At 30.4% G+C, this 72,089-nt stretch overlaps 1 protein-coding gene across 9 annotated transcripts; it reads right to left on the reverse strand.

Annotated features, from left to right (window-relative positions):
• Positions 1-17,412: 17,412 nt before the first annotated feature.
• Positions 17,413-58,520, reverse strand: LOC129972497 (ice nucleation protein-like). 9 transcript variants are annotated; one of them, XM_056086644.1, is made up of 24 exons: positions 58,386-58,520; positions 55,684-55,725; positions 52,640-52,672; positions 48,985-49,023; positions 48,463-48,498; positions 47,138-47,176; positions 45,581-45,616; positions 45,413-45,442; positions 41,887-41,946; positions 40,848-40,901; positions 35,299-37,560; positions 32,239-32,313; positions 29,465-31,870; positions 28,487-28,567; positions 27,363-28,184; positions 24,525-24,578; positions 24,303-24,410; positions 24,085-24,135; positions 23,814-23,858; positions 22,167-22,220; positions 21,939-22,046; positions 21,729-21,779; positions 21,421-21,498; positions 17,413-18,393 (listed from the first exon to the last, which is right to left on the reverse strand). In XM_056086644.1, the coding sequence occupies exons 1-24, from the start codon at positions 58,441-58,443 to the stop codon at positions 18,215-18,217; spliced, it is 6,801 nt and encodes a 2,266-aa protein (XP_055942619.1). In that variant the 5' UTR covers positions 58,444-58,520; the 3' UTR covers positions 17,413-18,214. The 9 variants fall into 9 exon arrangements, 7 of the variants coding, with proteins under 7 accessions (XP_055942619.1, XP_055942618.1, XP_055942620.1 ...); XM_056086643.1 differs by having other exon boundaries at positions 48,457-48,498; XM_056086645.1 differs by lacking the exon at positions 48,985-49,023 and having other exon boundaries at positions 48,457-48,498.
• Positions 58,521-72,089: the final 13,569 nt, after the last annotated feature.

Consider the following 72,089-nt stretch of genomic DNA (forward strand, 5'->3'; position numbering starts at 1 on the left):
TAATTGTGAAATTCGGGTGTAAAAGCACAATGCTGAGAATTGTAGATATGTTTGCGCATGTGCGAGATCTCGATAAATGAAATACATTAATTTTTATAGATATTTTAAAGTAAAATTTTATTCAAGATTTCATGTGCAAGGGAATAATTCTTGAGAACTTTAGATTTCGTCTGCAGAAATAAAAATTTAAAAAAAAAAAAAACAATTATATAAAAACTATGTATCTGCTTGAGATTCGATCTGAGGACCTCAAAAGAACGAAGCACCCCACCGTCCTATCCATCAGGCCACATATTGCACAGCATTGGTAAAGATGTAAGATTCCAAATACGGTTGGCAGTTTTTATTATTAATAATTGTGAAATTCGGGTGTAAAAGCACAATGCTAAGAATGGTAGATATGTTTGCGCATGCGCGAGATCTCGATAAATGAAATACATTAATTTTTATAGATATTTTAAAGTAAAATTTTATTCAAGATTTCATGTGCAAAGGAATAATTCTTGAGAACTTTAGATTTCATCTGGAGAAATAAAAATTCAAAAATAAAAAAAACAATTATATAAAAACTATGCATCTGCTTGAGATTCGATCTGATGACCTCAAAAGAACGAAGCACCCCACCGTCCTATCCATCAGGCCACACATTGCACAGTATAGGAGGAGATGTAAGATTCCAAATACGGTTGGCAGTTTTTATTATTAATAATTGTGAAATTCGGGTGTAAAAGCACAATGCTAAGAATGTTAGATATGTTTGCGCATGTGCGAGATCTCGATAAATGAAATACATTAATTTTTATAGATATTTTAAAGTAAAATTTTATTCAAGATTTCATGTGCAAGGGAATAATTCTTGAGAACTTTAGATTTCGTCTGGAGAAATAAAAATTCAAAAATAAAAAAAAACAATTATATAAAAACTATGTATCTGCTTGAGATTCGATCTGAGGACCTCAAAGGAACGAAATACCCCACCGCCCTATTTACCAGGCCACACCTCACACAGCATAGGATGAGATGTAAGATTCCAAATACGGTTGGCATTTTTTATTATTAATAATTGTGAAATTCGGGTGTAAAAGCACAAAGCTGAGAATGGTAGATATGTTTGCGCATGTGCGAGATCTCGATAAATGAAATACATTAATTTTTATAGATATTTTAAAGTAAAATTTTATTCAAGATTTCATGTGCAAGGGAAAAATTCTTGAGTACTTTAGATTTCGTCTGGAGAAATAAAAATTTAAAAATAAAAAAAACAATTATATAAAAACTATGTATCTGCTTGAGATTCGATCTGAGGACATCAAAAGAATTAAGCACCCCACCGTCCTATCCACGAGGCCACACCTCGCACATCATAGGAGGAGATGTGAAATTCCAAATACAATTGGCAGTTTTCATTATTAATAATTGTGAAATTCGGGTATAAAAGCACAATGCTAAGAATGATAGATATGTTTGCGCATGTGCGAGATCTCGATAAATGAAATACCATTATTTTTATAGATATTTTAAGGTAAAATTTTATTCAATGTTGCATGTGCAGGGGAATAATTCTTGAGAACTTAAGATTTCGGCCGGTGAAATAAAAATTTAAAAATAAATAAAAACAAAACAAAATGTATATAAAATTAATGTATCAGCTCGAGGTGTGAACTGAGTTCTTCAAAATAGTTAAACGACCAACCGTTTCATCCACCAGGCCGCACCTCACAAGGTGCTTTTATATGTTGATTCTATGAACTTTTGTGATATTTGCAATGACGTAATTGGGCATTATTTTATACTTGATAATTTTTCAGCCTCGATTTTTAATTCTTTTTGCTTTTATTTTTTAAATTTTCAACTGCCAGTTTTAAAAATTTGTATATTTCTTCGCTTTCCAGATAGTTAGATATAAAATAATAATTATGATGTGTTGAAATGTATTTGATATTTATTTATCAATTTTTTTACTGTTTATATTGATATTTTCATATTCATATCTGGTTTATCTTCGTATAGCATTAAAATGAGTATTCCCAAAGGATTTGAATGAATTGATAGTGATATAATTATAAATCTAAGGTAATTCTAAAGTCAATTTATGATAATATCGAACGCTTTCTTTTTTTCTTTTGTTTCTTTTTTAATTTTTTTCATGTTTATTCAATACTACATATAAATAAATGAATATGTAGTATTGAATTGAAGTATTGAATTCTATTTGAATATGTAGTATTGAATTCTATTTAACACAAATAGAATTTGATGATTCTTTCATGAATATGTAGTATTTAGTGAATGATTTCAATGGATAACTCATATAATTACGAATATACACAAAGTGTAAAAGAAGTGAAAATTGATTTTTTTTAAAATTTGTAATTGAATAACAGCTATATTGAGTTTGCTGTTATTGTTGTGTTACATATGTGCGATGAGGAGGCTATATTATTTTCTATGAAGAATAAATATTATGTAAAATAAAGGTAAGCTCTTTCCTGAAAGTATATATATATATATATATATATATATATATATATATATATATATATATATATATATATATATATATATATATATATATATATATATATATATATATATATATATATATATGTAGACGTATGGATACAAATTTCATATTTTTAAGAAGCACGGTTTTCTAAATCGAATAATATTTTTTTTATATATTTAAATTTTAAGGATTGTGAGCAATAATAAGTGACAGGGAAGTTTTTGGTTGGTTGTACTGTTCTTTATAATATCAAATTATTCTTGGAGAGGATTTTTTGTTGATAAAATTTTGAATTTTCTTAAGTTTTGTATTTTAATGTTTCAACACTGAAGCAGATTTAGGTCATGAAAAAAGATGGATGATATAGATGTGATTAAATTTTGCTTCTTTTTCTTTTTTTTAAATAAAACAAAACCAAATTTTAATTTACACAGATCAGTTATAGTAAATCAACATCTTGATTCAATAATTGAAAACATTGGGAAAATAAGACTAAAATATTATTTTGGAATTTAATACCATAATATAACTTTTGTAAGGTTAAATATTTTAAATTAACAAATATTTAAATTTCTTGCTTTTATATTTGAAATATGATTTCATAAAGTACAGTCCTGCGTTCTCTTTTATCGGAGGCCGTCAAACTTCTCTGCATGGCCGCCCTCTCTACAGAAAAAAAAACTACCCATTTGTCATAAAAATTAATCATATCAAAAATGAAAATGTTGTTGCATATCATTCATAACTATTTTATTTGTTCTGCATGTTTATTAAAATTAATAAGTAAAAATAAAAACAATTATCAAATGTAATAAAAAAAGTGTTAGTTAAAAAAATACCACTAAACATATTAGAATTAAAAATGATATTGAGATCACTGAGGCTGGTGTAATTTCAACAGTATGTAAATGTAATAATAATAAAATTTGTAATTTTGTTAACATCAGTCGCGAATTTCCACTTTCAGTAATGTACAATGTTTTTATTCTTAAACAGTAAACAACCTTTTGAAACAACCTCAGCTGAATGAGATGGAAGAAAATCAATAAAATATTTTCTTATTTTCTTGCCCACAATCTACAGTAGATAGTTGGTAACGAGTTTTAAAGATAAACTCTTGATATCAAATTTTATTTTTATTCTTCATCATTTGTGAATTCTACGAATTGCTCTACTAAATTTGATGATTCTTCTGCATCTCTATTTATGAAAGGATTTAATACCCAATTCAATTAATTCATGCAACCGCAGACATGTTGTTGGTTCTGACATGTTGTTATATTAATTTCCTAAGAAGACAGATACTTCCTATTGATTGTTTTATTGCACACCTCCCTTCTCTATTAAACACTGAAATATTCCAGTGCTCGCTGGCAACCTATGCACTTTATATTTGAATTTTTGAATTTTTGAATTTTTTAGATAAAATAATAATCGTATCAGGGATTAAGTGTATAGAGTCATTAAGATTGCATTACATAGTCTCAAATAGCAGTTTCAATTTCAGTACATAGTTTCAAATAGCAGTTTCAATTGCAGTACATAGTTTCAAATAGAAGTTTCAATTGCAATATATAATTTCAATTGCAGTACATAGTTTCAAATAGCAGTTTCAATTGCAATATATAGTTTCATAACAGATTTTAATTTCAAATGGAATATTGTATATTAAAACAAAACTGCAGAGAAGAAATTTTTATATTTACCCTATGAAAACGAATTTTAATAGTAAAATGTGATATCATGCATGAATTGTGGGTTAAAATTGAAAACTAATGATTACTATATTTATTTTGAAATGTGTTTTTGAATAATCTGTGAGTTTCTGATGAATAAAAGATATTAGTTTTCCAGCATAGGAAATACTCATCCATTTAATTATAATATTTACATGCATATTTTTATAGTATGCATATTTATTTTCCATATCTAATGAAAATAACAACCATTAAATGTTCTTGATATAAAGACTTTTAAATATCAAAATGTATATCGACAATTCTAGCCATAAAGTTTTTATTTAAAATATTTAACATTCTTTAATATGGTATCCCAAAAGACATTTCATTTCAAATCAAAGAGAAAACATTGTCAAACAGAAATTATGAAAAGTTGATTCAAAGCTCAATATATATATTTTTTTAATTTTAGGCAGCAATATAAAATGTATCATGTACAAAGACACAAAACAAAAATGAACAAAACATGATGTTATGTTTTACCAAGTTGCCATGAATGATATTAGGAAATAATATTTAACACAGATACAACAAATAAAGGAAGATCATACTAAATTCTATTTACTCGTTAGAAGAACACAATTACAAGTCACTCAATGGAAAAAGCAACGATCAATAGCCAACAGCCAGATTTTTGAATTTTATGACAGATATATAAATTTTTGAAATGTGATAAAAATTCAGTTTTGATTGAAAATTTCACTTTGCTATACTTGATTAATGTATTTTAACATAATTAAAGTAAGCATAAGCATCAGAAATAATGACTCAAATATTGGTTTTAGGTGATAAATGCATTTATCAGCCGCATAAATAGAGATAAATCAACAACATCATTCAACTTTTCATATTTTTTTTATTTAAATGCTAAATATTTCTTTATTTATGTAATAATATCTAACATCTCAATAAGAGAGGTTTGAAATATATGCATCATAGAATCAGAAAAGTGCTTTCCTTCGTTGAATCATTAAAGTACTAAATCTTCCAGACATTTCATATTAGATAAAATTATTTATTTTTGTTTGTAAACTTTCTATGTGAATGAATTTGTTATGTATAAAAAAGTTCAAATTTGTTTTGAAAATTCACTTATAATTTTCAAAATTCTTCCTTCTGAGGTGCAGATATGATCCACAAATTCGGCATCCACGTACTCATAGCTGGTGTCGAAGTTTCCCCAGTACTAGATTACGGGGTTGGAGTTGAAGTGTACCCTTCTGATGATGACATAGCTGCGATCGAAACTGGTGTAAGAGTAACCCCTAGGCTTGAGATTGCAGTTGGTATTGATCCATTTGAAGTTGACATTCCTGTGCTGTTTGCTGGTGTTGCAGAATCACCAGCGCCAGACGTCTCAGATGAAGGTTCTGAATTCATGAATAAAACTGTTCTTAATTTCATGCAATTTATGAATAATGGTCAATAACTATTAAAGCTTATAATATGTCGAAACTCATAAATAACAACAATATGGTCAAATTATAAAATATTTGATAATGATAAAATATTAGATATTTGAAATGATAAAATATCTTAAAATTTTTGGGATGATAAAAAAAGTAACACGAGATTTAACTGCCTACAATATAATCCTAATTTTCATAAAATAGAACATCGATTTCTAGTGTTAAGAAGAAAATTATTTTCAAATACTCAATTATATCTCAGAGTTATTACAAGTAGAAGGACACTTATAACTATTTAATTAATCCCAATTCTGCATCAATTCCGCAATGACTTTTCCACTCTGTCAGCCTGAGTTTCCATTGACCTATATTATTAAGAAATAATATCACAATTATTTCTTAATAATATTAATATATAATTATTCATATCATTAAGAAATAACATTATAAATATTGATTCTTCGTTCATCAAATGTAACTGAAAGCGACTGTATTTTAAAACATTATTTAACTATTGAATATTTATGATGCTCTCAAGATAACATTATAGTGGACTCTGTAATGTATTGTTATCACGTAACACTGGGAACCATGCAATAATAACACTTAAAAGCCATATGAATATCACGAGACATTATAAATGAGAAATATATACAAGGTTTAAGTTTACATGCATGTTATTTCGTGTGATATGCAGTTTCATGTTTTTAAATTTAACATCCGTTTCCTCATTCAAATCTTTCACGCAATAGGTTGGCAACTGAGAAACGATCATAGTAACGTGGAAATTTCCTATGAAACGTCAGAAAACTGAATACTAGCAAAATTAAAAATCAGAACTGCGAAACAAGACCTTCTAGACCGTGTGACTTTGGCGTATCAATCCGGCACAATGTATTCAAAATTAAATATGATAGTGTCAGAGGAATAATGGATGGCACAGCAGCATGAGAAAAGGCATTGTCTTGCAGATTTGCCAAATTGTTTATCCAAACACATAAATTCCTATACTTTATACTGCAGTAAATGGGTGTAAAACTGCACAATTGTAACAAAATATATGAAATAAAGCTAATTAGTTTGAAGCTGAACATCTGCAACAAGACAGATGAGATATGGGTAATCAATGTAAAAGTAAGCAATCAACAGGATATATAACTATATGTATGATAATTAGAAAAATTTTGTTAAATTTTGTTAATTCTGTTAAACGTTTTTGTTAAACATCCCTATCAAAAACGTGCTAAGAATGGTAGATATGTTTGCGCATGTGCGAGATCTCGATAAATGAAATACATTAATTTTTATAGATATTTTAAAGTAAAATTTTATTCAAGATTTCATGTGCAAGGGAATAATTCTTGAGAACTTTAAATTTCGTCTGGAAAAATAAAAATTAAAAAAAAAACAATTATATAAAAACTATGTATCTGCTTGAGATTCGATCTGAGGACCTCAAAAGAATGAAATACCCCACCGCCCTATCTACCAGTCCACACCTCACACAGCATAGGAGGAGATGTAAGATTCCAAATACGGTTTTCAGTTTTTATTATTAATAATTGTGAAATTCGGGTGTAAAATCACAATGCTAAGAATTGTAGTTATGTTTGCGCATGTGTGAGATCTCGATAAATGAAATACATTAATTTTTATAGATATTTTAAAGTAAAATTTTATTCAAGATTTCATGTGCAAGGGAATAATTCTTGAGAACTTTAGATTTCGTCTGGAAAAATAAAAATTAAAAAAAAAACAATTATATATAAACTATGTATCTGCTTGAGATTCGATCTGAGGACCTCAAAAGAATGAAATACCCCACCGCCCTATCTACCAGTCCACACCTCACACAGTATAGGAGTAGATGTATGATTCCAAATACGGTTGGCAGTTTTTATTATTAATAATTGTGAAATTCGGGTGTAAAAGCACAAAGCTAAGAATGGTAGATATGTTTGCGCATGTGCGAGATCTCGATAAATGAAATACATTAATTTTTATAGATATTTTAAAGTAAAATTTTATTCAAGATTTCATGTGCAAGGGAATAATTCTTGAGAACTTTAAATTTCGTCTGGAAAAATAAAAATTAAAAAAAAAACAATTATATAAAAACTATGTATCTGCTTGAGATTCGATCTGAGGACCTCAAAAGAATGAAATACCCCACCGCCCTATCTACCAGTCCACACCTCACACAGCATAGGAGGAGATGTAAGATTCCAAATACGGTTTTCAGTTTTTATTATTAATAATTGTGAAATTCGGGTGTAAAATCACAATGCTAAGAATTGTAGTTATGTTTGCGCATGTGTGAGATCTCGATAAATGAAATACATTAATTTTTATAGATATTTTAAAGTAAAATTTTATTCAAGATTTCATGTGCAAGGGAATAATTCTTGAGAACTTTAGATTTCGTCTGGAAAAATAAAAATTAAAAAAAAAACAATTATATATAAACTATGTATCTGCTTGAGATTCGATCTGAGGACCTCAAAAGAATGAAATACCCCACCGCCCTATCTACCAGTCCACACCTCACACAGTATAGGAGTAGATGTATGATTCCAAATACGGTTGGCAGTTTTTATTATTAATAATTGTGAAATTCGGGTGTAAAAGCACAAAGCTAAGAATGGTAGATATGTTTGCGCATGTGCGAGATCTCGATAAATGAAATACATTAATTTTTATAGATATTTTAAAGTAAAATTTTATTCAAGATTTCATGTGCAAGGGAATAATTCTTGAGAACTTTAGATTTCGTCTGGAAAAATAAAAATTAAAAAAAAAAAAACAATTATATATAAACTATGTATCTGCTTGAGATTCGATCTGAGGACCTCAAAAGAATGAAATACCCTACCGCCCTATCTACCAGTCCACACCTCACACAGCATAGGAGGAGATGTAAGATTCCAAATACGGTTTTCAGTTTTTATTATTAATAATTGTGAAATTCGGGTGTAAAATCACAATGCTAAGAATTGTAGTTATGTTTGCGCATGTGTGAGATCTCGATAAATGAAATACATTAATTTTTATAGATATTTTAAAGTAAAATTTTATTCAAGATTTCATGTGCAAGGGAATAATTCTTGAGAACTTTAGATTTCGTCTGGAAAAATAAAAATTAAAAAAAAAAACAATTATATATAAACTATGTATCTGCTTGAGATTCGATCTGAGGACCTCAAAAGAATGAAATACCCCACCGCCCTATCTACCAGTCCACACCTCACACAGTATAGGAGTAGATGTATGATTCCAAATACGGTTGGCAGTTTTTATTATTAATAATTGTGAAATTCGGGTGTAAAAGCACAAAGCTAAGAATGGTAGATATGTTTGCGCATGTGCGAGATCTCGATAAATGAAATACATTAATTTTTATAGATATTTTAAAGTAAAATTTTATTCAAGATTTCATGTGCAATGGAATAATTCTTGAGAACTTTAGATTTCGTCTGGAGAAATAAAAATTAAAAAAAAAAACAATTATATTAAAACTATGTATCTGCTTGAGATTCGATCTGAGGACCTCAAAAGAACGAAGCACCCTACCGTCCTATCCATCAGGCCACAGATAGCACAGCATAAGAGGAGATGTAAGATTCCAAATACGGTTGGCAGTTTTTATTATTAATAATTGTGAATTTCGGGTGTAAAAGCACAATGCTAAGAATGGTAGTTATGTTTGCGCATGTGCGAGATCTCGATAAATGAAATACATTAATTTTTATAGATATTTTAAAGTAAAATTTTATTCAAGATTTCATGTGCAAGGGAATAATTCTTGAGAACTTTAGATTTCGTCTGGAGAAATAAAAATTCAAAAATAAAAAAAAAACAATTATATAAAAACTATGTATCTGCTTGAGATTCGATCTGAGGACCTCAAAAGAACGAAGCACCCCACCGTCCTATCCATCAGGCCACACATTGCACAGCATAGGAGGAGATGTAAGATTCCAAATACGGTTGGCAGTTTTTATTATTAATTATTGTGAAATTTGGGTGTAAAAGCACAATGCTAAGAATGGTAGATATGTTTGTGCATGTGCGAGATCTCGATAAATGAAATACATTAATTTTTATAGATATTTTAAAGTAAAATTTTATTCAAGATTTCATGTGCAAGGGAATAATTCTTGAGAACTTTAGATTTCGTCTGGAGAAATAAAAATTCAAAAATAAAAAAAAAACAATTATATAAAAACTATGTATCTGCTTGAGATTCGATCTGAGGACCTCAAAAGAACGAAGCACCCCACCGTCCTATCCATCAGGCCACATATTGCACAGCATTGGAGGAGATGTAAGATTCCAAATACGGTTGGCAGTTTTTATTATTAATAATTGTGAAATTCGGGTGTAAAAGCACAATGCTAAGAATGGTAGATATGTTTGCGCATGCGCGAGATCTCGATAAATGAAATACATTAATTTTTATAGATATTTTAAAGTAAAATTTTATTCAAGATTTCATGTGCAAGGGAATAATTCTTGAGAACTTTAGATTTCATCTGGAGAAATAAAAATTCAAAAATAAAAAAAAACCATTATATAAAAACTATGCATCTGCTTGAGATTCGATCTGATGACCTCAAAAGAATGAAGCACCCCACCGTCCTATCCATCAGGCCACATATTGCACAGCATTGGAGGAGATGTAAGATTCCAAATACGGTTGGCAGTTTTTATTAATAATTGTGAAATTCGGGTGTAGAAGCACAATGCTAAGAATGTTAGATATGTTTGCGCATGTGCGAGATCTCGATAAATGAAATACATTAATTTTTATAGATATTTTAAAGTAAAATTTTATTCAAGATTTCATGTGCAAGGGAATAATTCTTGAGAACTTTAGATTTCGTCTGGAGAAATAAAAATTCAAAAATAAAAAAAAAACAATTATATAAAAACTATGTATCTGCTTGAGATTCGATCTGAGGACCTCAAAAGAACGAAGCACCCCACCGTCCTATCCATCAGGCCACATATTGCACAGCATTGGAGGAGATGTAAGATTCCAAATACGGTTGGCAGTTTTTATTATTAATAATTGTGAAATTCGGGTGTAAAAGCACAATGCTAAGAATGGTAGATATGTTTGCGCATGCGCGAGATCTCGATAAATGAAATACATTAATTTTTATAGATATTTTAAAGTAAAATTTTATTCAAGATTTCATGTGCAAGGGAATAATTCTTGAGAACTTTAGATTTCATCTGGAGAAATAAAAATTCAAAAATAAAAAAAAACCATTATATAAAAACTATGCATCTGCTTGAGATTCGATCTGATGACCTCAAAAGAATGAAGCACCCCACCGTCCTATCCATCAGGCCACATATTGCACAGCATTGGAGGAGATGTAAGATTCCAAATACGGTTGGCAGTTTTTATTAATAATTGTGAAATTCGGGTGTAGAAGCACAATGCTAAGAATGTTAGATATGTTTGCGCATGTGCGAGATCTCGATAAATGAAATACATTAATTTTTATAGATATTTTAAAGTAAAATTTTATTCAAGATTTCATGTGCAAGGGAATAATTCTTGAGAACTTTAGATTTCATCTGGAGAAATAAAAATTCAAAAATAAAAAAAAACCATTATATAAAAACTATGCATCTGCTTGAGATTCGATCTGATGACCTCAAAAGAATGAAGCACCCCACCGTCCTATCCATCAGGCCACATATTGCACAGCATTGGAGGAGATGTAAGATTCCAAATACGGTTGGCAGTTTTTATTAATAATTGTGAAATTCGGGTGTAGAAGCACAATGCTAAGAATGTTAGATATGTTTGCGCATGTGCGAGATCTCGATAAATGAAATACATTAATTTTTATAGATATTTTAAAGTAAAATTTTATTCAAGATTTCATGTGCAAGGGAATAATTCTTGAGAACTTTAGATTTCGTCTGGAGAAATAAAAATTCAAAAATAAAAAAAAACCATTATATAAAAACTATGCATCTGCTTGAGATTCGATCTGAGGACCTCAAAAGAATGAAGCACCCCACCGTCCTATCCATCAGGCCACATATTGCACAGCATTGGAGGAGATGTAAGATTCCAAATACGGTTGGCAGTTTTTATTATTAATAATTGTGAAATTCGGGTGTAAAAGCACAATGCTAAGAATGTTAGATATGTTTGCGCATGCGCGAGATCTCGATAAATGAAATACATTAATTTTTATAGATATTTTAAAGTAAAATTTTATTCAAGATTTCATGTGCAAGGGAATAATTCTTGAGAACTTTAGATTTCATCTGGAGAAATAAAAATTCAAAAATAAAAAAAAACCATTATATAAAAACTATGCATCTGCTTGAGATTCGATCTGATGACCTCAAAAGAATGAAGCACCCCACCGTCCTATCCATCAGGCCACATATTGCACAGCATTGGAGGAGATGTAAGATTCCAAATACGGTTGGCAGTTTTTATTAATAATTGTGAAATTCGGGTGTAGAAGCACAATGCTAAGAATGTTAGATATGTTTGCGCATGTGCGAGATCTCGATAAATGAAATACATTAATTTTTATAGATATTTTAAAGTAAAATTTTATTCAAGATTTCATGTGCAAGGGAATAATTCTTGAGAACTTTAGATTTCGTCTGGAGAAATAAAAATTCAAAAATAAAAAAAAACAATTATATAAAAACTATGTATCTGCTTGAGATTCGATCTGAGGACCTCAAAGGAACGAAATACCCCACCGCCCTATTTACCAGGCCACACCTCACACAGCATAGGATGAGATGTAAGATTCCAAATACGGTTGGCAGTTTTTATTATTAATAATTGTGAAATTCGGGTGTAAAAGCACAATGCTGAGAATGGTAGATATGTTTGCGCATGTGCGAGATCTCGATAAATGAAATACATTAATTTTTATAGATATTTTAAAGTAAAATTTTATTCAAGATTTCATGTGCAAGGGAAAAATTCTTGAGAACTTTAGATTTCGTCTGGAGAAATAAAAATTTAAAAATAAAAAAAACAATTATATAAAAACTATGTATCTGCTTGAGATTCGATCTGATGACCTCAAAAGAACGAAGCACCCCACCGTCCTATCCATCAGGCCACATATTGCACAGCATTGGAGGAGATGTAAGATTCCAAATACGGTTGGCAGTTTTTATTATTAATAATTGTGAAATTTGGGTGTAAAAGCACAATGCTAAGAATGGTAGATATGTTTGTGCATGTGCGAGATCTCGATAAATGAAATACATTAATTTTTATAGATATTTTAAAGTAAAATTTTATTCAAGATTTCATGTGCAAGGGAATAATTCTTGAGAACTTTAGATTTCGTCTGGAGAAATAAAAATTCAAAAATAAAAAAAAAACAATTATATAAAAACTATGTATCTGCTTGAGATTCGATCTGAGGACCTCAAAAGAACGAAGCACCCCACCGTCCAATCCATCAGGCCACACATTGCACAGCATAGGAGGAGATGTAAGATTGCAAATACGGTTGGCAGTTTTTATTATTAATTTTTGTGAAATTTGGGTGTAAAAGCACAATGCTAAGAATGGTAGATATGTTTGTGCATGTGCGAGATCTCGATAAATGAAATACATTAATTTTTATAGATATTTTAAAGTAAAATTTTATTCAAGATTTCATGTGCAAGGGAATAATTCTTGAGAACTTTAGATTTCGTCTGGAGAAATAAAAATTTAAAAATAAAAAAAACAATTATATAAAAACTATGTATCTGCTTGAGATTCGATCTGAGGACATCAAAAGAATTAAGCACCCCACCGTCCTATCCACCAGGCCACACCTCGCACATCATAGGAGAAGATGTAAAATTCCAAATACGTTTGGCAGTTTTTATTATTAATAATTATGAAATTCGGGTGAAAAAGCACAATGCTAAGAATGGTAGATATGTTTGCGCATGTGCGAGATCTCGATAAATGAAATACATTAATTTTTATAGATATTTTAAAGTAAAATTTTATTCAAGATTTCATGTGCCAGGGAATAATTCTTGAGAACTTTAGGTTTCGTCTGGAGAAATAAAAATAAAAAAATAAAAATTATATTAAAACTATGTATCTGCTTGAGATTCGATCTGAAGACCTCAAAAGAAAGAAACACCCCACCGTCCTACACACCAGGCCACACCTCGCACAGCATAGGCGGAGATGTAAGATTCCAAATGCGGTTGGCAGTTTTTATTATTAAGAATTGTGAAATTCTGGTGTAAAAGCACAAAGCTGAGAATGGTAGATATGTTTGCGCATGTGCGAGATCTCGATAAATGAAATACATTAATTTTTATAGATATTTTAAAGTAAAATTTTATTCAAGATTTCATGTGCCAGGGAATAATTCTTGTGAACTTTAAATTTCGTCCCGAGAAATAAAAATTTAAAAATAAATAAATAAATAAAAAATTATTCAAAAACTATGTATATACTCGAGATTCAAACTGAGGACCTCAAAAGAGTGAAACGACTGGCCGTTCTATCCACCAGGCCACACCTAGCACAGTATAGAGTGAGATGTAAGATTCAAAATACAATTGGCAGTTTTCATTATTAATAATTGTGAAATTCGGGTATAAAAGCACAATGCTAAGAATGATAGATATGTTTGCGCATGTGCGAGATCTCGATAAATGAAATACCATTATTTTTATAGATATTTTAAGGTAAAATTTTATTCAATGTTGCATGTGCAGGGGAATAATTCTTGAGAACTTAAGATTTCGGCCGGTGAAATAAAAATTTAAAAATAAATAAAAACAAAACAAAATGTATATAAAATTAATGTATCAGCTCGAGGTGTGAACTGAGTTCTTCAAAATAGTTAAACGACCAACCGTTTCATCCACCAGGCCGCACCTCACAAGGTGCTTTTATATGTTGATTCTATGAACTTTTGTGATATTTGCAATGACGTAATTGGGCATTATTTTATACTTGATAATTTTTCAGCCTCGATTTTTAATTCTTTTTGCTTTTATTTTTTAAATTTTCAACTGCCAGTTTTAAAAATTTGTATATTTCTTCGCTTTCCAGATAGTTAGATATAAAATAATAATTATGATGTGTTGAAATGTATTTGATTTTTATTTATCAATTTTTTTTACTGTTTATATTGATATTTTCATATTCATATCTGGTTTATCTTCGTATAGCATTAAAATGAGTATTCCCAAAGGATTTGAATGAATTGATAGTGATATAATTATAAATCTAAGGTAATTCTAAAGTCAATTTATGATAATATCGAACGCTTTCTTTTTTTCTTTTGTTTCTTTTTTAATTTTTTTCATGTTTATTCAATACTACATATAAATAAATGAATATGTAGTATTGAATTGAAGTATTGAATTCTATTTGAATATGTAGTATTGAATTCTATTTAACACAAATAGAATTTGATGATTCTTTCATGAATATGTAGTATTTAGTGAATGATTTCAATGGATAACTCATATAATTACGAATATACACAAAGTGTAAAAGAAGTGAAAATTGATTTTTTTTAAAATTTGTAATTGAATAACAGCTATATTGAGTTTGCTGTTATTGTTGTGTTACATATGTGCGATGAGGAGGCTATATTATTTTCTATGAAGAATAAATATTATGTAAAATAAAGGTAAGCTCTTTCCTGAAAGTATATATATATATATATATATATATATATATATATATATATATATATATATATATATGTAGACGTATGGATACAAATTTCATATTTTTAAGAAGCACGTTTTTCTAAATCGAATAATATTTTTTTTATATATTTAAATTTTAAGGATTGTGAGCAATAATAAGTGACAGGGAAGTTTTTGGTTGGTTGTACTGTTCTTTATAATATCAAATTATTCTTGGAGAGGATTTTTTGTTGATAAAATTTTGAATTTTCTTAAGTTTTGTATTTTAATGTTTCAACACTGAAGCAGATTTAGGTCATGAAAAAAGATGGATGATATAGATGTGATTAAATTTTGCTTCTTTTTCTTTTTTTTAAATAAAACAAAACCAAATTTTAATTTACACTGATCAGTTATAGTAAATCAACATCTTGATTCAATAATTGAAAACATTGGGAAAATAAGACTAAAATATTATTTTGGAATTTAATACCATAATATAACTTTTGTGAGCTTAAATATTTTAAATTAACAAATATTTAAATTTCTTGCTTTTAAATTTGAAATATGATTTCATAAAGTACAGTCCTGCGTTCTCTTTTATCGGAGGCCCTCAAACTTCTCTGCATGGCCGCCCTCTCTACAGAAAAAAAAACTACCCATTTGTCATAAAAATTAATCATATCAAAAATGAAAATGTTTTTGCATATCATTCATAACTATTTTATTTGTTCTGCATGTTTATTAAAAATCAATAAGTAAAAATAAAAACAATTATCAAATGTAATAAAAAAAGTGTTAGTTAAAAAAATACCACTAAACATATTAGAATTAAAAATGATACTGAGATCACTGAGGCTGGTGTAATTTCAACAGTATGTAAATGTAATAATAATAAAATTTGTAATTTTGTTAACATCAGTCGCGAATTTCCACTTTCAGTAATGTACAATGTTTTTATTCTTAAACAGTAAACAACCTTTTGAAACAACCTCAGCTGAATGAGATGGAAGAAAATCAATAAAATATTTTCTTATTTTCTTGCCCACAATCTACAGTAGATAGTTGGTAACGAGTTTTAAAGATAAACTCTTGATATCAAATTTTATTTTTATTCTTCATCATTTGTGAATTCTACGAATTGCTCTACTAAATTTGATGATTCTTCTGCATCTCTATTTATGAAGGGATTTAATACCCAATTCAATTAATTCATGCAACCGCAGACATGTTGTTGGTTCTGACATGTTGTTATATTAATTTCCTAAGAAGACAGATACTTCCTATTGATTGTTTTATTGCACACCTCCCTTCTCTATTAAACACTGAAATATTCCAGTGCTCGCTGGCAACCTATGCACTTTATATTTTAATTTTTAAATTTTTTAGATAAAATAATAATCGTATCATGGATTAAGTGTATAGAGTCATTAAGATTGCATTACATAGTTTCAAATAGCAGTTTCAATTTCAGTACATAGTTTCAAATAGCAGTTTCAATTGCAGTACATAGTTTCAAATAGAAGTTTCAATTGCAGTACATAATTTCAATTGCAGTATATAGTTTCAAATAGCAGTTTCTATTGCAATATATAGTTTCATAACAGATTTTAATTTCAAATGGAATATTGTATATTAAAACAAAACTGCAGAGAAGAAATTTTTATATTTACCCTATGAAAACGAATTTTAATAGTAAAATGTGATATCATGCATGAATTGTGGGTTAAAATTGAAAACTAATGATTACTATATTTATTTTGAAATGTGTTTTTGAATAATCTGTGAGTTTCTGATGAATAAAAGATATTAGTTTTCCAGCATAGGAAATACTCATCCATTTGATTATAATATTTACATGCATATTTTTATAGTATGCATATTTATTTTCCATATCTAATGAAAATAACAACCATTAAATGTTCTTGATATAAAGACTTTTAAATATCAAAATGTATGTCGACAATTCTAGCCATAAAGTTTTTATTTAAAATATTTAACATTCTTTAATATGGTATCCCAAAAGACATTTCATTTCAAATCAAAGAGAAAACATTGTCAAACAGTAATTATGAAAAGTTGATTCAAAGCTCAATATATATATTTTTTTAATTTTAGGCAGCAATATAAAATGTATCATGTACAAAGACACAAAACAAAAATGAACAAAACATGATGTTATGTTTTACCAAGTTGCCATGAATGATATTAGGAAATAATATTTAACACAGATACAACAAATAAAGGAAGATCATACTAAATTCTATTTACTCGTTAGAAGAACGCAATTACAAGTCACTCAATGGAAAAAGCAACGATAAATAGCCAACAGCCAGATTTTTGAATTTTATGACAGATATATAAATTTTTGAAATGTGATAAAAATTAAGTTTTGATTGAAAATTTCACTTTGCTATACTTGATTAATGTATTTTAACATAATTAAAGTAAGCATAAGCATCAGAAATAATGACTCAAATATTGGTTTTAGTTGATAAATGCATTTATCAGCCGCATAAATAGAGATAAATCAACAACATCATTCAACTTTTCATATTTTTTTTATTTAAATGCTAAATATTTCTTTGTTTATGTAATAATATCTAACATCTCAATAAGAGAGGTTTGAAATATATGCATCATAGAATCAGAAAAGTGCTTTGCTTCGTTGAATCAATAAAGTACTAAATCTCTCAGAGCTTTCATATTAGATAAAATTATTTATTTTTGTTTATAAACCTTCTACGTGAATGCATTTGTTATGTAAAAAAAAGTTCAAATTTGTTTTGAAAATTCACTTATAATTTTCAAAATTCTTCCTTCTGAGGTGTAGATATGATCCACAAATTCGGCATCCATGTACTCATAGCTGGTCTCGAAGTTTCCCCAGTACTAGATTAAGGGGTTGGAGTTGGAGTGTACCCTTCTGAGGATGACATAGCTGCGATCGAAGCTGGTGTAAGAGTAATCCCTAGGCTTGAGATTGCAGTTGGTATTGATCCATTTGAAGTTGACATTCCTGTGATGTTTGCTGGTGTTGTAGATTCATCAGTGCCAGACGTCTCAGATGAAGGTTCTGAATGCATGAATAAAACTGTTCTTAATTTCATGCAATTAATGAATTATGGTCAATAACTATTAAAGCTTATAATATGTCGAAACTCATGAATAACAACAAAATGGTCAAATTATAAAATATTTGATAATGATAAAATATTAGATATTTGAAATGATAAAATATCTTAAATTTTTTGGGATGGTAAAAAAGTAACATAAGATTTAACTGCGTTCAATATAATCCTAAATTTTATAAAATAGAACATCCATTTGTAGTATCATTTTCGCAATGACTTTTCCACTCTGTCAGCCTGAGTTTCCACTGACCTATATTATTAAGAAATAATATCACAATTATTTCTTAATAATATTAATATATAATTATTCATATCATTAAGAAATAACATTTTAAACATTGATTCTTTGTTCATCAAATGTAACTGAAATCGACTTTATTTTAAAACATTATTTAACTATTGAATATTTATGATGCTCTCAAGATAACATTATAGTGGACTCTGTAATGTATTGTTATCACGTAACACTGGGAACCATGCAATAATAACAATTAAAAGCCATATGAATATCACAAGACATTATAAATGAGAAATATATACTAGGTTTAAGTTTGCATGCATGTTATTTCGTGTGATATGCAGTTTCATGTTTTTAAATTTAACATCCGTTTCCTCATTCAAATCTTTCACGCAATAGGTTGGCAACTGAGAAACGATCATAGTAACGTGGAAACTTCCTATGAAACGTCAGAAAACTGAATACTAGCAATAATAAAAATCAGAACTGCAAAACAAGACCTTCTAGACCGTGTGACTTTGGCGTATCAATCCGGCACAATGTATTCAAAATTAAATATGATAGTGTCAGAGGAATAATGGATCGCACAGCAGCATGAGAAAAGGCATTGTCTTGCAGATTTGCCAAATTGTTTATCCAAACACATAAATTCCTATGCTTTATACTGCAGTAAATGGGTGTAAAACTGCACAATTGTAACAAAATATATGAAATAAAGCTAATTAGTTTAAAGCTGAACAACTGCAACAAGACAGATGAGATATGGGTAATCAATGTAAAAGTAAGCAATCAACAGGATATATAACTATATGTATGATAATTAGAAGATTTTTGTTAAATTTTGTTAATTCTGTTAAACGATTTTGTTAAACATCCCTATCAAAAACTTGCTAAAGAATGACATCAAATAATGTTTAAAGATGGGACCTATTTTTATTTATAAAGAACCTTTTAGAGACCTCTTGAGTATCCTCCAACTGCAATTAACGGCAATTACATCTTTTATCGAAAAGTTTCTATCAAGTCCATAATTGGACATAGTTATTTATTTCAAGTTCCGGCAGCGATCATGTTTTACCAATAATTTAAGAAATGATTGGTCTGTTATTCAAGATGATGTGCCTTTGGTTCAGCCATGGATATATTTAATCTTCACAGTAGTATAGAAGAACGCTAGCTGACCACACTTAACATAGCGAAATCCCCAAATTCTGAACAAAAATATTTACTTCACAGTTGTGATAGTTTCACTATCTCTCTCTCGCTTTTTCTCTCTTGAAACATACGCTGGCTGTCCTGAGATATCAGATGAACAGATTATCTCCAATAGATACAATTAAAAGTAGAGATAGGCATAGATCCATTAATAATTACTGGGCCGGCGTCCTGGCATATGGGTAGCGCGTCTTCCCCGTGATTTGTGCGTCCTGAGTTCGAGTCCCGATTCGGGCATGGTTGTTCTTCTATCTGTGAGATGTTTCAATGTGTCCCCCTGTAAAAAGGGGTTGTCAAAGCAAATGAGTGATGCGTGAGTAGCAAAATCGTACTCCTGTCCCTAGTTGGCGCTACTAAAAAAAGAGACTCTCTCTATCGGCTTAAATCGCTGACTTTGAAACAGCGAGCTTGTCCATGGCAAGTGCCATAAGAAACAACTACAATAATTACTGGGATCACCAATAATATACCATCGTTTAATGATATTTAATGCTGCCTATGAGAGCTATATAACTCATTTTAAATAATTTATTTTGCATATTTTTATATATTACATCACCAATAATATATCGCCGTTTAATGATATTTAAAGCTGCTTATGAAAGCAATATAACATTTTAAACTATTTATTTTGCTTAGATTTATATAATATATTATATATTTTACATAATTTTATATAATATTAATATTCTATATTTTATTAATTGAACATGATGCTCGTTTATTTCCCAAGGATTGATGTGCATATGCTTACCCTCATTCCTTCTCAATTTTTGAATTCCACTTTTGACAAATACGTATTGAAACCATTTAAATACTTTCAAAGCAATGTTAAGTTTCTTAACAAAAAAAAAATATTTTTAAAAATTAAATAATATATATATTTTTCGAAATATATATTAAAAGACGCATCTTTACATAATGTCTTCGCCCGCCCACATAGTTAATACAAGATACTGATTCGTCCTCAACAAACAATAAATAATCCTTCAGCTGAACCAGAAAACCGAAAATGTACTTCCAACCTCACCCTCACCTACTCCTTTGAGTTCCTGCAACACGATTGGTCTGGACAATCTCTCTCCTTCTCCCTCCCCTAATCTCCAAGAACCGGGTTGCCAGTTCCTATTCCATCTTCTCATTCTCCTCTCTAGCCCAGGACAGTTATGTCCTCAGAGATTTATAGCTCTGCCATAATTCGGAAATAACGTTGTTCCATAAGACAAGAGCTCCATCAAAATATCAGTCAAAAAATACAAATAATTCCGTCATATTATATGCACGTCATGTGCTCGTATATAGTGATGTTGGGATTTATTATGAAGAAAGCTATTCTAATGAATGAATTACATTGAAGTAGAGAGATAATTTCAAAATACATTATATTGAAACACAAAATGCATTTTTAACATCTGAAAGGTCTTTTTTAAAAGAAGATGACCTCATGTGGGATATTCAATTTTATAAAATTAAAATATATTATTGATAAATCAAATTTTTTGGAGAGAAAACAAACCCGTAGTCATAGGAGGGTTAGTTACTGCACCACTCACTGCAACAGAAGAACCCATGCCAGAATCAGACTGTGAATTTCCTTCAAATAAAAAATTAAATCAAATATCTGAGAAATTTTCTTTTAAATTTTGAATTAGGAATCAAATAAATAAAATTTCAACGATAAAAGTAAATATAAATCTTCAATAACCAAATTATCAAACAATATACAAATAATTTTCTTAATTAAGAAATTACCAGTACTTGTCCTATAACAGATTATTTTTTAAAACCGATTATACCAAAGGAAATTCTCTGTAATCGAAGTACCTGATGAGACGTCACTTCCGGTTGATCCGACATTAGAATTGCTTGAACTACCTACGAGTAAAATACACATTACTTTAAAAAATATCTTGCACAAATTTTCAAATTTAGTTGAAAATCGAAATTTATTTAATAACTCTAGACTAATTTTTTTTGTAAATTCTAAGAACATCTGTATTGTTTCTTTTAAATATATATGACTTTTAGAACAACCTGTAGAAGCAGGAATACTGGACGAGTCATCTTTCTCTGAAGATTCCGGGATAAAAAATTGAGAAAGGTCCACATTCGAGATAACAAAGTCAATATCTATTTCGATGTCTATATGCATTTTAAGAAATAAAACAATAAGAAGAATATTATTAAAAGTAAATAAAAATTCTATTGTACACATTGAAATTCATAATAGTTCATTTAATTAATAAGATTGCAAAGTCACACCTAGAGTCGAAGGGCTGTCGCTTTCTGGTGTAGTTCCTGAACTCCTTGCACCATCTTAAAATAAAGATTAATATCAATTTCAAGAAAGAAAACTATGAGAAAAAAATGTTAATAAAACAAATGAAAATTCTCGTGTACACGTGTAGGGGGGGGCTCAGAGATCTCCCATCGAATTGCAAACGCAGCCCAGGACACAATACCAGATCCGCTATCATTTCTTCCCATAGTGAACATCATAGTAAAACAATTAAAGCTATTGATTACATGTTGAAAAGTTGTTGATTAAAGCTATTGATTACATGTAGATATTTGTTCTACCCACATTGGTGAGGAAATAAGTCTTCGCTTGTGAACTTAATTAACCTCAGGTATGGGTAGATGATTACATAAAGAATGCAACCGATAATGTTAGTGATAAACATAAATATCTGTGATACAGTAGCGTTAAGAAGTTCTCGGCACTTTGATTTACTCATGGCTAACTGATAACCTAGTATTAAAAAGTTAGTTTTAGAGATATAGTAGATATTTATTTATTGCTCAATCTGTGTATTATATTATTTAAACTTTCATTTATTGGTTTATGGGTTTGTACAACTGGAGAAAAAAAAAACGTTAAAAACAAGAATTTTACTTCTACATTTTTATAGCATTTATATGAATCTCTCTAACGTTTCATTAATCTCTCATCCCTTAATCAATTTAATCAGGTATATATAAAAATTAATTTTAGATTTCCTATTTCTTTTACTTGTCCCTTTTCAGGTTCCCAGTCAGAGGATGGAACAGTGGGGGTGCGAAAGGAAATAGGTTTAGTATTATTTAATTTGATTTTAATTTCATAACCTTTAAATAACTAAATAAAGGCCGGGATAGCCTGGTTGGTAGAGCGTCGGATTCGCGTCCCTCAGGTTGCGAGTTCGAACCTCGCTGGCCGAAGATTCCCCGCGTGCTTGGTGGCTGACGCGCGTTAAATCTGTCGTGGTCACAAAGTCTTCCATGTCGATAGTAATACCATTGGGGGTACTGGATCAGGCGTGATCGTTCTCTGATTCAGGTCTAAATTACGATCTGTGGTTAAGTGAATGAAAAGCGTGAATGAAGTCCACCCTGTAAAAAGGGTTGTGACGTGTGTGTAGCTAAGTCGTTCTCTTGGCCCCAGATGGCGCTACTATAGAAACAAGAGACGCTCCCCCTCAGACTTAAATCGGCTGTCTCCGAACAGCGGGCTTGCCCATGGCAAGTGCCATAAGAAACAACAACAACAAATCACTAAATGTATTAATCATACCAGTCCCCACCCCCGCAGGTGGATAAGTGATATTAAAGTCTAGAGAAAAAATTTATTTAGAGAAGATTTTCTATCGTGAATTTCGTTTTAAAAAATTCTAACTTTAAAGTTAAAAGATTTTTTTTAATTTTTTCCTATGAAAGTTGTAAAATTATTAAATTAAAAAAGAGTAATTATTTCAAATTGTGTGATATTGAAATATTAATACATTTTTAGCTTCTAAAATTGCTTTCTATAAATAGATAGACTCATGTCTGATACTTTGTTTCAGAAAGTAAATTATTTCAGAAATAAAACGAATTTTTGCAGTGAAAAAAAAGTCTTAGTCATAAAAATGCCAGTTACCACATCACTACCTGTAGCTGAAGGACCCATGCCAGAATTCGCTGACTGTGAACCATCTGCAATTGAATGCAAATCAAAATATTTGAAACAATTTCTCTTAAAACTTGATTTATGAACTAATAAGTATAATTTCAACCATGAATTAAAATGTAAATATTTCATAATTCTAATTACCAAATACAATTTGTTTTGTAAATTAAAAAATTACCAGTTCCTTGTCCTATAACCGATTAACATTTTTAAACTGATTATACCAAAGAAAATTCTCTGTAATCGAAGTACCTGATGAGACGTCACTTCCGGATGATCCGACATTAGAATTGCTTGAACCACCTACGAGTAAAATGCACACAACTTTAATAAAATATCTTGCAAGGCTTTTCAAATTTGTTTGAAAATCAAAATTTATTCATAATTTTAAAATAATTATATAAAGAATAATAATTATTATTTAAGAACAATTTTGAATCATTTTAATTATATATGACTATTAGAACAACCTGTTGAAGTAGGATTACTTGAAGAGTCGTCGTTCTCTGAAGATTCGTGAGTAAAAAACTGGGACAGGTCCACACTCGAGATAACAAAGTTAATATCAAATTCGATGTCTGCATGAGTTTTAAGAAATAAAACGAAGAGAAAAATAATATCAAAAATAAAGTCTATTGTACATGTTGGAATTTAAAATAATCTTTTAATAAATTAAAATTGCAAAGTCATACCTAGAGTCGAAGGGTTGTCGCTTTCTGGTGTAGTTGCTGTACTCCTTGCATCATCTTAAAGTAAAGAGAAAAAATTATGAAAGTTGTGCTTCATTTGTATAGAAAGCTATGCAAAGAAATGACTAAATTTCGTGAAATTATAATTTTTCTATGTTGAAAGAATTATAAGAGGAAACAAAAACCGTGGAAATTTTCTTATTGGTCTTTTTTCTTAACTAAAAGTATTCGACATTTATATCACCATACCAGGGTAGCACAACTTGTTGCACAATACTGTACAATATACTGTAATATTATATTATTCAATACTTTAAAATATTATACAATATTACCAATATTGTTTAATGTCATACAATATTGTTCGATATATCCGTGCTAATAGGGTATTTAGGATAAACAATTGTAATCATTTTATCCAGTTAATATAACATGACATAACACCATCATTTACCCCCCCCCAGTGCCTATAACAATAAGTTATCTAACCAGTTGGATGAGCACAAGATGGAAGGAGAGGGGGAAGAGGATAAATAAAAGAAAGAGACGGCAAACAATCCAGGGATCTCCAAAGAGAATCCCATCAGTGTTAAATCCTACACGACTGTATTTAAAGTTTTGGCGAAGTAATAAGTAAATGGAGCGAACAATAATATATAAAAACAAATGGTGACAATGGAATGAACTTACAGAGCAATGAGATTACTAATTGAAAAGGAGGAAAAGAAAATTTGATGAACTACATTGTGAACATCTATATGACATGTATAAACATATAATCAAACATTGTGGAATCAGAAATCTGTAGCATCCGTCTGGGTCCTGTGGTTTTGGTCTCCTTTGTGAGAACGTGGTTCTGTAAGGTAGTGAACTTTTGAGGGAATAATTTTGGCTGATTTTGACAAACAAATTGGTATTTTTGTTTTAGCTATTGTGTGGTCTGAAAGAGGTCTTCGTTTTTATGAATATTATTTACTATGGAGTGGATCTTACCGATTGAAAGGGTATTCGATGCAACTCTCATGTACCATTCTTTCTCGAGATTTGTTTCTGGCTTTCTCCTGTGCCATGAGAGAGTAAGCACTCGTTGGTATAGTGAATTGGGAATCATATTTCCCCACAGCTACGGCAAAGAGAGTTGGACGATGGAATCTGTGTAGGTATATCGGGAATGGGCCGTGTCCAGTGAAGAAAACGACATCCGCTCTATACCAATTGGCTGTGTAGAGAAAAACTTTTAGTATTATGTTAAATGTGGACGGGCCAGTTTCGCCTTCTTTACATTCCTTTTGCCATTTTGTTATCATCTCGGTTTGGAGGATGTTCTTCAGATGACATCTTGGAATCTTTACTAAATTTCAATCTTGATTAGCACTAGCCGCTGTTTTGGTTAGTTTGTCCACCTCTTCATTCCCGTCATAGCCTACATGTGCCTTGATCCATGAAATTTTAATGTGAGGATTTACAAAAAGAAGGGAGAATGTATCTCTTCCTAATTGGCTATTGTATTTTGGAGAGCTTGAGACTTGCATACTTGCTTTATTGTCAACAAAAATAGTAACTGGATCTGATGAAGGGATAGAATTTGTGTATTTGACTGCTCTATTGAGTGCTAGTTCAAATCAGTAAATAATAAAACGTTCATCTCCAAGCAGAACTTAATTTGTATCTGATGGTATTAATTTAATGGATAATAAGTAAATAATCAAATGATGCACTAATTTTTTCCGTCTTTAAAATTATAGACATTTTTTGACACTGTTTTATGTACCATTTTACACATTTAAATCATACTGAAAAATTTCAGTCATGTAGTAGACCAATTCCATTGGTTTATTGTAGATGCCCCTTAAGTTGTAAATTAGTAGAAAATAGAAAATTCCTGCCACAAACTTCTAATATAAGATCTCGAACCAAGTACCCAGACAATAATTGATAAAATGTCAAAAATCCATAGTCACGATTTTTACTGAATTGCTAAAAAGGTAAATTCCAGATATTTTAATGTGAAAGATTTATAATTATGAAAATTGATATTGTTATATTTAGCCGATATTATATTAAAAATTGATATTGTTAAACGCAGTTACAATGCAGATTCTATAGTCCTAAGTCAACATGCGATTTTTCATAACTATTTTTGTCTCACTTATAATTTCGATTTTTATTTAAATGGTGAAATAATCACTGTTGCAATATTTAAACACACACATTTTTATAAGAACCTACAGCATATTCCTTCGAAACCATGGACTGCAAACAAAACAGCATCAAACTGCTCTCTTTACACATAGTTTTAAATTGAAATCTAATTTTCTCACTATGTTTCTAAAAGACAGTGTAAGAAAAGTACTGCTAATAACTACAGATAGACTTCAATATGTTTCATGAACTAGTGTATATGGAATGTGATGGTCTGGAAACTTCTAAATGGATACATACTGAGAAAACTATTTGTGACACTATTTATCGATTTCTAAATCTTTGTCTAGATGTAAAAACTGAAATATTCCGTATTGTTTTTGGTTCTGTTTGTAACATCGATGAACTGCGCTATTTATTGCTGATGTATTTCACAAAAGTTACTGTTTCTATATATGCTGCGAAATACCAAAGAAACCACGATACTTATTTTGAGCAGAAATATACTTGCTTCACTTCGGCTACAGTTACTTACAGAATAAAGTTATGCAGTTACTACAAGAATAAAAGTATGTGAAATTATATGAATCTATTTTAAAGGAACGACAATAATGAAATAAAAGTAGAAAAGCTGAAAAATTATAGCTAACAGAAAATACTATAAGAATGGAAAGAAAAGAGTGCAATTACAACTTGTACCAGACACTGAAGTTTCTGAAGTTCCACCAGTGGATCCAGTGCTGTCACTGCCTGCTGACCTTGTAATATCTGTATTTGGAGTACCACCACTAAGTGAAGTCCCAGTGCTCTCCAATCCTGGAGTTCCAACAGTTGCTGTAGTTGGTCCACTACTTAATGTAAAACCAGTACTACTTTCTGAGCCAGTACCTCCAACCCCAGGAGTTCCACCACTTTGTGTAGTGCCATCACCTCCTGTTGCTTCGGTACCACCTGTTACAGGAGTTCCGCCACTTAGTGTAATACCAACACTACTTATTGAGCCAGCACTTTCTGTTCCTGGAGTTCCACCGCTTTGTGTAGTGCCATCACTTCCTGTTTCTCCGGTATCACCAGTTCCTGGGGTTCCACCACTTTGTGTAATGCCAGCACTACTTGCTGAGAAACTGGCCCCTGTTTCAGGAGTTCCACCACTTGGTGTAGTGCCATAACTTCCAGTTGCTTCGGTATCAAAAGTTCCTGAAGTTCCACCACTTTGTGTAATACCAGCACTATTTGCTGAGCCAGTACCTCCCGTTCCTGGAGTTCCACCGCTAAGCGTAATGACAGCATTTGTTGTCGATCCAGTACCTCCTGTTGCTGGAGTTCCACCGCTTGGCGTAGTGCCATCACTACCTGTTGCTTGCGTATTTCCTACATCTGGGGTTCCACCACTTGTCCCAACGTCACCTGTTGCACTAGTGCTTCCTGTTCCAAGTGTTTCACCGCTTAGTGCAGTGCCAAAACTACTTGTTGTTCCAGTGCCCTCGGTTCTTGGAGTTCCTCCGCTTGATGTTGTTTTGCCTGAAAAATGAATAATTCAAAATCAATGAGTACTTATCGTGGATATTCATATTATCCCTTAACGGTATTATAACTGATGTTTCTTTAGATTATTTAGTTATATTATTAACTTAATAACAAATGTAAATTTATTAATTGGCATAATAATACCTTTTATAACAAATTGCAAAATTAGTGTGAAGAGAAAATTGTTAATACAAATAGATTTTAATTGAAATAGGAAATTTTTTGAAATTTTTATATACATATTTCAAACATTATTCTTAGGATTGATATTAAATGAAAAATAATTTTAAACATACCAATTGGAGCTCCTTGAATCATAGGAGAACTCATGATTTCCGTTCCTGTGGAGTCTGAAGTCAATTCTTGGATCGTCTCGCCTAAATAGAAAATATTTAAATCAATAACTGATGAACACTTTTTAATGTGTATATTGTATATTTAATCGTAATTAAATTCAATTTTATGCTTAGAAGCTAATTTATTATTTAGAAAAGTTGCAGAAGGGTCTCGGGAACAGTATGTTCCAACTTTGGAACCTGATTATATTAAAATACATATGGATATGTTTTATATTAAACTTCAGATTTAACAAACCTTTTCTACCTTTGATATAGTGACTTGTAATTTCGAAAGGGAATAATCATCTTTCAAAAGTGAGAAATTGCTGGTCCAAGCCAAAATCGCCATCGTATTGCTTTAAAATGGCACTCTAATGTAAATAAACTAAACTAAATTTAGGGGATATTAGAAGAAGATATTCTGATATTTTTAAGCGGAATATAATAAATAACAATTATTCTGCCCGTATTTGATAATATATACTGTATGTATTTGCTGAAATATGCACCTTTTTTGACTGTTAGTAATAGTTAGTTAGAATTAGTAAATGTTAGAATTTCATGAACAAAAATGAAGAATACAATGTCTTAAAATATTATTTCAAGAATATTTCGTTATTCTGTTGAAATTAATTAATTAATACATTAATAAAATTAAATGCAGTTTCAGATATAGGGAGTCAATGACTCCATAAATAACAACAAAAATTTGAAAAAGTACGCACGTGTTTTCATTTTGTACGCACGTTATAAGCGTGTGTTCACTTTGACTTTTGCAAACAGACTACTGAAAGAACCATTTGAAAGAACTGAGGAGATGATTGTCTACAAGGACAAAATACCACGTGATAATTAGAGCTAAGAAGCAAATTGGAGTCATTTTGACTCCCATCTAAAGGACTGTTAAATTACAAAAGAAAGCAATATATGACTTACCTGTATAAGCAGAAAATGCTCCAATGGACGTTTCAAATATTCCTGTAGAGCCCACTGTTGTATCACTGGAAGCTGAGCTCGCAGTACCTGTTGTTCCAGTGCTTGCAGTCCCCGACTTAGAGTTGCTCGAAAGAGTGCTATCGTTTCCAGTTGTCCCAGTACCTAATGTTATAGAAGTTGTATCGCTTGACAGAGCATTGTCACTTCCTGTTGTTCCAGTACCTGCTGTTCCAGAAGTTATATCTGATGACAGAGTGCTATCACTGTTTGTTGTTCCAGTACCTCCTGTTCCAGAAGTTGTGTTACTTGACAGAGCATTGCCATTTCCTGTTGTTCCCGTACCAGCTGTTCCAGAAGACGTATCGCTTGACAGAGTACTGTCACTTCCAATACCTGCTGTTCCCGATGTTGCATCGCTTGGGAGAGTGCTATCACTTCCTGTTGTTCCAGTGCCTGCTGTCCGAGATGTCGCATCGCTTAGGAGAGTACTGCCACTTCCTGTTAATCCAGTGACTGCAGTTCCAGGAGTTGTGTCGCTTGATAGGGCACTGTCACTTCCTGTTTTTCCAGTACCTGCTGTACCCGATGTAGAGTCGCTTAGAAGAGTGCTATAGTTTCCATTTGTTCCAGTACCTCCTGTTCCAGAAGTTGTATCACTTGACAGAGTAATATCACTTCCTGTTGTTCCAGTACCAGCAGTTCCAGAAGTTGTATCTCTTCGGAGAGTGCTATCATTTCCGGTTGTTCCAGTGCCTGCTGTCCCCGATGTCGCATCACTTTGGATAGTACTACCACTTCCTGTTATTCCAGTGCCTGCAGTTCCAGAAGTTGTGTCACTTGACAGGGCACTGTCACTTCCTGTTTTTCCAGTACCTCCTGTTCCCGATGTTGTGTCGCTTAACAGGCCACTGTCACTTCCTGTTATTCCAGTACCTCCTGTTACAGAAGTTGTATCGCTTGACAGAGTAATGTCACTACCTGTTGTTCCAGTACCTGCTGTTCCCGATGTTGTATCGCTTGACAGAGTGCTATCACTTCCTGTTTTTCCAGTACCTGCTGTTCCCGATATTGTGTCGCTTGACAGGGTTCTGTCACTTCCTGTTGTTCGAGTACCTCCTGTTACAGAAGTTGTATCGCTTGACAGAGTAATGTCGCTTCCTGTTGTTCCAGTACCTGCTGTTCCAGAAGTTGTATCGCTTGACAGAGTAATGTCACTACCTGTTGTTCCAGTACCTGCTGTTCCCGATGTTGTATCGCTTGACAGAGTGCTATCTCTTCCTGTTGTCCCAGTGCCTGCTGTCCCCGATGTCGCATCACTTTGGATAGTACTACCACTTCCTGTTATTCCAGTGCCTGCAGTTCCAGAAGTTGTGTCACTTGACAGGGCACTGTCACTTCCTGTTTTTCCAGTACCTGCTGTTCCCGATGTTGTGTCGCTTGACAGGCCACTGTCACTTCCTGTTGTTCCAGTACCTCCTGTTACAGAAGTTGTATCGCTTGACAGACTAATGTCACTACCTGTTGTTCCAGTACCTGCTGTTCCCGATGTTGTATCGCTTGACAGAGTGTTATCACTTCCTGTTGTTCCAGTGCCTGCTGTCCCCGATGTCGCATCACTTTGGATAGTACCACCACTTCCTGTTATTCCAGTGCCTGCAGTTCCAGAAGTTGTGTCACTTGACAGGGCACTGTCACTTCCTGTTGTTCCAGTACCTGCTGTTCCAGAAGTTGTATCGCTTGAAAGAGTACTACCACTTCCTGTTATTCCAGTGCCTGCAGTTCCAGAAGTTGTGTCACTTGACAGGGTACTGTCACTTCCTGTTGTTCCAGTACCTGCTGTTCCAGATGTCGCATGACTTGGACGAGTGCTCTCACTTTTTGTTGTTCCTGCTTTCGTCATTCCCGATGTTGTATCACTTGATAGAATACTATCGTTTCTTGTTGTTTCAGTTCCTGTTATTTTAGATGTTGTAGCGATTGACATAGTGCTGTCGCTATCTGTATTTCCAGTTCCTGTCATTTTCAATGTTACGCTGCTTAACATAGTGTTTTGACTTCCAGTTGTTCCTTTACCGGTCATCCTGGAGATTGCATCACTTGACAGAGTACCGCCACTACTGGTTACTGCAGTGCCTGCCGTTTCAGATGCAGCATCACTTGACATAGTGCTGGTAGTAGTCGTTATTCCAGTACCCACCGTTCCTGTCATTGCATCACTTGATATAATATTGCCACTACTCGTTGTTCCTGTTCCTGTCGTTCCGGATGTTGCATCGCTTGACATAGTGCGGTCGCTTCCTGTCATTCCAGTACCTGCAATTCCCGAGGTTGCATCGCTTGACAGAATGCTATCGCTTCCACTTATACCAGTGACTATCGTTCCGAATGTTAAATCAGTTATGCCTCCTGAAATATGTGTGAAATCTTTATTGAGTTATTTCATAAAAATAATTTCATAAGAATTATTACTATGCTTTTGTTTGCGTTATTATGGCGTATTTCCACGTAGCAATATTAAGAGGCATTATAAGGCAACATCTAGGAACATACATTATATTTTACACTTTCTCATCTATTATACATTAAAAATTTTAACGTAACTTATTTCACAATGCTGTAAAAATACTTCATTATATTTTAGTTTGATAGAAAATTATTCAAGAAAATATAATTAATATGAAATATGTGTTTGATTTTCTAAATTCATTCATATATATTCTTTCAGAAAGACATTTTCAAATATTTCAAAGAAGCATAAAGTTTTTTGAATCTACCTGTTCGACCTCCTAGCGTTATAGAACAAATTGTGCTTCCTGTTGAGTCTACAGTATTGTCACTAGAGGTGACTCCTATAAAAAGCAATATATTTGAAATTTTTATATTTCATTTTAAAAGTGATATCAGATTTTGAAAATTTGTATTTTTATTTTGAGATAGAGGATAGGGTATAAGCACTCTTATATCACCTTGTATGCACTAAAGAGTTAATGCTAAGAAACGAATTGAATGCGTATTTATAAAATGAAAATAAATTATTATTGTTGGTAAAGAAAAAAACTCTTTCGGGATAAAAAGATACATTAATGCACAAAAATAGGGTAATAATTTATTTATAGTACTTTTATTTTATTTATAGCTTTAGTGTGTTGATTTATTTATTCATATGCTCTATATTACCATGCTAAGGTGATGATTAGAATGGTCTCGCTTTATAATAACTGCTGTACAACTTATAGTAGAAACATTTACTTAATTTAAATATGACACGCAATTAGAAATCAACTATTTTATAAATTGCATTAATAAATAATTTAACTAAATACGTATATTTTGAGTGCAACAATATTTGTCTTTAATAAATTAAAACAATTGCAAACTGTTTAAAGTATAATATTAAAATTTCTTCTTTAAAATTAAATATTTCAAAAGACACCTTCCCTACCAACCTTTCTCTCAAAAACAATAGAATTAAAGTAATCAAGAAAGTTCCGCAGATACAACTACCACACTGACTTCTTTAATACTTATTTCATATGAGATTAATGACAGCAATGATTGTATGAATATTATTTGAAACTAATGGTTCTTTGCTCTTAACCAGTGGCCATTTTGAAGAACATTTCAAAAACTTTACTTCCTTTACTCTGCAGAGAACATCCTGAATCATGCTTTAGCTAATCAATTAATAAAATATTTAATGCACTGATTTCGCTAATTTGTGTTTTATATGAAAATTTAGGATCCCTAGATATGTCATCACATTTTGAGAGATACTGCAAAATAAAACTTAGACAGAGCTCTAAATCTCAACAGCTTGATCAGTGTTTCCAAATTTCATTACCAATAAATCTCAGTATTTTGCAAACATAACTAACCAATTAGAATCTTTATATCATTATTATGCAATAATAATTTAAATAAGTATTTTCTTTTGTATTAATAAGATGTATTTAATCAAAATTTGCAATCATGATTATATTAACCTTCTAAATACCAGCCCAGTTTAACCCGGCGGAATAACTTCTATACTTTCGGGGCGATTTAGGACTGATGTTTGTCGCAAAGGAGGGAATATTGAGAAAATTATCATCATGGGTGTTTTCTGGTAAGCAATATGAATTACTCATATTTGATTGAGATTATTTACTTTTAGCAGCTGAATAGCTTCTAATGATTAAACAAAGAATTATAAGCTAAATTTTACTTGATGCATTCTGAAATGATAATTAATTGATTTATTTTTCATTTTTAAGGTGTTTTTATTGATTTGAATGGGAAAGGTATTAAAAAAGTAAAATAAAATACATAAATGTAAATTTTTGAAAAATTATTTTGCTAAAATTGATTTAATCGAAAATATGACAATCAACATTAAGAATCAATAGTTAATTTTTCTTATAAAATGGGATTCTCATTCCAGAAAATGGCATTAAAAATATTTTATACACAATTTATAATTTTTAATGCTTGGACTTGATTGATGGATTCAAGATTTTTAAAAAAAGTTAAATTGCTGTAAGATTTATTACTAATGAAAAAAAAATTATATTTGAATGAGTTTTGAAGTTTTGGGTTCTGTATGACGACGTACATCTTTAATAGTTTCATAATTAAATTGCTAATTAATCAATTAAATATCAATTTCATACACTAAGTGCTTTATAATTTCGAATTCGAGAAAAAGAATATTTTATGATTGCGTAAACAATGAGAAATAATACAATTAAATGCTTATTAATTAAAAGAAACACACATATGCTAAAGCAGCAAGAATTTTTTAAAAGTTTAAATGTATAAAACAAAAGCTAAATTTTTCCTTATAAAAATACATTTAACTTTTTAACGAATTAATAAGATTTATTTGATTTAGCTAAGATGTAGGAGATGGGATAGATTTCTTGATATCGATCTAATGAAAATTTTGATCATTCTAACTTTTAATCATTTTTTTTAATTATTTGTATCAATACATGTATGGTACTATTCAACTTGTTTTATATAATCTTTTTTTAAAAAATTACATCTTATCAGGAATTATACTGTAAAATACGTATTGCAAATGTTTTGACTGTTTATAAAATCCGGATTATAATTTTTAATAAGGAGAAGGAAATCTTTAAATAAATCAAAAGTTTTTAATCGTTTTTGAAATAAATATGAATAGTAAAATAATCACAAAAAGATAATTTATCTTATATAATTCAATAAAAATCTACCTACTTTTTACATCTACTCAATAACAAAATTGAAACAAATAAGTATAGAGTTATTTAATTTTGTAGCTGATAATTATACAAGAAAAGATAGAATTATAAAATAATAAATGTGTAGATAGACAAAAAATTCAATAATGTCCAAAAAATCAGCATAATAAATTAATCGTTATGACACGAGCAGTATTACTTTTGCACACGTTATGTATCCTTATAAAGGAAAATAAAATATTTTAAATTTATTCAATTCTTTAGTTGTGGAATATTTAATTAAACATTAAATTGGTTTGGATTTTATTTTTTAGCAAAAGTAGCCACCACTTTTCTGTCACAGAATTTTCGAAATTTAATCACTTCCGGGACTGCTGCATTATTAAAAAACAATCTAAAACGTATTTTGATACAATATGTTTCCCTGCTCTGCAAGTTTATTGGGAAAAAAAAACAGAATATGATAAAGAAAATTTTAACTTATTTATAAATTAAAAAAAAATATTTTTTAAAAAAAATTTAAACTTACTTTTTTTCTTTTTTCTTATACCATTATCCAGATTTCAATATCTCATGACTTTGAAATTTAACCTTGTACAAAATATAAATAGTTTCTTGAATAACAATTACCTGTTGCCCCAGTGCCTGCAGCATGAGAAGCGCCACCGCTTGGTGCAGTAAAAACACTTCCAGTTGATACGGTACCTTCAGTTCTTGCAGTTCCACCACTAAGTGAAATGCCAGAAATACTTATTGAGCCAGTAACTCCTGTTCCAGCAATTCCACCAATTCCTGTATTGTCCTCACTTCCTGTTGCTCCGGTACCATAAGTTAATGGAGCTCCACCGCTTGGTGCAGCGCCGTCACCTCCTGCTGCTTCGGTACCACCAGTAACAGGAGTTCCACCACTTTGTGTAATGCCAGCACTACTTGCTGAGCCAGTACCCAACGTTTCAGGAGTTCCAAAACTTGGTGTAGTGCCATCAACTCCTGCTGCTTCGCTACCACCAGTCACAGGAGTTCCACCGCTTGGTGCAGTGCCATCACCTCCTGTTGTTTCGGTACCACCAGTAACAGGAGTTCCAACACTTTGTGTAATGCCGGCATTACTTGCTGAGTCAGTACCTCCTGTTCCAGGAGTTCCACCACTTGGTGTAGTGCCCGCACTTCCCATTGCTCCGGTACCACCAGTTTCTGGAGTTCCACCACTTGGTGTAATGCCGGCATTACTTGCTGAGCCAGTACCTCCTGTTACAGGAGTTCCACCACTTGGTGTAGTGCCAACATCTCCTGTTGCTCCGGTACTACCAGTTCCTGGAGTTCCACCACTTGGTGTAATGCTAGCACTACTTGCTGAGCCAGTACCTCCTGTTCCAGAAGTTCCACCACTTGGTGTAGTGCCATCAACTCCTGTTGCTTCAGTACCACCAGTCGCAGGAGTTCCACCACTTGGTGAAGTGCCATCACCTCTTGTTGCTTCGGTACCACCAGTAACAGAAGTTCCACCACTTTGTGTAATGCCAGCATTACTTGCTGAGTCAGTACCTCCTGTTGCAGGAGTTCCACCACTTGGTGTAGTGCCCGCACTTCCGATTGCTCCGGTACCACCAGTTTCCGGAGTTCCACCACTTGGTATAATGCCAGCATTACTTGCTGAGCCAGTACCTCCTGTTCCAGGAGTTCCACCACTTGGTGTAGTGCCATCATCTCCTGTTGCTCCGGTACCACCAGTTCCTGGAGTTCTACCACTTGGTGTAATGCTAGCACTACTTGCTGAGCCAGTACCTCCTGTTCCAGGAGTTCCACCTCTTGGTGTAGAGCCATCAAATCCTGTTGCTTCGGTACCACCAGTCACAGGAGTTCCACCACTTAGTGTTGTGCCATCAACTCCTGTTGCTTCGGTACCACTAGTCACATGAGTTCCACCACTTGGTGTAGTGCCATCACCTCCTGTTGCTTCGGTACCACCAGTAACAGGAGTTCCACCACTTTGTGTAATACCAGCATTACTTGCTGCGTCAGCACTTCCTGTCCCAGGAGTTCCACCACTTGGTGAAGTGACATCACTTCCTGTTGCTCCTATATAACCCGTTCCTGGAGTTCCACCGTTTGGTGTAGTGCCATCGCCTCTTGTTGCTTCGGTACGACCAGTAATAGGAGTTCCACCAATTTGTGTAATGCCAGCATTACTTTCTGAGTCAGTACCTCCTGTTCCAGGAGTTCCACCACTTGGTGTAGTGCCCGCACTTCCGGTTGCTCCGGTACCACCAGTTCCTGGAGTTGCACCGCTTGGTGTAGCGCCATCACCTCCTGTTGCTCCGGTACCACCAGTTCCTGGAGTTCCACCACTTGGTGTAATACCAGCACTACTTGCTGAGCCAGTACCTCCTGTTCCAGGAGTTCCACCACTTGGTGTAGTGCCATCAACTCCTGTTGCTTCGGTGCCATCAGTCACAGGAGTTCCACCACTTAGTGTAATACCAACACTACTTGTTGAACCAGTACCTCCTGTTCCTGGTGTTCCACTGCTTGATGTAGTCCCATCACTTTCTGTTGCTTCAGTACCTTCAGTTCCAGGAGTTCCACTGCTTAGCGAAATGCCAGAACTATTTGTTGAGCCAGTACCACTTGTTCCGGGAGTTTTACCGTTTGATGTAGGGCCATCACTACCAGTTGCTTCCTTTTCTCCTACTGCAGGGGTTCCACTGCTTGGTGTAGTGCCTGCTCTACTTGTTGAGCCAGTACCTCCTGTCCCGGGAGATCCACCAGTTGGTGTATTACCATCACTTCCTGTTGCACTGGTACCTTCTATTTCTGGAAATCCACCGCTTGTTGTAGTGGCAACTATTCCTGCTGGTGTAGTGGCATCATTACCTGTTGTACTAGGGCTTTCTATAATGAATAAATATAAAATTATTTGGAAATCAATTAACAATTCGTCTAGCAAAAATCAAGCTTAATTTTTATAAAGTAATTCCATAAAAACAAATTATCATCTCTGATAAGTTTTAAGTTGATCATTCTCTAATCAGCAATTATCAATCAGCAAAAATATTTCGCTGCTATATAGAGCTATATATTCATCGAGACAAATTCCATAAATCTATTGCTATATTGACACTCATCTGCACATTTAAAGGTTTAGACAGAAATTTTTCATTCAGTGTTTAGCAATTCCTTAATTATTGAAGAAAAAACTAGATCAACTAGAATGTAGACATATTTAGAAATGGAATTATATTTAACAAATTTACTTCAGTAAATTATAAATTTATTCAATTATTTTGAAGAAAATTTAACCTTTACCAATGGAAGTGATTTTCTCAAAGGAAATACTAACGATTAATAAAAACAGAATAAATATTTTTTTTAAATAACTTAATTTTATAATATTAGTAAAAAAGTAAATTCCAGTAACAAGCGAAATTGCATATTTTAAAAGATTAAAATTTAGGCTAAGTTATTTTCTACACAACTTATTTATTTGATTACAGTTTATTGATTACAAGTATGATTTTGGTGAGTTGATGAGCCGCCATTTCAAATGCGAAATGATGGTACATCAATAATTGCTTCAATAGTCGCGATTTCAAATGCAGGCATGCATTCTTTCATACATTGTATCGTAAAGTTGTCGTAATTGTCTTACAGTATCGAAATATGTCATTTTATTGAGTGGAGCTACATGCTCATTGCTCTTAGTTTGTCAAGTCAGTAATAGTCCATGCTTGTTGGAGATGAAGATTAAATCAGCCGTTATCCAATAATCACCCATTTGAACTCGATGGGAGAAACAATTATTGATCTTACATGTCAAGGCAGCTTACTAATACATTAATAGAGAACTTGTGTAACAATAGCGACGTAGGCAATATGTTCTTCCACTGGAAAATGAATCAGAGAATAATGATTAAAATATGTTACTCAACCAATTCAATTATCAATCTGATATGCATATTTGTTCTCACAATATAATACGATATCGATGAAAGCGCTTCTGTTGCCATAGGAATTTACTTACTCGACCATATCTTCTGATGTAAGTCTGATATATCTATGCCATAGATAGTTTGATTCTAAACGTTTATCTGGCCTTCTGCAGTGGTATCAAGATAGAAACAGCTTTCATCTGGGACTGCATCTACTCTAGATTCTATTGTATTCTAGCTCAACACTACTGAAGTCGGTAATTTAAATTTAGTTGCATAATGAACAACGACCCCAATGAGACAACTGCAAATATTTGTCTTATCGGGGCAACTACTTAATATTAACCCATTGGAGTCACGTGATCTCCCTGAGGTAAGCGTGGTCTTCTACTGCTCGCAACAATTGGCTTCGTGTGAACACTGCTTTATTCTTACCCCTCTTGTATTCCATATTCCAACCAATAAAGAGTTGTCAAATAACAAATACATAGTTCAACAGGCGTGCACCTTGAAAGGCTGTAGAAACACAAATACTCATCTGACGCAGAGCGCGTACAGAACCAACAACTCGATGGCAAGGTACTATCCACCATTACTCTCAGATGTATTGAGTCAAATTTATATACAATGCCTGAACAATGATTGCAATTATAAACGTGAAAATACGAAATAATTGCTGAACTCACATCAGTGGGAAGAATACTTGTTCAAAAAGAGTAAATTCAAGTACAGAAAGAAAAGTCTTCATTTGTATTGAGGAAAAATGTTCACGACTAGTCGAGGGAGATGGCCATCGGTCACCGCATTCAAACGCGACTATCCTTGACTGGCAATTCTCTAAGATTAGAATTTAAAATATATACAATTAATTATGATTAAATATATTTCTGCCTTATAAGATCTCTTTTTGTGTGTGTATATTTTTGTTTTGAGATTTCATCTAAGACCAACAGCAAGAACTAGTTTACCTAAAAAGAAATCCAGATAAAAAAATTGAGTAAATTTTTAATTTTTAATAATCAAGACAGTTCGTAATGTTCATTATAATTATACAGCATCCACCATTATATCCACCAAGTGATAGTCAAAAATAAGAATATCTATCCTGCATAAGCATCTAAATACAACTGATGCAAGTAACAAGACGGAAATAAGGAATTGAGGGTACACAGAAGAATGCTTCACATGGTAGCAAAAGAATTACTTCTTGGGTGTTATTTATGTGTAGTTCTACTAAGGAAAAACTACTCCAAAAAGAAACGAGGCTGCAATGAAGAATTGAAGGTCAAGGGAATGCTTCACATGGTAACAAAATGAACTACTCTTTAATGAATGTTACTCATGCAACAAAAAAAGAAATCACATAGAATTATTACTATGTTATTAATTAATATATCCCTCCGCTTTGCTGTTATATTTTTTTAGTCTTATTGTTGTTTACAAAGAAATTATATTCGTCTGTAATCAATACAATTTTTTGAATAAACATTTATTTTATTTTATTTACTAAGTGGATAAGATTGAACCATCACTTTCTGCAGCATTGGAAGAAAAATATTAGCATTATTAAAAACGTCAAAACATCGTGATATGTTTTTCAGAACTAGAATGTGAAATTCAAATAAACTCAGTACAAAGTTTATGATTTGAAGAGAAAGATAGGAGAATAATTCACAAAAGAATCATAATTGAATGTTTATCATGCGATGAGAATCCCGATGTATACTAATTATTAATTGCAAGCAAGAAATAATTTAAATTTCCGTAAGCGAAATTTTAATTAATTCACATAAGGTTACGAGCTTTAAAGTAATAGATGGATATCTTGACAAGTGTTTCTGTTCATAATCTTTTTTGCACCATTCAATTTTTAAGTTCTGAAATACACATCACTCCAACCTAGTGATATTAAAAGTTTTTTGTTCTCTTTAATATACAGTGAAAAAAATATTCTTCTATTCTAATCTTCGCATACGCAATCATCTATAACACTGATTTCTGTTGCCAACCTTGCAAACAGATTTATTTATTAATTTTAATAAATAAATCATTTTTAAACTATTTATAAACATTATTATAATTCTAAAACTAAGATTAATATTATTATTTCAATTGTGACTTATACTAAAAATTGCAGTTTTTGAAATTAAGAGGCATGATATGAAAACATAATGTTACCGCTAATTATTTATGATATTTATAGTGGCGAAAATAAAACTATGATTATAATTTTAAAAAATAACCACATACCTGGTGTAGTAGGCACAAGCAGTATTAATTTTCCATTTATCAACTCGAAAGTTTCTGTAACATGAAACAAAGTATTAAAACACTTCTGAGCTCTTCGTAAATTCAGTTTTGCTCTTATATTTATATTATCATATCAAAGAAATATTATTAATACTTAAAATATCAGAGGGTAAATTTATATTTCTAGTTTTCGTGATTAAATTAAGTACACGTTAATCACTTAATATTTGTGTTAGCTTATCATTGGTAAGACGTTGTCCTCGTTATATTTTATCGTTTATTTGCATGTATTGTTACTTAAGCATTCTCCTATTTTGATACATATCATAACATCTTTCCATGGCAAATTGTGGCAAAATGTTGTATTTTTCTCTTAGATATATTATAGATAAATAATATATAGATAAAAAATATTTTATTTAATATTCTCCATCAGCATATGCTGAATGTCGACATATGCTGCTATAAGTTCGAAATAATCATATTTGTATAGAGTTGAGTTGTGACTTATGGCACTTTATAAGCCCACTGACAGTTATCTTTCAGTGATTTAAGCCGAGTGAGCGTCTCTTGTTTTTTCAGTAGCGCCAACTAGGGCCAAGAGCACGACTTAGCTACTTCATGCATCACATTCGCTTACATAACCCCTTTTTACAGGGGGGCATATTCACGCACCTCACAGATAGAAAACAGAAGAAGAATAACCATGCCCGAACCGGAACTCGAACCCTGGACGTCCAGATCACGGGGAAGACTCGCTACCCTTATGCCAGGACGCCGGCAATAATCATATTTAGCAAATAATAGGTCTTTTTACTCCATATTTGGCACAAGGCCACATTCACTAGAGAATAATTTGAGTTGTCACAATTCACTTTTTCATGACAATATTTATATCAATGAGCTGAATAAAGAATACATTAACTTATAAATACTTACATATCTGTAAAGAAACTATACGCTAATATGTGTTCGATACAGCTTACTTCAAAGTATCTTAAGATATATATGACATGTTTTCAAAAACGAATTGAATTACCTGAAAATGCGCCTATTCCAGCTTTCACTATGTTACCTTCTTCTTCAACAAATTGATTACCTAAAAATAAGCGATTTAATTATTAAAACGTCAAAAGCAAAATAATTAATCTTTTTTCAGTATTTGCTAGTCGACATTGGCGATCATACAAATGACCAGAAATATTGAAAGTACTTAATTTTAATAAAACCTTTCATCCAAACCTTATTATTTTAATAGTCTTATAACTGTTCTGATCATTGTGCAAATGACGCTTCATATTACTTGTAATCTTTCGAGTTCTGTAATTTCACTTCCTTAATACACGTATACCGTCCAGATAATGAATAGAATCTTTCATCTTTAGCTTTTCAAGTTTGAAGAATATCAACCCATTAAATATTTGATGAAATAATGAAACAGTTGCACTTCATTGCAACAGTAAAATGAATAAAAAAATTATCAATCAAAACTAGCTCAAATTATACCAATAAAAAGTTATTGAAATCCAGGGGGAAATGGCTAGTCAATTAAATTGATATCACTGAAAACTAGATTACTTTTGTAACTTAAAATACTGTAAAAATCATTTTTGTGTTATTTCATTTTTGGAAGTCATCTCGAAAAAATACCAAAATTTCATTTGAATTTTTAATTAATTAAAATTTCGAAACGATCTCTTCCAAGGTGCATATTTCTCTCCCCTTCCGAAAGTACATTTACGCTGAATTCGATAATTCTTTGTCAAACAGTCTGTTTTAGAGTTCAAACCCACACATATTCTCATTTATTATTATTAGAGATTATTAGCATTTTAGATAAATAGTTTATTTATTTGCATGTTTTAAATTAATGGAGCCGATTCGGGCTCACGTGATGAGAGTCAATTGTACTGTAGCCAAACGGAAATTTGAAACCCAATGCACATTCAAGAACAGGACTTGAAGACACACTCAAAGACAATGTGACGATAAATGATATCCATGATTGTATTGTTCACATTTTTTTAATGTTTTTTTTTATTTACATTGTGTTTAGATGAATGTACGGATGGTAGGCCCGGCAGTGGGAGACGTACACTGGTGATGCGTATTTGACACACATGTCGCGAAAGGGATTATGTACTGAACTCATGACAGATTTCCGTCTAGAAAAATTATGTAGCTGCTTATGGCTTCAAATAAGTTGCTTAAAAATATCATTAAATTAAATAATATTGTGCACAAATTTGGACATCGTGCATTCAAGGGTCATTATATTTAAATAATATCATTTATATTTTCACAAAATCTGTAAAATAAAAAATAATTTAAAATAAATAATGTTAAGTTAAAAATGTATTAAAACATGAAGCCGTTAACTACACTGGTGGACAAAATTAAGAGATGGAAGACATTTTCCCAAATATCTAAAAAAATACTGAATATAAATAAATGAAATTTGGTATGGATATAGCTTATACCATGATAACAAAGTATGCAAAACAAAAATGAAAGTGCCATTCACTGGAAAGACCTATTGTTAATAAATCCAATGTAGTCTGAACTTAAGGATAAAAGATGACAATAAAAGTGAGGCTTGTACAGTATGTGTTGCCTCTAGTATGGTGTATGGTCACCCCTGACAGACGGACAGCATGCACAACGAGTATGCATGCTGTTAATAAGGGAGTTAAGGAGGGGTTGTGGAAGACCCTCCCATTCTTCCACCAGAGCAATTTTTAACTCTAGAATGGTTCTGGGGGGAGGTTGGCGCATTGCAATAGCTCTCCCAAGAGCATCCCAAGCATGTTCAATAGGATTCAGGTCAGGGGATTTGGCTGGCCAATCCATTCGTTGAATGTCCTCGCTTTCCAGATACTCATCAACCATGAGAGCCCTATGTGGTCGCACATTGTCGTCCATAAAAATGAACTCAGGGCCAACAGCGCCCCTGAAAAGACGCACATAGGGCTCTAGAGCCTCCTGCCTGTACCTCTGGGCATTCACGGAACCATTGTCAAACACATGGAGCGGAGTGCGGGTATCTTGCATAATCCCTGCCCAAACCATGATTCCTCTACCAGCATAATGGTCCCTTTCGATAATGTTGCAGGGATGATATCGGGTTCCAGGTTCCCTCCATATCAATAACAGTCCAGAATCAGGTTGTAGACTGAATCTGGACTCATCGGTGAAGAGAACATTAGTCCATTGAAGATGTGTCCAATTCTGATGTTGTCTGCACCATTCTGCACGCGCTCTTTTGTGGGAATGAGTGAGTGGGATGCAAATAGCGGGCTTCCTGGCATACAGCCCTCTTTCATGGAGTCTTCTGGAAACTCTCTTACTCGAAATTGATGTTCCTGTAGCAGCCGCGAGGTCCCTAGACAATTGAGTGGCTGTAGCCGTCCTATGGCGCTTAGCTGAAACGAACAAATACCGGTCTTCATTGGCAAAATGTAGCCCTCGGGCGACCTTGTCCTGGTCGTCTGCATACTGTCTCATTAGTTTTAAATTGACTCAATAAATTGGAAATGACGCTTGGTGTTATATCCAATTCCCTAGCAACCTGAGCTTGGGACTGGCCTGCCTCAAGTATACCCACAATTCACCACCTCATACCGTCGTCTAAACGATGATGTTCACTCATTTCACCTAAAAACCAGCAAGAAACAACACAATTATTCAAAAAATGCACTAAAATCTGCAACTGTGTTGAAGAGTGGAATGAGATGAACAGCTCGATGCGGACTTTTATACCTCCTGCTGGCTTAGCAACGCCCACAAGAATACGTAAACTTATCTCAGGGCCAATAGCGCTACAGTGATCATTTATAGCAATCAACTGTCCAGGTTTTGTGCGGTATTTTTAGAGAAATGTGTGAAAATGTTTTCCATCTCTTAATTTTGTCCACCAGTGTATTTTTTGATAAAAATTAATTCATTTGGTAAACTGATTAGAGAGCCCAAATACTTGAATCCATCACTGAATGCACGGCACGTTTTAAGAAAAAAAGTATCTAAGAGGAAATATTTTGTACTATTTTAAGATAAATTTGTTAGTGCGTAAGGGAACAACACAGTTGAAACACGTGCTTTGCTTGTCTTTTCTGATACCTGAATAAAACGCCTGAATGAATTCAAGTGAATTGCTCTTCATTTTTTCAAACATGGCCGGATAGATGGTGACCGAATAATCGAAATTCTAAAGCATTCAATTTTTCAAATAACGAAAAAAAGTTCATTTTTATTTTAGCTCATAATAAAAAGAAAAAAAAACATTTCATAATAAAAAGAAAAGAAAAGAAAAGAAAAACCTCATAATAAAAAGAAAAGAAAAGAAAAGAAAAACCTCATAATAAAAAGAAAAAAAAACATTTAAAAAGAGAAAAACAAACAAACAAGAAAAACTCGTAATAAAAGGAAGAAAAAAAAACATTTAAAAAAAGAGAAAAAATCCATTAAATTTTATGAAAATGAGCTGCTGTAAAATTATAGGGAAATTTTAATAGAACTTTTAACTTATTTAAAAAAAATTATTACAAATACTACAAAAGTGTTTTTACCTGGTCCGGCTTGAATGTAAAAGTTTTGTCCTAAATAAAACAAATAAAAGATGATAAATATCAGAAATTTTAGTTATTCTTGAATAAATATACTTACTTTATAGTGTTTTTAATATAAATGCATTACTAATAAAATTACTACTAAAAATAAAGTTCAGAATTACTCACCGTCTTCATCTCTTCCATATTTAACATCGTAATAACCTAAATCAAAAGACACATATTTAATTTTAATTAATGTATTAATTAAAATAATGAAAAGCGTTTTTAATAGATTAAGCGTTATAATTTTAAATATTTATCAGATTTGTTAATAAATTTAATTCCTTTAAAAATTTTCCTCACTATGCTTTTAAAAATTTATAAGATTCCTTGAAGTGCAATATTCTCCTGCTGATGCAGCATAGAATTACAGAATTTAGGAGCAGACTAAGCATCTGAACACCATTCAAAATCAGGAATAAACCTAGTGTTACTTCAAAATAAAGGGTAAATATAAATAAAATGTGCTTTTAAAAAAATAGAGAAAAAGTACAGTAATTGAAATGAAATTGGCATTACTATCAAACTAATATTTTTGAATTTTAATGTAGTATCAAGTCGAAATTTTGAGTCAAATTATTCCGAAGTTACTGAAGAAATCGTTAAAATTTTAATTAGTTTATTTCTAAAAATCGAATTAAAATTTTGAAAAACTTTGAACTAGCAGAATCTACAACCCAATATGTTCCATTTACCAAAACAGATCTATTTGTTTATCTTGCAAACAGTTGAGTTCGTCTCTTACATCCTGCTTGTCGAATTCTATTACGGGCAATATATGCTTATGAACATTATCACTGTAGTTAAAATGCTCCATTTTATCTAAATTTAATGGAACATGAAAATGGCAATCACACTAAATGTCATTTGTAATTCGCATTAAAATTTTTCTTGTCTATTCTTCTGTCTGTCATTGTTCAGAAATTTTATGTTTCATTATTTCGTTTGTTAAGATGATAATATTTACAGGCTACCATACTACTTGTAAGGTGTGTCATGCAACGTATGTGATTGTTACGTCAAGATCACCATGCTCATTATATATATGATGCCAAGATTTCGTCAGAATTGCGCTTCTTTCCGAAATTTAGCGTAATTTGTCATTCATTTGTAATTATTCTGTATAACTCATAGGAAGAATTACTCCTAATAATAATATGTATATAAATGCCTACATGTTTCAATGCTACAAAATCGTGTTTGAAATTCATAAAAATGAAAAAAATAAGCTTCACCAGTTATATTATATAACATATATATTTGAAGACAAGAAATAAACTAAATTAAAATTATGTTTATACAAAATTAGTCTTTGTTAAATGATTTCTTATCTAATATTATATAAATGAATTTCTGCAATCCCTTAAACGTAATTTTACATATACTTCTTAATAGCTTCTTTTCTCATTTTTAATTCAATTCATCATGTAATGAATGTATGTTTCTTGCTTTTTATAAATTTTTTCTATTTATTTTCAAACAAAAAAATGAGGGAAAATGAAATTATTAATTGTAAATAATGCTTTATAGTTATATCCGTTCCCAGAAAATGTAATATTTTTTAAAAAAAATATTTATTGATGATATATTTTATAGCATATTAAAAAGTTTCAATATAAGTAATAAGATCCGCAATTTTTATACGCGCATTTCATGAAAAAAAATTTTTTTACAGATGCTTACCTTGCGCATTAACCCCTGAATATTCTTTTTCGAATGCACCTAAATTAAATAATAAAAAGATCGACATTGTAATAAATACATATTAATGATTAATATTGATGATACAGAATAAAAATAAATCACATCAAAGAAGAATTGAGAAAATGAAGAAAAAAATAAGAATAATTATAGAAAAGCTTAATGAAAAAAAATGAAGAATTATCAGAACATAATTTTTGAAAATAAGAATAATTAAAGAAAAAAAATAACCTTAAAAATCTTTAAAGCACTTATCGGTTATCAAATTAATTACAGACTTTTATTAAACTTGATCTGTTTTATGCTCATAATACAGAATTTTATTATCGACGTTTTATTCACTTCCTGACGCACTACAGGTTACTAAATTTCTAGATAACGTTTTAAAAAATCATAAGTTTTGATCATAATGACATACAATTATTTTGATAAAATTATATCTTCCCTTACATTATTTTTCAGGACACATTTTCCAAGTTTTTATTTAACTCGTCCTTTTTTCCATCTGTAATATTTCCTGAATTTGATTATCAATCAATCGATTAATTGTAATTAAACTTTGCTGTTAAATGAAAGGCGCCATATAGTTTTGATTTCGGGAAAAATGGCATTATTAGTTTCCTCAATATTTAAAACTTCGAAATATGTAAAAAAGTAATATTGCCAAAATTTTAATAAAAAACAACCATAAGGTGCTTAAAAGGAGCTATAAACACTATTTTTCCTAAGAAATTAAGAACACGAAGAAAAACTTCTATTTGCACACTTAAAAAGTAAAATATTCCAGAAATAAATAAAAAATAATAAAATTCCGATTTATTAATGACATTTCTATAATCGTTTCACATTTTTACGATTTTGTCCAATTAATATATTTTGGATATTTTTTTAAATTTAAAACTCTAATAAAAACATTTTAAAAATCTTTCTTATTTTGATCATTTTGTTTCTCCTGATCTGAAAAGCATATTTTTACATGTTAGATTTTAAATGTTTAATACATTGATGAACTTGTTTTTAGAATTCTTTGTTTTCAATCTCGTGGTCTTTACTATTTTATTTAATCAACTTATTTTTGATAATTTTTTACTTTTTTAAATTCTAATAAATGTGTTTTCAATTTTTTTTAGTTTTCTTAATTTGTTTTTCATGACCTGAAAAGCATAATAAAGACATAGGACGTCCTTATAATAATTGCTTTTTCCCTTACATAGCTTTCGAAAAGAATAAACAACTTCAGCTTTGTACAAGAAATTGTTGAATACTTTTTCATCTAAAGAATATTTTCTGTAAATACTTACCATCACCATCACCATCACTTGACGATTCTGATTGAGCTGCACCTGGAACAAGTAGAATAAATTGAATTATCGATAAAATACTCTTACAAATGTTTTTTGACAAGATTCAACATATTAAGATTAAAAATTTATTAAAAGTGCTTTAAAAGAATTATTTAGCATTAAAATTATTCAACATTCATCTGTGCCAAGGAAAATTATGCGATTTACAATTCCCTTTGAAGTTAACAAAATTTTAACACTTGAATAAATGTTCTGTGTTATCTTCTATCTATAATAAAAGCTTTTGCAAATATTATTTACAATTTTACTATACACAAAAACAGTTGCTCTCAAAACAGGGCATTTACCACAAATTTTTGTTTGAATAACCAGAAGTGATTTTCGGAAGAACTATATGAAAAAATACTGTTAAAAAATATAAACATATTATTTGAAGAAAGAAAATCGTCAGTACTCTTGAAATCTATCTCTAATTTGGAAAAAAAATTCTATTGAATAAATAAAATAAGTTTTGAGGGCACTTACCTCCATTGCCAGAGGATGATGCCGAAGCAGCTGCGGCTCCTATTGAATTATAAGATAGAAACAGAAATTTGTAATTTCCTTTTAAAATCTGAGCCAAACTTAGCTTTCTTAAAATTCTTAAATTTTTTTTGAAATTTTGAAATGAAAACAATTTTTCAACATTGATTGATTTTCGAAAGTGATTTCAAGATTTGTATGACAGCATTAAAGCACTTATTTCTATCTTAAAAGAAGCAGCTGAAAAATTTTTGGAAGATGATTATCGAAATAAGAGATCTTCAATGATGCGAAAATATTTCAATATATAAACTTTTAAAATCAAAATGCATTACATAATAAAATTCCAAAAGTATTAAACTATTGTCCCGCCAGCAGCAGAAAATAACTATACAAAATTTCAGAATTCTGTTACATCAGATGAGGAAAAAAGTCGATTGCTAAATCCTGCCATTACAAACATAAAAGAAGATAAGCCGAATAAAAGCGTGTAAACTAAACTATGTGTAGCATATTTTTCAATTGTTGAATTCTGCCACTTCTGTCAGATGAAGAAAAAAATACGTTTGGAAAATAATTATATTGTTAAAGACATAAAAGAAGATAATCTCAATTAAAACCGTTTGAAATAAATTATGTGTAACATTTCAATTTCAAAATTCTATCATATGAGATGACGGAAAAATTAGATTGCAAAATTCTGTCATTAATAAGATAATTCTGTCATAAAAGAAGATAACTTTAATAAAAACACATAAAATAAATTATGTGTAGCATATTTTTCAATTGCAGAATTTTACTACATCAGATAAGAAAAAATCTCAATTGCAAATTTTTGTCGTTACGAAAAGAAGATAAATTCAATAAACCCGTGTAACATAAACTATGTGTAGCATATTTTTCACAATATTATTTAGCATACAAATACAAATTGACTATTTTTTTTGTGTCCGAAAAATATTGCATCTAATTTGAGAAATCGCTATTTCCGAAAGAGAATAAATTTTGTGAAAATTTGAATAGAAATTTGTAAATAGATTGATAGAAAGAATTAATACGAAATTTGTAAAATCCAAAAACGTTTTTCCATTCCTAATATTTAATATCAAAAGCGTTTCTAATAATCAATGATCCTAAATAATTTCGGATGATATTTCATCTCTGTTAGTTCCTTAAATGAAAAAAAAAAATGAATACAAAAAATAGAGAGTTGAAAAATATTTCAAGAAATTGGCAACACATTTTAAAATGCTTATACTATGTCGTGATATACCAATGGTATTTTAAATAATAATACATTCTGTAGGAAAGTCATTCTAAAAGAATTCGAAAGCCTGAGTGATTATATTGATAAGGAAAACGTGGAAGTATTATTTTCTTCCATCAGTATAATAACAATGAAAATATTTTGAGTTTCTGATGTTTCTAGAGAGATAAATCTTGATGTCTAGCCGGAAAAGTAGACGGGTCAAAAAGCGATTTTATTGATATCCAGAAGCAAAACAAAGTTTGTCTATCTGCAAGGGAAGCAAAAATCGTGGCAGATTATATGTATTGAGATCATGGTCGCAAATACTAAAAGACGGATTTCCTTTGTATTCCAAAAAATAAAAGTCAAAAGTTATATAACAAGCTGTGGATTTTAATTTATGATTATCGTGTTTATTATACCATCTGCTGACTACTTTTGAAACAGAGAATTGATGAACGTGAATTATTCTTACGTTACCAGGGAAATAACTATGAATAAATTAATTAGCAGAAATGATATTTAAATCATTTGATGCGTAATTTCTTGCCTTTAAAATATTATTATAGTAAATAGCATCGCATTTTGGAGTTATAATTTATTTTGGAAATAAAAGAATTGACTTAGAATTTATTTTGATACAAAATAATTGACATAGAAATTATTTTGAAATAAAAGAATTCACATAGAATTTACTTTGAAATAAAAGAATTCACATACGAGATAATGCGTAAACTTTAATCGAAGATGATTCACTTATAACTGTTTAATAGTTAAAAGGTACATCTTCTTGAAAAAGGAGTAATTAATTAATGATACGAATAATTAAAAGATTAATTTTCAAAAACATTCACTGAACGAATATTTACAAGAATATTCTTTCTCTAAAAGAATATATTTTAAAAACATTTAATTGACCAATATACAGTTTGTTCACTTCAATCGTGATCTAATAGTTAATTTCTAAACCATTAAAAATAGCCATATATTTCTCATTTGACGAAAAATAGATTAAATCTCATAAAGAAAAGTTTTTATGTTGTTTGAATCAATATCGAAATAGATGAAAAATTTACAAAATTTTAATTTTTTATACTTTGCCCAGTTTTATCAATCAAATATAATATAATATTCTTAATTATACTGATATTTTAATCCATAAAAATGTTTTTCTTCTGAATCTTTGATTTTCTTATTTTAGATCACTCAATAGCTATCTGGAAAATACATTGTATGTTGATATTTTCAATTGGAAATATACGCCAGCCGCAAATGACTCAATCATTAGCTATTGAGAAATAATTAGAGTGGACACTGTATGATAAGGTGGAATTAGTGAGTTTATGAAAGAATAGAACTATCCATATATGTGATTTAGTACTGCTCTCAAGATTTTGGTTTCAACTCTATATTTTAAAAAAAATGAATTTTCTAATATTCTGATGCGAATGTGTTTTTTTTTATTTAAATATTTTCTACATTTTAGATTTCAATACTTCATATATTTCATGATTCATTATTATTTATATTATAGAAATTATTAAGGAATTTTTATTTTCAGATGTATTTCTAGATTTATTGTTTTATCTATGTGAATTCAAAATTTAATTACATTTAATTTATTAGCTGAAAATTATATTCCAAAAATTATTGTTGTATCATCGGGTATGTAGTAAATTGTTCAAAATTCTTGACTTCAATAATATGCAAAGAGAAAGAAATTCGATTACAGAATTCTTCCATAAGAAATACGAGAAGTTCTGCATCAAAAATAGTTTAATAAATTTGACAAATAGGATCTTGAGACTGTAACATACTTAAACATTGTAATTATTTTTTTACATTCATTGATTCAAATTCAATAACATAATACTTATATGATTTAGAGTATTTTTACCAGTGAAAGACATAATTTAGAAATTAACTATTGAGCTGTTATTAAAGTAGGCCTTTTTTATTTAATAGTGTGGAATAGTGAATTCGAGAAAAAAGAAAATTCGACGAACTATTTGTGAATTGATGGTGTTTTTGCTAGTCATATTTCACAAGTCTTCACTTCCTTCATTTTTTAAAAGGCTTAGTCAACTTGAATTATGAAATAAAATAAGAATTTGCCTTTGAAGGAAGGAAACAATGAACATTTTGTCGAGAGTTGTCTTCTGGTGATGATTAATTGTTTGTTAATTTAAAGAATACCATTCTGTTTTAAGAATTTTACTTGCTTTCTGATTCTTTTGTTTCTTGTTGCTATTTTGATTCTTAATCAGAAGAAATTTCGAAGGATTTCAGAAAAGAATATTACACTGTATAATTCAGTTTAAAAGAATAATTTTAAAACTTAATATTAAAACATATGCACAATATGCGCATGTGCATAGTACACAAAAAGAAAAGTACATAAAATCATACCTCCACCTCCACCAACAGAGTTTGCAAAGGATTCTAAAAATAATAAAAGAATAAACAATAATAATGAATTAAGACTAATGAATACTAAAAATAACGAATAAAATAAATGGACTTCCTTGACTATTCTCACATACTATATAAAATTCATAAAGTTTATTAAAAGAATAACTGCACATGTTAAATACATAACCAAATATTTTCAATTAACATCAATTCGCTGAATTATTGGCAAATTGCTGGCATTGCTGCTAGTGATTTCCTTGATTTAATATGTGAATAATTATTTTTCTTATTAATCAAAAAACTTTTACAAGGCACAATCAATTTAAATCATGAAATGAAATAAGAATTTGTATTTGAAATAAGGAAACAATAAACACTTAGTCATTATTTTACTTCTGATGAGGATTATTTACTGTTACTTAATTTGCGAAGAGAAAAGATGCTGTCTGTTTCAAGATATTTGTTTTATTTATGTTAAAACCGAAGAAATTTCGAAAATTTCATAAAATACTGTATATTTCAGTTTAAAAGTTTATGACAGAAATTAATTTAATATAAAAAACACGGTTTTATATTAAGTACATAAAAAATCTATGAAAAATTAGAAAATCATAATTCCAGCTCCACCAACAGAGTTTGCAAAGGATTCTACAAAATAATAATGAGATAAGCAATAATGATGAAATAATATTAAACAATAATAAAAATAACAAATAAAATAAACTAACTTTATCATGTATTCTCCCATACAGTAAATACATATACATTCTCCCATACAAAATTCATAAAGTTTATTAAAAGAATAACTGCACATGGCAAATACACAACTAAGTATTTTGAATTAATATTAATTAAAATGCTCAGCATTATTCAAAACTATGACATTAAATTATTTTTTTGCAAAGCGAAAATTAGATGATTTCGATATTTCCGTACCATATGAAATAATAAATGACATTTAAAAAAACTAGAAACTAAATATAAAATTACATAAACAAACATATTTTTAAAAATGTACGCAAAATTTTCTTTGATAACCTGTAAATAATAATAATAATAATAATAATAAAATGTACGCAACCATCATTTCAAAATGAATGGCACAGCACCTGCAGAAATTTTTTTTTAATATAGTGTTTTCTTGTTTACTATTCGTTATAATGTAGAATTTTCAGCATATTTTATGTTAGTTGCCTGTATATTGTTGATGATTATTTGGCATACGTCAGCATCTTTAATATAAGGCCTACAAGCTGAATTTTATTGATGTGTATCATTGCGTCCCCGATTTATAAAGCATTCTGTTAGACATATAAAATAAAAGCAACCTTTTGAACAGAGTCATGTAAAGCACCAAAAACTCTCAAAACCTTGAGATCGACTTTTTCTCTTCAGGAAGGGATGAATACTGTTTCTTGGATTAGTAACTCATATCTTGGCAGGGACTTCAATCTCAAAACAAATAGTTGTGTTGTGACTTATGGCACTTTTATAAACCCGCTGACAGTTATTTGTCAGTGATTTGAGCCTAGTGAGCGTCTCTTGTTTTTTCAGTAGCGCCAACTAGGGCCAAGAGTACGACGTAGCTACTTCATGCATCACATTCACTTGCACAACCCCTTTTAACAGGGGGGCACATTCACACACCTCACAGATAGAACAGATGAAGAAGAACAACCATGCCCAAACCGGGACTCGAACCCAGGACACCCAGATCACGGGAAGACGCTCTACCTTTATGCCAGGATGGCGGTTAGCAAACAATAGAAGTGTTTAAGCAGTACTTACTAGTTACAAAATAAAATTTTGTTCTTGTTTACTATTTAGGTTTTCTTTACAAATTCGGATATAAACTGTTTTTTCAAATAAAAATTTCTGCAGAAATATGTTTGTTTATTTACAAATTTCAAGAAGCGTTTGAAAATTTTCTCTACATTCCAGTTCGTGCAATATTATTTGGTAAATAAACCTACATATTGTTTCGAAAATAATCTATAAAGATTATCACATGTTAAAACTATAAAATATCATCGGTTGTACAATGTAACAACACAAAGGCATTGTATATCATGAATCCTTGAGCCGAGATATTCAATGTTAATTATTTTCGTTTTTTAGATTAAAATATCACGCTACTAAACAAGAAGGAGAATACATGAAAGTATTGATCTTAAAGCTATAAAATAAGCAAAACTTGCTTGAGCTGCAGAAAAGAAATTTTTAATTAGAGAATGATTTTAAATGTTTAACGTTAAATTTACAACTTTAATTCGGCACTTCAAGGCCTTTAAGAAATCTGGAGGAAAAAAAGACCAATACATGTTCTGGAAAAATGGTAGAAAGTTTTTTTTTTTTTTTTTTGCTTTGCTTTGAAAAAGAAGAATTGTGTTTAGAACAGTATGTCAACAACTTAAGATATATAAATAGGAAAGTAATTTCGAATTTGAATAATAAGTTAGCTATGAACAATAATAAAATTCAAATCATCAAATGGAATGAAGGGAAAAAACAGCTGGAGAAGAGTAGCTGAGGTTATTTATGACAAAATACGTTGCACAATTATACAATAAAAAGCCAGAAAAGACGATAATGTGAAGGGAAAAAGCTTCCATGCTTGTTAATATTGAAATCTTTTTTTAAAAAAATCTCGAAAATATAGATGAGATTAAGAGTTTTTCCTTTCTGTCGTACTTGAAATCAAGACAAAATGGTTAACAATAAACATTACAAACAATAATAAGATCCAAATCTGAAATTTTATTTTTACCATTTTTAAATATGAAAAATATGAATTCGATTAAATGTTATATAAAATATGATATTTACAATTAAAGTAAAAGTATAATTGTTATTTTTAGGCATATATCAGAAAAAGTAAGCGGAAGTCCAACAGTTTTCCCTTTATAGCATGCAACGTGCAGTAATGGAGTGAAAAATATTAATAATGGAATAAATTAAATATTATGTGTAATAATATGAAATACGAATGAAAATATCGAAAATACTATTAATCTTAGAATAATAATATTAAAAAATCATACCTGCTCCGTTTGCACCACTAGATGCTCCCGAGACGCTTAAAGCTGGCATAAATAGAAAGGTAAAAAATTAATTTTGTTTATTAAAAAAATAGGTCAATTACTTATTTTATGATTTCAATCAAAAACTTAAATAAAATTTTTTGCAATTTCAGGAAAAAGTAAATACCAACATAACTAAATGTTTTTGAATATTTTATTTTCAATCTGAAAGGCAATTACGGTCATGGTCAAGCCAAGACAAAAACTTGGACTGTTCCAGATAATCTGGACTGACTTTTGCATTAGCACTGACGAGCAATAGCATGATAGCATAAGTAAAAGAAAGTATCATTCGTTGAAACTTCTGCATTGAATTATTATTACTATTATTCAGCGAAAAATGATTGTGAATTTTAAAATTTTCTTTAAAAGATATTAAAAATGTTGATAAGTTTATTTTTTTATCGTTTTTAAACCACCTTTGGCAACAAATTATTTCTGGAAGGGGGGGGAGAGTAGTGGTTGTCTTTATTTTCCTTTACGTGTAATTTAATGTTTCAGCAAGGAAATAGTTTTAAGCAACAAATTGATATCGACAAGAAAGGTGTATTATTTTAATAGCCTTAATATATTGTTTGTGTATATGAACATCATGATAGAATCGAATCCCATGATATCATAGGACTATTAAAACTATAATTATATAATTCATTTAACTTTCGCGGCATTTTAAGTTCACTTTCTTATTCCTTATGTTAATTACATAAGTATTAAACAGAATTCTTCTTCAGTTTTCAACTACGAAAAAATTCAAATGATTAAATAAAACATATGATAAAAAAAAGAAATCAGAATTTTATAGCATCCTGTACATAAAGAGTAAAATCTATTGTTGAAAACTAGAAAAGAAAAATATTTTTAAAAATTTCCAAAATTCGGGGAAATCGGTATAAATTTATTATTATTAAAAAGACATTTTTTTAATGTCCAAAGTATACCAAAATCACTTTTGTGCAAAAATATTCTCGGATGTTATCGCGGAAAAGTCAAATTTCACTTCATTATTAATAAATTCGAATTTTAATTAAAACTTCAAAAAAATCGCTTCGATGCTCATCCTGCCCCTCCTAAGTATAGAGGTGCCAAATTTGATGGGCCTACATCAAATGATCTGGAGTGAGAAGCGCAAACATACACACGCATGTTTTTCTTTATTATAAGTAGAGTAAGGAAAAAAAATTGCTATTCAAAGCCGTTTATCCGAATTCTGAACTAATATGCTTCCGGCAAATAATGATGAAACAATGAATGATGAAAGTGTGAATAATGATGAAACAAATAATGATGAAAGTGTCTTGGTTAATCAGAACCCTCTGATAACTTTGAAGTGCATTTTCATAATAGGCCAGTGAATGAAATCGGAACTGGGCTGGATATCTTTGTGGATCAGATTTTGAGGACTCAGATTAGACCCGGAATAAATCATGGATCAGAATGATCCATGGTATTGGAAACCATGCATCAGATTATTGTTAATGGTGCTTTAAACTAATATGTTGATGACATGCTTAAATACATTTCCATTTCTGTTACTTACAATGTGTATTTAAAGGTAATTAATGGTGTTTATACATGCTGCAAAGTGATATAATAAAGTTATGTATGTTATACAACTGTCATATCAAAATACATATCTTCCATTCCATTCCTTCACTTCCATGGCCATTCGTATAAAGATAATGAAAACTATATTGGGCACTCTAATTCTAAACTAATAAATTGTTTGAGTAATACATCTGTCTTTCTTACTTTACCTTAATAGCATTTATCATTCAATAGAATGTCTAGATATTGCATACAATGCCTAGGAAAAGTATAAAATAATTCTCATAATTCACCGGTGAGAATTCATAGAAACCGGTCAATACATTGCAGCAAACGTATACATAGCTTGTAAATAATTCTAACAATTTTGATATTAAGTTACTATTTATATACTTCGCCAGTTACTATTATTATTTATTAATTGTCATTATTCATAACAAGTTACTTATAAACAAGATTAAATATTACGCTGTATTTACTAATATTACAATTATTAATATTAAATATTAATAGCTAGTTACTTATATCAGCAACTAATAGCTAGTTATTTATATTATCGACTAACAATTAGTTATTTGAATTATCTACTAACAGCTATTATTCACATTAGCTATTAGCAGCTAGTTATTCATATCAGTTACTAACAGCTAGTTACTCATGTTACTTACTGATAGTTAATTACTTATATCAGTTACTAAAAGCTGGTTACTTATATCAGCTACTAACAGCTAGTTACTTATATCAGTTACTAACAGCAAGTTACTTATATCAGTTGCTAACAGCAAGTGACTTATGTCAATTACTAACAGCTAGTTACTTATATCATCTAATTATAGCTAGATACTGTTTATATGCTAAAATGCAATAGTTTAATGTAATTTATTGAAATTGTAAAAGCATAAATCTAAATTGTGTGGATTATTTAGCTCTGAATTTCTGCATTTCTAACACAAGAGGATAAAATAAATTTACATAATACAATGCAAAATATAATTACAAAGACACAATTGTCGCAAAAACAATTGTTACAATTGTCAATATTTAGTACATAAAAAAAATTTAAAGTGTTAAAAAAATATGAATCAATAAATACAAATTATAATGCACATACTAATTACCTGCTTCACTATATGATATGATGTTGCAAATTAGTAAAAAAATCGCTCCTTTTTTCATATTGCTCTAGGTGGAAATTCTGCTAGACCGACACCAACGAAATTCAACTATTTAAAAAACCATACCGAATCTAGGAAATCATTTAGACCACGACTTCCATTTTTATAAAGGATAGTTTATACAGCGACTGTAGTTAGTGATACAGTTATTCGATTAAACAAACTTGTCTGCCAATCATAATTATGATCTGAATAACAGTTAAATCAAATATTTACCCGTCGTGCTTTTTGTGCTTTCGAAACCTGGAAAGTTCAACCCGTGTTCGAAAACAAAGCCTTAAATTCGAATTCAATCTCTGTTTAATATCATTTCAAAAGAATAAATATTTAAATTTAGGCTTAAAAAATAGAAGAAAAATATTTTTAAATCAGAAGTCAAATTTTAGTCTAGAAAATAAAATTGTTTCAAACTTTGTGTTGTCTACATAAGATAAAATATTCACTGGAAAGGGAATTTTTACTTAAGGAAAATAATTTTCTTAATACACTATTTCTGCTCAAGCATATTTTTAAAAAACTCACTAAAATCTTAATAATGTAGCTAATTACAAATTTCGTTCGGTATGATAAATAGTATTCAATGTGTATGATGAAAACATTTTAATGGATAATTGTTTGTACATATTAACATTTAAAATACAAAACGTAAATTCATTCTGATAATTTAATGTAATGATAGCTTTCAAATGTATTCCATTTATGTTAATTATATCAAGACGATAGAAAATAGATAGGATCAATAAGTGTTTTTTATATAATTTGTATTAGATTTTAAATAAATAAATCTCAAAATTTTTGTTACAAATGTTTTAATATGCCTTTTTTTAACAACAAATTAAATATTTTATTTAATTTATAACCAATTAAAATAGTTCATAATAAATCAACTATTTTAGTTAACATGTTCTGTTTAGCGTTTTAATAAACTAAGATTTTTCACCGTAACATCTTAATTAAATTTTAATGAATGGTAGCTGAATTGTTTGACAAACGGAAATGTAACAGTTGCACCTCAATCAACAAACCTGAGTATAAATATACGTCTAAAAATGTAATAAAATATTCCTTATCGTTGAAGCGAAAAACGTCACGAAAATGCTTTTAGAAATCAAATGGTAAATATAACAGGAATATTATATCAATCATTACTTATTTTCAGCAAATGGTTCTACGCCTTTTTCGAAAACAATAGATCACTAGATTACCTCCATTTTAATTTCTTATTTAAACATTTATTTATTTTCATTAAACGGCTTGTTTATTTACATTATACTCTAAACTTATTTTGATTGATTGATTGAAATAGGATGAGAATGGGATTTTCGGGAACAAAGGTCGTTATCCCCTGATGCCAAAATATTTCATAAAATAGATGTTAAAAAACTTCAGATATTGGAAAAAGATCCGAAGATACTGTTTATTAGAAACAGTTTTTTTTGAATAAACGATTTGAATGAAGATCAAGAATGAAGATCAATATTATGTTTTGCAAAGAGATTTGATTTATGAGCTGCGTATTTGGAACAAAACAAGATGGTATGATCAATGTTATTTTCATAATTAGAAACCTGAGCTGGGGTTATAATCATCCGGATTAAAAGACGTGCAGCTATAATATCTTCTCTTCTATTTTTGAGCCATGGCTTAAGGGAAAACATTATGGGGACATTGCCAATAGACTCTTGATATTTGCTATTTTTAAAAATGTGATTCGTTTTTTATAGTGAGGTTTCTTGAGAATGAGAAATTAAGTCTTCTGAAGCAATCCACTCCAGCAATGAGTGCGACTCCGTGACCATTTTTGCTAGTACATCCGCTTTTTCATCCCAATATATCTGTGAATGTCTTGGAGACCACACCAAGCATATTTTCTGCTTTAATTTTCGCAGGGCTTTAATTTTGTCAGTTAATATGTGAATGACTTTTGGAGCTTTGTTTGTAATGCATTTTAAAGTTTGAAGAGCCGAAAAGTTGTCGTTAACAAAAGCAGATTTTTTTCCTGTAACTGAAAGATCATTCAGAGCTTGACAAAGTGCTAAGGCTTCCACTGTAAATATTTAATTCATGGAGTGAATTTTATAGTCGAAAAATTGCTGACTAGAGATACCCGCTATAGAAGTAAAAGAATGAGATTTGGATGCGTCCGTAGCGATAATATAATAATCTTGGAAATTGTTTGCACCGGCTGAAGCATTTTATTCCACTAAGTTTAACACATATTAAATTTCGTTAAAATGTAACATAATAATGCTTAAAAACTCTTTACATAAAAATAAAACCATTTATAAATATGTGATAATAGGTCTCTCATTTTCAGTTTTAATAAAAATAATTAAAATACATATTTTATATTCAAAAACAATATATTTTAATTAATGATATTAAAAGTAGCAAAATTAACTTAAAATTATTGACGCAGATCTTTGCTAAAATATTTCCCATAATATTCCATCCGAAATGACTGGAGAAATTATGAATAACCACTTCAAATAGACCCATGTTTCTCTTTATATTCGCTAGCACGTGTTTCTGTTTATATTTGTGAAAATTTAATGATTAAAATCACTTCTGAAATCCCACTTTGAACTCGATGAAAGAAATTCAAATGTAGAGGCTATTCTTTTGAAAAAAACATGGAGTAATAAAGGTATCTGATAGAAAATATTTCGTTCCAAAAGCTAGTAATCCAATGGATCAAACCCATTAAGATGAGGCATTTAGCTTTAAGGGTAATTAAACGCAAATGTGCTTGTAGTCATTCGTTCCTTTTTGTTTTTGTTCCATAATTATGTTTGAAAGCGCCTCTTGAATTTCTCAATTCTCTGGATACTGCTAATAATGATATATTTATAGTAATAAAATTGGAGATATAATGCATTCCTCTCTGCCATTGTTAAATAACCGTTTAATTTGAAAGCTGACAAACAGCGACTCCAAACATGGTCCTAACCGCGGTTTATTAAGCCTTAATTGCTTTACTTAGAGCGATTATGGCTTACTAAATCGAACAGCCAAGAGGAAAATTTAAGACTAAAATTACCAAACAGAAGAGTTTCCTTAAAACGTCTGACTCATCGGAATATACAACTAAGGAACTGAATATTTATTTAACTTCATTGAAGAACATTTTTAAATATTTGGAATATTTTGCGTTGTACGTCTTATCTGATGATGATGACTTAAAATATGCTTTGGATATATTTTCGATAAGAAGGAAACAACTCCGGAAATCAAGGTAAGCATTCTTTTGCTTTTGTTAAAGAATGATAAAGAAACAGGGGATGTTAATATGATTCTAAAAAATACAATTTAATCACTGGATCTATCTTTGCCCATATTTCATGGCTGATTTCAAAAGTTTGAATTTTTGAAAGCGCAATTCATGTGTGTCGTTGATAATAGTCCATTATTGAATGAAACTCAAATGTTCTTGCTATTTTAAAAGGGAGTTCAAAAAGTATGCGCCGTTAATTCAAAATAGCTGCGATTATTTTGAGTCATTTATGAAAGATTTATAAATTCGATGATAATCCTTTCTCCTGGAAATCCAAATTATGGAGATATTTTCGATTAAAAAGATGCAGTAATAAAATCCTTTGTACATCACACTTAACAGTCGCAATTTAAAGGCATTTGGGCTCTCTAAAAATTTTTAATTGAAATCTACTTCCAAGTGCAATTTTCATTGGCATACATTTAACAACAAAATAGATTTTTAAAAAATCGCATAAGCTGTTGCAATCAAGCTTAACTATTAAATTATCTAATTTGATAGATTTCCTTTCGCTTATAAAAAATAAAAACAATGAAATATTATTGATTACTAAGATGTATTTCCTAACAAGAAAAAATGTAATAAAAAATAATTCCGGTGTTATAGTAAATTATATATCACCATCGAAATCTTTGTTTAACAAAGAATAAACAATTAAAAAGTGAAGCATTGCTGACTATGATTCGTTCCATCTTTTGCATAAATGTGATGATTTCAAAATCTTTTCTCTTCAACAAAGCAAACTAATAAAAAGAATCGCATTTATGAATTCTGTCCTTTTCTTAATCATTCAATTATATTCACTACTTATAGAAATGCTAAAGGTAACACTGCTATAGAAAAAAATTAAAATGAAATGTTTAGATTATGCATAGTACCTTATTGATTGAAGACAGATTTATTGTGTATTCCAAAATCCAAAACAAACGGAAAAGACTGAATCATTCTGCGAAATGAATGTTGAACCATCTGCCCACGCAACAATATTTGCTTCAAAACAAGACTGTAAAAGTGTTAGTCATTCTAGCACAGTTTTGATTTACATTCCAACTAAGCTAAATCAACTGCTCGTATGCCCCTGCTTAGTCAAACTCCGATAAAATCCAAAAGTATATGATAGAAACTGATGCCTGTGCATGAAGTCCGAAGTCATATGACTCTATAATTGTGAAAAGACCCATCATGTTACTGGAACCAGTGGCGTGGAAGCGACACTGGGCTGATTAAAGAAGAATTGTTGAGTCGTGTCTGCTACATTGGTCACTAAGTTATTAAGAACATTAATGAGAGAGAAATTTGGCTCATTAAATATATTTAAAAACCTGAACTCATTATTGAAAACTGAGCCTCATTATCGTAACAGTAAATTAACTTAATTAAAATACGTTTTTGATGAAAACGATATTATTAATTTACGAAAGTTACAAATTCCATCTGACATTAAATGATATCCAACTGTACCGTTTAGAAAGAATGTCATAACTCGAATGATCCTTTAACACTTTAATTTCGACTCGAATAATTTAATGAGTTGTCGCAAATACTGGCCAATTATTAATAGAAATTGGACGTATTGTCACTTTTATTGTAAAGCTGCAACTTGCAGATAATAAAGAAAATAAATTAATTGAAAGACAAAGATTTAACCAGTTATCACTGTAAATTTAGAATAGAGAAAACCAAAATAATTTGCAAGAAAGGAGCATATGGAAATTCATAAAAATTATATGAAGAAAGAAATTGTCTCTTAAAAATGAATCCAGAGTTTCATTGGAAATATACGGGATTAAATTTTAAATTTATTAATGGTAAAATAATTGAAAAGTCTGCAATATTTGTATTTTACCGTTGAGTGAAAGTGTGCCGAGTCATTTTTTTTATCTTAAGTATCTGTGTTTATATCTCAGTTTTCTTTTGAATATAATTTCGATTATATTTTAACGAAGGCTGAATATTGACACCTATCGTTTCCTGTTTAATTTTTAGTGTTTATTAAAATTTTAAAATTTTTACTTAATTTTTAGAATTTAATTTTTAGTGTTTATTATAAATTTACTTTAACAAAACTTCTTACACAAAACCTTCGCACATGTTGACGCTCTTTGTTCAATCTTTTGTGTATAAAAATCCCCCCCCCCTATGAATTTACTAATTATTTTGATATTTTGATAGTTATGAAATTTGTTATCTTGGAGATGCATTGAATTCGGCTTAAATCGACGTTTAATTTGAATGCATAACATCAAACAATGTAGTTCGTCAAAGATAGGATAAATAACCCTATTGCCAATTTTTGTTTATTTTTAATTGCTAATCATTTTCATTGAGGATTTGCGAATGCATCTAATTTAGTGTGATGAATTTTAGATTATTGCCGCTTGACCCTCGTTTCAATGAAGTATATCTGAATACATAACGCCATTGATTGTTACGAATTTTCATTGTGGATTTGTGACGGCATCTAATTTAGCGTGATGATTTTTAGATTATTGTCCCTTCACCCTTGTGTCAATGAAGTATATCTGAATACATAACGCCATTGATTGTTACGAATGTTCATTGTGGATTTGTGACGGCATCTAATTTAGCGTGATGATTTTTAGATTATTGTCCCTTCACCCTTGTGTCAATGAAGTATATCTGAATACATAACGCCATTGATTGTTACGAATTTTCATTGTGGATTTGTGACGGCATCTAATTTAGCGTGATGATTTTTAGATTATTGTCCCTTCACCCTTGTGTCAATGAAGTATATCTGAATACATAACGCCATTGATTGTTACGAATTTTCATTGTGGATTTGTGACGGCATCTAATTTAGCTTGATGATTTTTAGATTATTGTCCCTTCACCCTCGTTTCAATGAAGTATATCTGAATATATAACGTCATTGATTGTTAAGAATTTTCATTGTGGATTTGTGACGGCATCTAATTTAGTGTGATGATTTTTAGATTATTGTCCCTTCACCCTTGTGTCAATGAAGTATATCTGAATACATAACGCCATTGATTGTTACGAATTTTCATTGTGGATTTGTGACGGCATCTAATTTAGCTTGATGATTTTTAGATTATTGTCCCTTCACCCTCGTTTCAATGAAGTATATCTGAATATATAACGTCATTGATTGTTACGAATTTTCATTGTGGATTTGTGACGGCATCTAATTTAGCGTGATGATTTTTAGATTATTGTCCCTTCACCCTCGTTTCAATGAAGTATATCTGAATATATAACGTCATTGATTGTTACGAATTTTCATTGTGGATTTGTGACGGCATCTAATTTAGCTTGATGATTTTTAGATTATTGTCCCTTCACCCTCGTTTCAATGAAGTATATCTGAATATATAACGTCATTGATTGTTACGAATTTTCATTGTGGATTTGTGACGGCATCTAATTTAGCGTGATGATTTTTAGATTATTCTCCCTTCACCTTCGTTTCAATGAAGTATATCTGAATATATAACGTCATTGATTGTTACGAATTTTCATTGTGGATTTGTGACGGCATCTAATTTAGCTTGATGATTTTTAGATTATTGTCCCTTCACCCTCGTTTCAATGAAGTATATCTGAATATATAACGTCATTGATTGTTACGAATTTTCATTGTGGATTTGTGACGGCATCTAATTTAGCGTGATGATTTTTAGATTATTGTCCCTTCACCCTCGTTTCAATGAAGTATATCTGAATATATAACGTCATTGATTGTTACGAATTTTCATTGTGGATTTGTGACGGCATCTAATTTAGCTTGATGATTTTTAGATTATTGTCCCTTCACCCTCGTTTCAATGAAGTATAATCTGAATATATAACGTCATTGATTGTTACGAATTTTCATTGTGGATTTGTGACGGCATCTAATTTAGTGTGATGATTTTTAGATTATTGTCCCTTCACCCTTGTGTCAATGAAGTATATCTGAATACATAACGCCATTGATTGTTACGAATTTTCATTGTGGATTTGTGACGGCATCTAATTTAGCGTGATGATTTTTAGATTATTGTCCCTTCACCCTTGTGTCAATGAAGTATATCTGAATACATAACGCCATTGATTGTTACGAATTTTCATTGTGGATTTGTGACGGCATCTAATTTAGCGTGATGATTTTTAGATTATTGTCCCTTCACCCTTGTGTCAATGAAGTATATCTGAATACATAACGCCATTGATTGTTACGAATTTTCATTGTGGATTTGTGACGGCATCTAATTTAGCTTGATGATTTTTAGATTATTGTCCCTTCACCCTTGTGTCAATGAAGTATATTTGAATACATAACGTCATTGATTGTTAGAAATTTTCATTGAGGATTTGTGACGGCATCTAAATTAATGTGATGATTTTTTAAATTTTTGGCCCTTTACCGTCATGTCAATATAATTAAACGCATAACACCATCTCAAACATTAAAATTCGTCTAAGAATGGATAAATAACACGATATTTGCAGTCTGGAGACTTTTATCTAGATTTTATTAATTTGATTAGTAAGAATTTTTATTGATGATTTGTGGCTGCATGTGATGATGTTTAGATTATTGTACATTCGTATTTCTGTCAATGAAGCATCAGTACAGATGTTTACTGGACAATATAAACTCAATAATCAGATAATTATGCCTTTTGTGTATTAATTGATATACTAATATTAATAACAATATACCAACCATCGTTAGCAGAATAAATCGTTGCAATGATCATATTGATTACTCATTTTTTTTATTTGGATTCAATATTATAGCACTTTTTTAAAATTAGAAGTAAGCAAAATTGATTATATCAGTGACTTCAATCCCAATTTAAATTTCGTATTATCTTTATTCTTTTACCATTTCGTTATATACTCCGTTCTTCTTATTTTCTAAATTAATTGAATGGTTTTTTGGTCACTCAAAAGTATGAAAAACGTTGCAATGCCTGTGCGCCATTATATCTAATTTGAAAAATGGAGTTTTATTTAAAATTAATATAACGATTTCTTCTTATTTTTAATGTGAATATCTATAATTTATTGATTATACCGTCGTCCTGGCATAGGGGTAGCGCATCTTCCCCGTGATCTGGGCGTCCTGGGTTCGAGTCCCTGTTCGGATATGGTTGTTCTTCATCTGTTCTATCTGTGAGATGTGTGAATGTGCCCTCCTGTAAAAAGGGGTTGTGAATGTGATGCGTGAGTAGCAAAATCGTACTCTTGGCCCTAGTTGGCGCTACTTAAAACAAAAGACGCTCCCCCACGGGCTTAAATCACTGTCTTCGTAACAGCGAGATTGTCCATGGCAAGTACCATAAGAAACAACAACATATAATTTATTGATTATGGTATTCATTTTGATTTCTTTTTTTCTGCTCTAAAGAGTGAATACTTCTTGCAAAGTGACAATTACATATGCAAAAGCAAGAATTTTTCACAATTTATTCTAAATGATGCCTTTATAGATACTAAATGCCTTTCGAGATTTATGTATATATACATGTACTAAATGCCTTTATATATAACATGAAATCAATTGCTTTAAATATTAAGTTCGAATTCATTTTTTATTTGAATTTTTGATTTGTATAACATTTATCAAATCCTCCACCCTTTGGAGATTTAATATTACATGCCATTTTTATTACCTCAATTTTATGGATTTCTGATCCAGAGGTACATTTTTATTTCCATACAATGTTAACCACATTATTACTTCTTGCTTTATCTCCAAAATGATGGAAACTTGCGGTTATAATTGAAAATGATGCGATCTTGAATTTTTCTATATCAAAGAATTCAAGTCGGAATGAGTCAGTTTCTGTCATGTCCTGATAAAACATTATCTGTAGATTTTTTTTAATAATTGAATTATTGCAATTCTTTTTTTAATTTAAAAGTATTCATTAAAAAATTGCAATAATTAAAGTGGTAATTTAAAAAAACATATTGCTTCAATTTATCTTCTAAGAGAAATAACTCTTAAGCAGATAAATTAATTTCGTTGAATAAATTCAAAAATAATTCAAATTAAAAATTAATAAAACTTGTTTTTATGTTCAGTAAAATAAATAAATCAATTACTTTTATTTGAAACAATTCAAATATAAAGGGACGGGAAATATTTTTATAGACAAAGAGTATATCCATAGAGTATTTTATATCCATAGATTCATTATATTCAACAGCATATATGTTTTCAAACAAATATTATCTGTTGTGAAATCCGCTTCACAAAAGAGCTACTGCAATATAAGAACTACTGAAGTACAAGGCCTTGTTTATCTAATCAGTTTTTCAAAATGCTATCCAATTAAAAGACTGATAATTTTGATTTAATTCAACTTAATTTCACTTTATGGTGTTCTTCTAAGATATAATTTTTCATTACTTTCATAAATAGTTAAAATTTAATGCTCTTTGCAGAATTTTAGATTAATTTTTTTAAAATTATGTAAACAGATGCTATAAACTCCAGATAAGGTTTTACATTTAAAAGTTTATATCAACTGTCATTAAGATCTGTTTGTTTCTTTTGTGTTTCAACGAACTGTTCCTTTCAGGGACTGATGCTTTTTTCTGCTTTCTTTAGAGATTGTTGCTTTTCTTGTGTTTCCGATGCCCCTATGGCTTTATTGAAAGAGAATGAATACAATCATGTAGGTTTGTAGGCATTCCACTCCTTATATATATATATATAGTGTGTGTGTGTGTGTGTGTGTGTGTGTGTGTGTGTGTGTGTGTGTGTGTGTAATAAATTTGAATTATCCCTGTTTTAAAAACTAATCGTTTTCTAATCACTTAAATTCAAAATTTGAAATGCACTTTAACTTCTGAATGAACACTTGACTTTCCTTCACTTCTCATGGTTTAGTTTCTGTAACTTAAACACTGCAACATTCATCTGCAGAATCAGGTGAAAATCGTGCCTCTAAAAGAAACACTAGTTGGTTACATTTCGGGGAAATTCCTTATATAATAAAATATGTATAAGATAGTGAAGTATCAAGACAATTAACCGATGTGATTGGTTCGCTTTCTTTTTGGTAGAAGACAGATTAATTTCTATTGATGAATTCTTCTATGGTTATATTTTTAGTGTTAAAAAGAGGCATATCTTATTTAAATGAAATATTCTGCAATTTTTCCTCGATAAAAATAACTCTGACACTTGGAAATAAGTTTTGAAGCATCTAGATATATTCTTGTAGCTTGCTTTATAATTATTTAGTTTTTCAAATATAATTATTTATGATCATTGAGCATTTGGTTTATTTTATTACAAAAATATTAACACTACAAACATATTTGTTGGCAACCTTACAGTTACATTCTGTGTAGAAGTTCTGATATAAATGTTATGCATAAACGAACAAATTGAAAGTCTTACGACGATTGCTACCTGGCTTCTAAAAAATTCTTTTTGAGAGTTTCTGCAAAAAAAGAGAATTCTTTTCATATCATAGAGAATCAATTAAAATCGTAATGAAACAATTAAAATTTATTCATGCAAAGATTGAAGTGAAAATGAAAGCTAAAATGGGATATTAATGCACGTCTGTGGTTTTATTTCATTTCAATTTCGATGCAATGTGAAATATTTTTGTTTTGTTGGGCTTTCTGGCGTAAGAATCATTAGGTTGACTAAAATACAAACAAGAATGTGAAAAATATAAATGCTTTTAATGATAAAATATCAGGGTAATATTAACACTTTATCAAGAATAATTGGTTATGTCCCTGTATGTTTCATTATGTTGATTCAGTTATGAGAATATATTTATAAAAATGGGCATTTACTTCCATAATGTGAAAATGTCCTGAACATTTACTTCCATAATGCGAAAAATGTCCTGAACATTTACTTCCATAATGCGAAAAGTGTCTTGAGCATTTATTTCCATAATGTGAAAAGTGTCCTGAACATTTATTTCCATAATGTGAAAAGTGTCCTGAACATTTATTTTCATAATGTGAAAAGTGTCCTGAACATTTATTTCCATAGTGTGAAAAGTGTCCTGAACATTTATTTCCATAGTGTGAAAAGTGTCCTGAACATTTATTTCCATAGTGTGAAAAGTGTCCTGAACATTTATTTCCATAGTGTTAAAAATGTCCTGAACATTTACCTCCATAATGTGAAAAATGTCCTAAACATTTAATATTCAGTCACTTTTAACAATTTTATCTAAAGAGGGGTCACTTAATGTACACTGCTTAGGCCTATAAAATAATTAAACCTACCACTGCAGCAGAATATTAGCTCTTCTCACTAAAAAAATGTCTTTTTAAATAACTTAAAAACTGTAAAAAAAAAACAATTTTTAAAGGAAAATTTCTTTCAATTATTAAACAATTGATGGTTAAATTATTTTATAATCATAAAACAGCTGTAAAATAGAGAATGTTCTTACCAATGTATTTACTTTTCTAATTCTGTTGGTTGGTGGTTATATTTACTTATAAACACGCAATCAATTTATCATAATCTTGTGCTCATGTAAAAAAGGTTTCATATGCATGGCAATGAATTTCACTTCTGAGATTCACTTTCCTGATCTTTCTTCAGTTCGTCATTTCATGTGACGTCGTGGTCACGAGTTGGCACATGCACTTATAATCTGACATTAGTCTACATGCTATCTTACGTTGTGCATGCATTCGTCATAAATTCGACGTGCTATGACAAAATACTACTACTGCACAAATAATTCAAATTCCATAGCGCAGGTTTAAAATTATATATTACAATTTGTGCGTCAGTTGAACATGAAATGGAATATATTTTATTCTGGGAAAGCATATTTTACTTACTGTTTCAAGAAGGAAAATTTAGATATTCGATTTTGTGCCCCAACGGAAATACTGTATCCATTATTATTTATAATGTCTTACTACATACTATTTTATGTCATCCATGAGTTCGTCATATTTTACATTTGTCTAGATATTCGCCTAAAGTCTTGACTTTGTTAAATTGAAACTCCACGGCACTTTGAAGAATGTTTTTAGAAGTGGACTTATTGCACTTAGAAAAATATTTTTAAATACACACTTCATTAACACTGAAATCATTATAATACCAACGCACGTTGATACTACAAGTGACATGGTTTCCTTCTTTATATTGATCTGTTTTTCTAAAAAGAATTCATTTGTTTTCTTAAGTCTCTTTTTATATATTTATTTCGCTTCTCTCTTTAAAATCTGCCTTTTCTAGGAAAGTTTTTAGATTTTTCAAATGACTATTTCCCTGAGATATTTTTATACTCCACGTTTTAATTAGGACCCCCATAGATAGGTATATAGCTTCAGATAAGAAATGTTATAGGCAACGTAACTAATAATATTTTGTTCTTTTTCCTGGCAATAAAAATGGTTCTGAAAAATTATGAAGTTTAAAATTAATACAGTTAATCTGTTCCCTGAATCATATTCAGTAAAAATTTCTTAAGCTCTAATAAAAAATTCTTAAATATTTTCAATATTATGTGATCAAATCTGTCACAGTTATATAGATTAAAATATAATTATTTTTGAACAATAAAAATTTTCCTTATTTGGGGCATTAAGGGATATTACGGACACTGATTTCCTTATCACCTTTCAGACGGTCAATGGCGTTGTTCAAATATAACCCGCATTTTCATCAAAGAGCGGAATTTCTTTTATTTAATATAATAGGGTCTCAAGAATGATTTATTAAATATGACTCATAGAGCTGATGATCACTATAAATTATACACGGCTCATTGAATAGATTATCTCTATAGATTTTTCTTTTTTAGAAAATCCTCTTGTTTCTATTTATTTTTTTCAGTTAGTAATCTCATTTCCCTGTAAGTTTAAACCAAAGTCACCATTTGTTTAAGTATTCTTGTCCCCTCCATCCAGTTATTACTTTACCAAAAAATTAAATACAGTCGTGTAGGATTTGACACCGATGGGATTCTCTCTGGAGAACCCTGGATGATCTGTCGTCTCTTTCTATCAACAATATTCTTTCTTTTTTTTTTCCTTCCATCTTGTGCTCATCCAACTGGTTAGATAACTTAGTGTTATGGGCACGGGATGGCGTTATGTTATTTTATGTTTCTATTTATTTCATTACTTTTAGGTAGGTACAGAAATTTTTAGTTTCCTGTTTTTAGTTTCCAGCGAGAATGAATTAGCTCTTTCATTTGAAGCATTTGTCAATACAATGCGTTGATAAAAGCTACATTTTTTAATGCACGCATAATGTGCTTAAACAAGTTAAAATGTATTAAACAAATTTTTATGAAATATATATTTTTGAAAATCAAAATATTTCTGGAAATTAATTTAAAATTAATCAAAATATTTCTGGAAATTAATTTAAAATTTAAAAAAATAAT

Source organism: Argiope bruennichi, chromosome 6 (genome assembly GCF_947563725.1).
Source record: "Argiope bruennichi chromosome 6, qqArgBrue1.1, whole genome shotgun sequence".
In the NCBI taxonomy this organism is placed as follows: domain Eukaryota; kingdom Metazoa; phylum Arthropoda; class Arachnida; order Araneae; family Araneidae; genus Argiope; species Argiope bruennichi.

Bases quoted from the DNA above. Each gene is read 5' to 3' on its own strand.
- LOC129972497 (XM_056086643.1), bottom strand. From the start codon at position 58,443: ATGAAAAAAGGAGCGATTTTTTTACTAATTTGCAACATCATATCATAT. The intron at 41,947-45,412 runs GTAAAAACACTT...GCTTATTTTTAG, and splicing joins TTACATTCAAGCCGGACCAG to GTAATCAATTTGTTGAAGAA. The intron at 23,859-24,084 runs GTACTTCGATTA...ATTCAATTGCAG, and splicing joins CGGAAGTGACGTCTCATCAG to ATGGTTCACAGTCAGCGAAT.